This window comes from Elephas maximus, chromosome 23 (assembly GCF_024166365.1).
Source record: "Elephas maximus indicus isolate mEleMax1 chromosome 23, mEleMax1 primary haplotype, whole genome shotgun sequence".
Lineage (NCBI taxonomy): Eukaryota > Metazoa > Chordata > Mammalia > Proboscidea > Elephantidae > Elephas > Elephas maximus.
In genome coordinates this window covers 10,504,403-10,576,491 of record NC_064841.1, presented here as the reverse complement: position 1 = coordinate 10,576,491, position 72,089 = coordinate 10,504,403, and the positions used below count along the sequence as shown (strand labels likewise).

Below are 72,089 nucleotides of genomic sequence, written 5' to 3'. Positions count from 1 at the left end.
AACCGAAAGGTCGGCAATTCGAATCTACCAGATGCTCCTTGGAAACCCTATAGAGCAGTTCTACTTTGTCTTACAGGGTCGCTAAGGGTCAGAATAAACTGGACAGCAACAGGTTTTTTTATGGGTAGATCCTATCTGTCTCTCACTAGCTCTGTGGTCCCACGTCAGCCTGGCCCTTGGGCGGCAAGGGGTGGGGGAACTCGTGCCCATCCAGGGCTGCCTGCAGGGGCTGTGCAGATGCCACTGGAGCTGCTAAGGGAAATGCTCCTTGAGAGCATGTGACCGCCAAGGGGTCTGGGCTGTGGAGGCGGTGGTGGGAGGAGGAACAGGAAAGGCAGCCAGGGGATGAAGCACAGGCAGAGAAGGAGGTGGAGGAGAGGCAGGTGGGACTGAAAGAGTTTAATGCCTATTGGGGGTTCTGGGAAGGCAGGCAGGGAGGAAGGAAGGGAAGGGAGCCAATGGTGTGCCTGGAGGCAGGTGGCTGGATGGTAAGGGCACTGGATGGTGGGGGCTGGACATGGCTCTCAGAGACTGATGGCAGTGGAGCCAAAGTTTTTTGCAGTCCCTTGGCACAGCAGTGGCAGTGTGGGTTCCAGGCCAGGTCAGTGACCATCTTACATGCCTCTCTCCTGTATATAATATGATGTTCACTCAACGTCCTATTTCACAGAATGTATCATGGACTTTAAGAGACACATACCTGTAATAAGAAGCATAAGAACACGTGAAGAAAGGACATCTTTGTGTCTCCACAGCCAGAGCAGGGGTAATGAAATGGTAATGGATTAGATCCTAAAGAAGGCACTGTGTCTACAGGTGATGTGATTCTGTGACACAGAGCCAACTAGGAAGAACCAAGATAACTCAGTGCCTGTGAGACTCAACAAAACTTATTGCTGAGAGTAAAATGGAACGTTATAGATGCCTTTCCAAGACTATGTAGCAATAAATGCCAGTCGGCTGACTAGTGTTACGGATTGAATTGTGTCCCCCCAAAATTAGTGTTGTAAATCCTAAACTCTATGCCCAAGGAGGATGGGTTTTCTTTGTTATGTTAATGAGGCAGGATTAGTGTAGGGTATACCTTGAATCAATCTCTTTTGAGATATAAAAGAGATTAAATAAGCAAGCAAAGCAGAGATGGGGGAAGATAGATGCCACACCACATGAAGATTGCCCAGAAGCAGAATCTCAAAAAGACAAGGACCTTCCTCCAGAGCCAACAGAGAGACAAAACCTCCCCCTAGGGCCAGAACCCTCATTTGGACTTCTAGCCTCCTAAACTGTGAGGAAATAAATTTTTCCTTGTTAAAGCCATCTACTTGTGGTATTTCTGTTAAAGCAGCACTAGATAACTAAGACAGAATTTAGTACTGGGAGTGTGGTTGCTGCTCTAGTGTGGAAGTGGTTTTGGAATTGGGTAAGGGGTAGAGGCTGGAAGAGTTTTAAGGTGGCTAGATTGCCTCGAAGAGATCATTGGTAGAAGTACAGACATCAAAGGCAACTCTGGGGAGGGCTCAGAAGGAAGTGAGGAGAGCCATACAGAAAGTCCCTATTGTCTTAGAGAATACATTTGGTGCAAGCAACAGAATGTTGATAGGAATGTGAATGCTCAATGTTCTGGTGAGGCTTTAAAAGACAATGACGAACATGTGCTTGGCAATGGAAGAAGGGTGATGCATTTCACGCAGTGGCAAATAATTTGTCTGAATTATGTTCATATGTGTGGTGGAAGGCAGAGCTTGTAAGTGATGAACTTGGATATTTAGCTGAGATTTCTAAGCAAGATATTAAGGAGGCTACATGGTTTCTCCTTGCCACTTATTGTAAAATGTGAGAGGAAAGAGATGGAATTATAAATGAACTGTTCAAAATGAAAACAAAACTTACAAATTTGGAAAATTCTGTTGTATAAACTAAGAACGTGTGTCCTAGAATGTTCACCAAGCCTGTGACTACACGATCTTTTGTTAAAGAGATTAAGCCTGTGACTAATGGATCTAACCAACTACCATAGAGGAAACCCATCAGCTTAGATGAAGGGAACAGAGAAAGAACAGAAGGAGAGATCTCTGTGTGCCTCTTGGAATTCTATAGGCAGGAAAACAGGCTAAAGGAGCTACATCTGTTGCCCTCCAAGAAAAGAAAAAGACGTGGAGCAGCTCAGAGGTCAGCAGAACTGTGGGAAGGAGCATGGAAAACAGAGCTGCCTCAAAGGGTGGGGCCATGGCCTCCTAGTTTTCAAAGAATCAGATCTTCACTAACTCGTTTCTGGACTGTGGGGCTGTCATTCAGTTCGGCCAAGAGGATGAGAATGCTGCCCAAAGCTGAAAGAGTGGAGCTGTCATGCCCAAGTGACAGAAAAAAAAGGGGCCTGCTGGGGCAAAGGGGGTGGAATCGTCACTCAGACGGGCTAGGAGAACGGGACTACCCAAAGCCGAGGGAGCAGAGTTTCCATCCCAGTGGGCCTGGAAGGTGGAGCTGAAGCCCAGGGCTGAAGGGCCTCCACCTAGAATTCAGAGATGGCGACCAACACCCAGAGTCTGGAGGGCAGTGCCATTGCCTAGATGGTGTCGGAGAACAGAGGATTATTTTCAATCCTTGAGAGCTAATGTAAATTTTTCTGCTGGGTTTTGGACTTGCTTAGTGCCTGTTATCCCTTCTTTACCTCCAATTTCTTCCATTTGTAATGGACATGTCTACCTTGTGCCTTTTCCATCATCTTACTTTGGAAACAGATAACTTGCAGCCTAGATCTCACAGGTTCACAGATGAAGAGAAATTTTGTCCCAGGATGGAATATGCCTTAAACCATTGCCCCATTGTTGTTAAGTCCACTGCGACTCATAGCGACCCTACAGGACAGAGTAGAACTGCCCCATAAGGTTTCCAAGTAGTGGCTGGTGGATTCAAACTGCTGACCTTTTGGTTAGAAGCCAAGTTCTTAACCACTGGGCCCAAAAGTCTCACCCATATTTCACTTAGACAATTCAGAAGATGAGATTTTAGACTTGGGATGATGTGATGGGGTTAATGTGTTTTCCACGTGGCAAAGACGTCAATTTTGGGGGGCCAAAGAGTAGAATGTTATGTGTTGAATTATGTCCATCAAAAAATTTGTGTTATAAATCTTAATCTTTACACCTGTGGTTATAATCCTATTTGGGAATGGGTTGTCGTTGTTACGTTAATGAGGCAGGATTAGTGTAAGGTGTATCTTGAGTCAATCTCTTTTGCGATATAAAAGAGGTTAAACAAGGATGCAAAGCAGAGATGGGGGAAGACAGAGGCCACTTTACATGAAGATCCCACAGGAGCAGAAGCTCAAAGAGACAAGGACCTTCCTTCAGAGCCAATAGAGGGATAAAACTTTCCCCTAGAGCTGGCACTCTGAGTTCTGAATTTTAGCCTCTTAAACCCTGAGAAAATAAATTTGTTTGTTAAAACCATCCATTTTCAGTATTTCTATTATGGCAGCACTAGATAACTAAGATAAGCAGTGTTTGGTTCTGCCTTTTTTTCTCTCATGAAAGCAGTGGTACATTATGGTAACTGGATATACCAGGGTTCTTACCTGCTGGTGAGAGCAGTGATAGCCACATATGCCTCCAAGCACTCCATTTATTACTTGAATGAGACACAAGATGAATTCAATACCACCAAGAGCCAGGAGGATAGAAAACAGAGTTACGTTCCATTTCACAATGTGCTTGGGCTCAACGCACTGGGACCATGTGGAGCTATCCAGAAGGTACCTGTGGATAAAAGAAGAACTTCTGACACGTGACCATAGCCAGCGGCATGTCACATAAGCTACTTTTTGTATGATATTTATTTGTACAGGAAAACAGAAAGGAATTATTTCAGCAGCCTGTATCAGATTTTTCCAATCTGAGTCATTCTACAAAATGGGAAATTTAGCTCAGATCTTGTCACAAAGATAAAGATAAAATTAAAACCTAACTTTTGACTCTTAGTCAAGGCTTCTGTGGTTAGAAATCCTCTCCTTGTAATGGCATTCATATTCCCTAAGAGATACGTATGAGTTACTGTTAAACAAAAAATGCAAAATTGTATTCACGCTATGCAAAAAAAAAAAAAAAAATTTTTTTTTTCTGGCTAAGTAAAATTCATGTATGTATGTAGATGTGAACTAACAGCAGATTTGGAAAAATGAAAATAATCCGTGTGTTCAGGTAGTGGAGCTATAGGTGATATTTTTTTTTTTACCCCTCTCCAACCAAAAGGTCGGCAGTTTGAATCCACCAGCTGCTCCTTGGAAACTCTATGGGGCAATTCTACTCCGTGCTATACGGTCGCTATGAGTCGGAATCGACTCAACAGCAACGGGTTTGGTTTTGGCCGCAAGTTTATTGTTGCTTAAATGTTTATCTTTGTGACAGACAGAACTTTGTAACCAAAGTTCCATGAATATTTATTTGGAAAATACAACCGCTTCGTATTAGTTTTTGTCAACTTGAAAAGACAAATTCGGATCATTCTATTAAAACTCATTAATTCCACCTGAAAATTATCCAAATTCTGGCATGCTTGGAGGTTTAATATGCAAGAGCTTTTCATTGAGACTTTTTTTTTTTTTGGTTTTAAGGAATGAATTAATTTGCAGAATGAAGCACAGAGATGAAATCAAACTGTCTAATCTGATACCTCTTCTTTACTTTCGTAACGCTATGCCCATGTGTCTACAGTAGCATGTTGCATGTTGCATTCATGCGTTCAGTAAAGGTTACTAAGTACTCAGTGTGACACAGACACTGAACTAGGGCTGGGGATAGAATGGTGAATGGTGCACAAGTTCAGTTCTGGAAGAGCTTAGCATATAAAGTAATAGACTATCTCAATGCTACAGGTACTCTGGTAGCAAAAATAGTGTGAAACGGGCCGACAGAGGAAGGGTACCTCACCTAAAAACCTAGTCCTTGGAAAATACCTCCTTATGTAGCCTGGGATTGGATATACCCATGAAGCAAAGCGAGACTGGGAAGGAGGGGCACACCAGCCCAGCGGCAAGGACTGGAGGACTGGTAATGGGGAACCCAGGGCCGAGAAGAGAGAATGCTGACATATCGTGGGGTTGTTGGCCAAAGTCATAAAACAATATGTGTACTTACTGTTTAATGAGAAGCTGGTTTGTTCTGTAAACCTTCATCTAAAGTACAATTAAAAAAAAAAATCTGCTTATATGTCTCTTGATTCCATAATCTGAACTCTGTGAATGTAGGAACCAGGCCTATTCGTCATTGTATATCCAGCCCCTAGAAAGTATCTGAGTATCTGGCACATAGGAGGTACTCAAAAGTGATTAAATGATAAGTAACAATTTGAAATGACTTTGCTAAATCTTAGAGAAATCTTATATATATTTTCTGGATACCCAGATACTCTTCTAAAAAGTCTGAGAAGTTCTCTCCCTGATGACCCGCCTAGAATTGCAGCCTTTGCTACATCATAGGCTATTTGGATTCTCAACAAAATCATGTGGGAAAATCAAGGATTGACGTAATTCCACAGAGTACTGATAGACTTCTCTCCTTATCACTTCTTCCAACTGCAGCAGAACAAAGGGGTTTGGAATTTCAGACTTCACTTTGGAATGGCTCATTGAACCAACCAGAAATTCAATTTGTTGATTTTAAAAAAAAAAAAAAAGCAAAAAAAACCTGTCTTTTTGGCTCTGTCTTTCTGCATGTCGGAGGAACAAAAATCTGTATTTTCGGGTTACAATGTCAAAAAAAGTCTCTGGTGGCATTTGGCTATTGAGTAACTCATCAGCAGCTTCTGACTGTTTCGTCATTCATCATGATGAAATCCCTGGTCAGGATAAAAAGAGGGATGACAGAGAAGCAGTTTTCTTACAGAAGCTGGAATGGCTCATGGGAGGGGTCTATGATCAAACAATGCTAAAACAAAAACTTCTCCCTGGGTTCCAGATGCATCAATCAGACCTCTTTTTAGAAGTGGGTTTGCATGGGGATTTTGTATGCTTGTGCACGCATGAGTAACGGTTTTCTACTAGTATGTTTGGTATGTTCTAAACAAGGATGGATGAATCAAGATGGATAACAATTTTGAACATCAAAATTTCAAACTCCTATAAGTATCTGTTTTTCCTTCAGAGACTCCTGTTTGGCTTGTGTTTGTCATAAGTTAGTAGATAATATTAACAGCTTGATCCACAGCGGTGCTTATGTGCCAGCCTTTGTAGTGAGCATCTTGCATAATTTTCTCATTAATCCTCCTGGCACCTGGCATTCATCTTATTTGACAAATGAAATAACTGAGATGCAGAGAGATCAGTTCATTCTTCCCTGGTTACCCAGAGACTAAGTGCAGAGCTGGGACTTAAACCCAGGTCTCTCTGCTTCCAAAGTTCATGATCTTAAGGTCCCACTCTCTGCTCTACAGTTCATGAGTGACCGAAACTCTTGATAACATAAGGGTGATTTACGTTCATATGATCTTTACTCATGAATCCCAAAACTAAAACTTTTGAAATTTGATTTTAAAAAGCTGAATAAGGAAAGGTAAACCCCAAATCAACTCCAGTCCAATGAAGGATGCTATTCATGTATCACCGTGTACACCAGTTTCTATCAGCCTAACTATTTCTGTTCTTTTCTCAGTAACTGATAAGAAATAAGTATTAGCAAAAAACAGTGGAATCTTTTCAAAATTACCCTGGTTTTAGAGTTATGAATAAATAACTTGTCTCTGATATAGCCCAATCATTTCAAATCAGGGGTGCGTTGTACATAGTTTGTGTTTTGAATGTGAGCGTGTATGTAGGAGCCTGATTTTCCCTGGAGGTTTAGTTAATTTCATACAGTCGCCATCCATATTATGTCAGCCTTCCATAGTATTTTCTTATGAAATAGTAAAATATATTAGTTTTAATTAGCCAAATGTTCTGGCAGAGTGTAGTGGTTATGAGCTCACACTCAACAGCCAGACTGCCTGCGTTCAAATCCTGACCGCTACTTCCTAGCAAAGAGACCTTGGATAAGTTACTTCCTTGATCCCTCTGTGCCTCCGTTTCCTCATCTGTAAGATAGGAGTCACAGTGGAAGTGATCTGTTAGGTTATTACTTGAACTGGCTCAGTGAACCCATTAAATTACTTAGAGTGGTGCTTGGCCCGAGCTGCTCCAGGTGGCAGTTTGGACATCCATCTATGGGCACCCATTGCCTACACCGGGCCTGGCAAGAGTCAGTCCTAGTAAACACTGGTTGAGTGAGTGGATGAATGGACTGTTGGATGCCTTTTTTGGTCTGATGGGTTGCCACTATAGGCATGTAGTGGATAAGAACTGTGGCCTGGCTTCATAGGGAATAATTACGTACCCTCCCTCAGTGCCGGCAAAGGTGTAGTTCCACTGGTTGGAGGAATCGAGACACAGTGGTCCCTCTGCTAAGCCCAGGGCTGCCACGATGATGCAGTAGCCAGATCCTGCAATTCCAACGATGGCGGCCAGTACAGAGGAAAGCATCTGGGGAAGGCAGAAACACAGCAATGACCCACAGAGTGTCAGGCTGCGTCAGAGGACCCATGTCCTCCATCAGGGCAGAAGACCTACCGCACATCTCTTGCCGCAGTTGTGGTAGCCACAGCACCCACAGCAGTCTTCCTCCTCCAGGCTGATGAAGACAGATGCTGGCAGCAACATCTGGTCAGGAAACGAGCAAATTAAAGTCACTTTCCTTCCCCAAATCCATATGGGTCAGGCTAAGCATCTTGTGCTAAATATATTTCTTTCTACAGTGTTGACTAGCATTGGGTTAGATTAACCAAGTCTCTCAAGGATATAAAACTCTGATGAGAGAAAACAAAACAAAACAAAAACTCTCAAGGCAATATCCACTTGTTTTCCAAGCATTCTTTAGGGTGAGGGTGGAGAATAAGAGGGGTAAAATAATGAACTAAATTGGTTTATTCTGGAAAAGCCCATAACATATTCCCAGATGCAAACTCTGTTATGGAAATATTAAATCCTGTCTCTTCAAACCTGATTTTGTTTCTTGTGAAACATAGAAGAGACCAACAAATCCCTATTACAGTAACTGAGACTTTTTTTTTTTTTGTAAATGGGAGAGCGATGAAGGCTCCACATGATAAACGCGAACGGCTTCTTTTAAGATAGAGTTGCCTGGTTTTAGCTTCACAACATAGCTCTTTAAAGTAACATAGGTATGAAAATACTTTGAAATCAAAAGACGCTTAGACAAGGGCGATGTTATTTCAGGACAGATGATTATAGTAACGTGATGGTAATGTTGAAATTTGAGGCAGGTTTGCCCCGTCATAATTTGGGCATTGGGCGTGGATGTTTTAATATTCTTTACTAGACTAAGAAAAAAAATCTTGCCTGGCATTGGCCATTCCATAAAAATTCCTTTTAAAATTTCTCAATCCAGGCATTTTAAACTAGCAAACTCAAGTCCACCCACATTCTTTCCAGGCTGTGGTTGGAGCTAATACTTTCAGCTCACTGGTTGGCAGGCAAACTCCTCTCAGTTCAATTAAAAACAAACCTTGGAAAACAACACATTCCACCATTAGTTGCAGACACGGGTCTGCTACTAACTGTAGGGTTTTTCCTAGACACCACCCCCGAGGGTTACATAAAGGAAAAAACGGACGGTTGGGTCTAAAGAGCAGTGCGCTCACAGTTTGTTTTTTCTATCACAGATGCCTGAGAATAAACAGTAGAGAATTGGGATTGAAAATTCTGTGGATCTAGACAGAGAACCAGTCCATCTCTCCCTGCTCCCCAGAGCAAAAAACGAAACAAAACAGAAAACAAAAACCAAAAAAAAAAAAAAAAACCATACCCAGTCCAGTACTAGAAAGTCTATAATCTCTCAAATCTGATTTAAAAGCGAATGTCTGTTTCCTAGCTGTAAAGTAAGTGTAGCAAAAACGCAGTTCCCTTTTAGTTGAAAGATTTTGTAAAACAACATCCAAACCATGAATACAATATACCTGTCCCAACTTTTGTATAATCTGCTTGCAAAAGGACAGAGCCCAAATCACTGGATTTGGGACTCTGACTCACAGAAGACTGGCCATGAAAACACCTAGTTAACAGGAGAGAACTTTTTACGGTTGTAGGAATTCTTAGTGACTCACCAGGATTCCCCCTCCGACAATCCCAGAGAAGAACCACACGAAGCGGCTGAGGTGGTTTTCAGAAGCGTACTTTGATTCCCCATTGGGAAAGTAAAGCAAAATATTAGCTGCGATGCAGAGGAGAGAGGGCCCCACCAGAAACTGTCCGACGCAGCGCGCGCATCTGCCGTAGCACATGGTGATCGCAAGGAGAGGACGGGGTTTTTCCCCTGCTTTCAGTCTTCAGCTCAGCAATGTCCCAAATCAGATGACAGTGCACCCGTCCGAGGAGAAAGGAAAAGCAGTTCTCAGCCTATTCCTGCAACTTCTTAAATACTCAGTTCTTAGTCACTGAGTGGATGAGGTACTTCGCTTTCATTGGTTCCAATTGCAGGCTCCGGTTAGGAAGGGGGGCAGGCAGTGAGGGAAACGTCCCGCCCTTCACATGAAATCCTTGCGACAAGCGAAACCAGAGGCAGGACGTGAGAAACAGCCTCAGTCACAGGCAACAGAGAAAATGACTAATCCTAACAAGGAATTCTCTGTGTAGCTTCTTCAAGGATAGAGCAGCATCAGGAAAATCTCATACAACTTTCCAGTAGCTGCCAAGGGTACACTGTGTAGCCTCTCTGGTTGGGGCTGCCGTTCAGTGGTCCTGCTCCACGTCTGGACAACTTCCAATCTGAGGGCTCTATGTTCATTTCCACCTCTGCGCTGACTTAATTCACAGCCTGGGGCAAGTCTCCTAGGCTTTCTGTGCTTGTTTGCTTGTCTGTTAAAAAGGCAAGGTGTCGGGGCTGTCATCCACGGATTTGAGAGGGTGTTAGGAAAATTATAGAGCCGACTTCTTTCCTCTGCCTTCAGCAAGTTCTTCGGGACAGATCCTATTGTCCAGCCTCTCTGGGATGAGGCAGATGTCACACCTGCCTCCAAAACCTGGATCCAAAACAAAGATGCCATTAGTCAACGCAAAAGGCTCAGGAGCTTTTTAATTCCTGAGTACTGCTGTCAGGCAAATCAATGCCAGAAAGGGCCATGAAAAGCCTAAACCTAGGGGGAGGATTAAAAAAGAGACAGAGAGAGAAGAGAAAGGGACTTGGAAAGCAGAGCAGGAAACAAGGATGAGAGAACCAGTAATGATTGGGAGAGTCATGATCCATTGAGAAAGATAACCGAAATCTGTTTATTCTGTAAGAGTGCACAAGGGGTGAACAGCTGGTCTAACCAACCAGATTTGAAGAAGAGCTGTCACAGGGTCGCTAAGTAAAGGCAAGGAGGGGTAGGTGTTAGACAAGCTTTCACATGTGGATACCTTGCAGAAGGAGGGCTTGGACACAGATGAAGATAAGCCCTCAAATAGGTTGTACCAGTAGGACAGGGTGGCCAGGTAGGCCCAGGACTCAAGAGTCCATGTCACCAGGACAGGATAGAAAGTACAGAAGGGAGGCAAAAGGCCAAGATGGAGGATTTGTTAGTTCAGAAGAGGGAGATGAGCAAGGCTGATGAAGTTAAAGGCTGAGACCACCGTTTGTTGGAATTGGGCCAAAACTAGATGACCCCAAGGCTTCTCCCCATGTGGCTCCTCTTGGCCAGGAGTGGACACTTGGAAATCCTCAGAGCCACCAATGATATGCAATGGAAGTCACACCATCAACCACGACACTCCACCAAGGCAGGTAAAAACACACAGATCCTCCTCTCCAGGATGCACGAAGGCCAAGACACATACCAAATTGGAGCAGGTCAGCCAGGGTTAGTGACTGGCATCTGGCCTGGGCGGAAGGGCCTCAGAGGAAATGTGCCCCAAGCATATTGGTGGGGTGAGAGCCATGATCCAGACTGGCCTGAGGAAACAGGTGGAAAACAAGAATGCAGGCAGGGGAGCCTGGAACAGCCCCACAGCTCAGCGGAGTCCTCACAAGAATCCAACAGGACACACGCCCCCTGCCTTGGATTTAAGTGTTCTTTGAAGACAGGATTCCACAGGTGATAGGACCTGGGTTGGTAATGCCGGTAGATAACTGGGTCCTTTCGGGAAGCATCTTAATTCTAACCCCACTCTACTGACCTACACCACCTGGGGTCCAAAATATGGGAGAGTGCTCCTTTGATGACTTTGCCCTCCCCAAGTGCTTAAATTCCTTTTCTTCTTCTCTCCTCCAGCCCCTACAGCCCACAGGCCTGGGGAAGAGAGTGAGGGGTTTGGAAAGAGGAAGCCTGGAGTGGAATCTCAACTCTGCTGACTTCCAGCTTTGTGGACTTAGGCAAGTCACTCACATTCCTGGGAATGCTTCCTCCTCTATCAGACAAAGGGCAGAACAGGATCAGTGGTTCTTAACCAGTTTTTGAGAGTCTTGTGATAATATGGATTCACTCCCTAGGAAGCAAGCATACATATTTTTGTTTCTATTTCTGGGGTTTCAGGGACTCCCTGACCATGATGATTAATGAATCCTCTTCCATATTTCTCAAGGTGTGGCTGTCTGGGGACCATGTGCATTAGAAATGCAGATTTCTAGTCCCACCCTAGACATAATGAACAGGAATTTCTGGGGGCAAGGCCTAGCAATCTACATTTTTACACATACTCTCGATGATTCTGTGTTCCCTCATGTTTGGGGATCACTGGCCCAGCCCACAGCCCCAGGTAAGTACTAGGTACTCTTCAAGGCCACTGTCATCACCAGTGGCTCCTCAGCACTAGCCGGACACACAGTAGGTGCACAAGTTTTTGTGGAGGAACAAGTTGCAATCTTAAGGTTCAGCGTAAGGCACCTTCAGATCTTATCTGACAAAATTCCCTTGTAGTATGGAGTTCCCTTCCCCTGCCCTCTTCCTGCCGTTCTCTATAGCACCCTCTGCTTCTATCCCTCAACAAGTCACCTAAACCCCTGGAGAAGTAGAATCTTTTCCTCTCTGGGCTCCTGGCTTTAGACCTAAATATGATTTTCTGGGCAACTTCTTTAACCACCAGGCGATGGTCTTAGCCAGAAGGTCCTTTGCCCAACAGCTGAGCCTGGGCTTTCTCCTGGCTGTGAACCCAAATGCCTATAGAGAGGGGCCCTCCACAGACACTTTCTGGGTTTCACTCCACTCCACGTGTACCCCTGACTCTGCCTCCAGGTCTTTATTCCTCGTTTTGAACATTATATTCTCCCAGAGCTCCATGCTGCAGGATTCTGTTCACACACGACCGTCTCAAAGAGGCACGCTGAAGGTCCCTATGTAACGATGCTATGTCCCTGCCCCCTGTTACTCTCCATTACATAAAAACCCATTGCTGTTGAGTCAATTCTGACTCATGTGACCCTATGTAGAGCTGCTCCATAGGATTTTCTTTGCTGTGGCGCAGGACCAGGCAGTGTTTCTTTCTGGTGTATATAGGATCATTATGAGTTGGAACCAACTCAATGGCACCTAGCAGCAACAACAAGAATAATTTTGGGGGAAGCAGATTACCAGACCTTTCTCGGTGGCCCTGTTGGGTGGGTTCCAACCATCAACCTTGAGGTTAGTAGTAGAATGCACACTGTTTGTGCCATGTTGGAACCTTCCTTCATCATATAGTCCTGTTCTAGTATCATCACAGAATTTGTCATTCCCTGAAACTATTCTGGGTATCCACTTGTTTCCTGTCTTATTGTCTGTCTCCCCTACTCTGCCCACCGGGTGCCGAAACCTTTCTGTCTTGTCCACTGTTGTTTTCCCAGAGCTCAGAACAATGCCATAGTAGGTGTTCAGGCAATATTTGTTGACTAGTTGAATGAATAAATGGATGAATCAATGTGTTTTGAAGCCTCTTCTAGCCAGGCTGATGGTCCAGTCCCTCCAACTCAATTTTATTATGCCTTTCGGTGAACCCACAATCTCACAAAAAGCCCCCTTAGCTATTCATACCATCACTCCTGGGCTCTGCTGCTACCTGGCTGTTTGATTTGGGGAAAGTTATTGACCATTCAGTCCCTCCATTTCTGTCATTCATTCTTTCAATTACCATTTATGGAGCTTCCACTGTGTTTTCTAAGAGGAGCTTCCAGGCTAAGATGGACTAGAAAAAAAGGCCTGGCAAACTACTTCTGAAATCAACCAATGAAAACCTATGGATCACAATGGTCTGATCTATAACCTATCACAGGGGTGGCTCAGGACCAGGCAGCATTTTCTTCCATTGTGCGTGGGGTCGCCATGAGTGGGCGGGGGGGGCAACTCAACAGCAGCAGCAACAACACCTTGTTGCTGGGGATACAGCAGTAAACAAACAAAAATCCCTGCCCTTAAGAAGCTTCCCTTCTATTGGAAGGAGAGAGACGGATTTTAAAAAATCATAAATAAGTAAAATATATAGCGAATTAGATGATACCAAGTATAGGAGAGGGAATAGGAGGGAACAGGAGGCCTCTCTGAGGCAAGATAATAATGGAAGTCATCTCACAGAGCTGTGATGAGAAGTGAGTGAACCTGTGTCAAGCATGAAGCACCTGGCATTTAGCAATGGCTCAATAAATGTTACTTACTATTACTTGCTATTCTCATCACCCAGTCTCTCAGGCACCGTGTTTCCACCATGTTTATGATTCACTATATTTACGTCTCTAGGATTCCATCACTGCCACGAACATTGGACTCTTTGTTGCCTTTCCTGACACATGTTATAATACTGGCGTTCCCACAGTTATATTAAAAGCTCATTTCTATCTCCTACTTCTCCGGAATCACCCGCAAACTGTGAATGACTTAGGAGCAGTGGTTTAGACTGCATTGCAGGAAATTGAGTACTGTCCCCCTGTCAGGAAGGACCTGCTATCCCAGCCTTGCTCCCCTGGGTGAACTCATCACTTCTTGCATGACACCTGCCACGATACCCCTGCCTGACAAATCCTCTCCCCCAGCCTATTTGTCACTCTCTCCCTTGTCTTAAACACACCCCCATCGTGGCACCAATGGGTGCTCTAATGTGTGTCTGCATCACCCTCCTCAGCGCCCTCAGGTCCCAGACAGTAAGTCCTTATCTTTTCTTCTTCAAAGGTGACAACCAGCATAGCACCAGGCATTTAGTTAGCTCTCAGTAAATATTTACTAGATTTTGTTCAACTAAATAGAGAAGTTGACTCTGCTCATGTCTAAAGTCATTTGCTTTTAAGCAAAGCCATAATTGTCTTAGGAAAAGACAGGCATAATTGACATCCATTGCATTTTATTTTGAAAACTTTTAGTTTTACCCATTATTCACGTAAGCAGCTGGCTATGTGCAGAATGTCACATCAAGAGTAATTCCAGGGTAATTCCAGGGGAGACTCCTTTTGATAATCTCAGGTGTCATATAAGGGGCCCTGGTAGCGCAGTGGTTAAGAGTTATGGCTGCTAACTAAAAGGCTGGCAGTTTGAATCCACCAGCTTCTCCTTGGAAACTCTATGGGGCAGTTCTACTCTGTCCTATACGGTTGTTATGAGTCAGAATTGACTCATGGCAATGGGTTTTACTTATTTATTTATTCTTTTGAGTGTTGGAAGAAACCTCAGTAGACCAAACAGTTCACCTCCCACCTCCTCAAGAAATCATCATGGCCATTTCATTGTCAAGGCCCACAGGGGTTAAAAACTTTTTCCAGATCATCTAGTGAATTGGTGGTAGAACTGGTGACCTCTAAGGACTAATGCCACCAGTCTATGATTTTAAGTGGTGGTGGGATTCGAAGAGGGAGATTTGAACTTAGATCTCTTGTCTCGTAGTTGCTTTCTTCCACATATATTTTTCCTTCCTTATTGGGAAGGCACTAGTTTTTTACTCATGGGGATAATTTGAACATGACAAATGTAATGATTTGTACTTAGTAACATTTGCTTATTAGGGCTTTTCTGAGTTTAAGTAACAGATGACATTTCCAGAGATCTTAAACCAATGGACATGAATTATGAAGTCCAGAGGTGGGACATGGACGCGAGGAACCAGACTCTGCAGAAAATTCAGCACCTCCTTCTGTCTCTCTGTCTGGAATCTCTGATTCTCTCTATTCATATACTTCGCTCTTCTTTCTTAATGCAGGCTTGTTTTCTCTGCTTCTTAGTCCACATGAAAGAACACGGCTACTGACAATTTCAGGTTACATTTTTCTCTGTTCAAGAGTCTCAGTCCCAGGTACTAGGGGAAGGGAATTGCATTGGACGAGATTGGGGCAGGTATGGGACCTGCATACACATTGCTGCCGGGATCCCTCTGTGCACCCATGTAGATGGAGGGAGAGCGATACTCAGGAAAAGGTAAGCTTGGGACCAGGCAAAGCAGCCAGTGTTGTTGTTGGGTGCAGTTCAGTCAGTTTTCATCTTATAGGGATACCACGTGACAGAGTAGAACTTCCCCATAGGGTTTTCTAGGCTGAAATCTTTATGGGAGCAGATCCGCAGGTCTTTCTCCAGCAGCCCTGCTGGGTGGGTTCGAACTGCCAACATTTTGGTTAACAGCCAAGTGTTTAACTGTAGGGACAGCAGGGAGAGAACCCAGTAGCTGCCTTTTATTTGGAGCTATAACTGAGGTGTATGAACACACAGTAACAGTGAGGCAGAGGGAGGGAGCGCTGTTAAGTCATTTTACTCACAGCCTCCCGGCCTCCTCTCATCTAAGGATGTAGCTCAGTTTACTCTTGGCTCGAAAATATGCTTCTTTATTGTGTTTCTGTTTATGGTGATGGAAAATGTCTCAATGATTATACTTGATGGTCGTACAATCTGATTCATGTAATTGGTGTCATTGAATTGTACATGTTAAAAATGTTGACCTGGCACCTGTTGTGTTAGATACAGCACATTTTTGCAATAGTTAAAAAAAAAAAAAAAAAAAAAGCTTCTTGGCTCAAGATTAAACAAGAGTTTTTTTACTCTTTACCCTTATCCCCTTACTCCTCACTTCCCCCACTCCCATCTGGTGGTTTTAGTTCAACATCTCACAGCAATTCCACCCCCTCCAACCCCACCTGCCATCAAGTCAGGGGATCCTCCGGACCTCAGTTGCCATTGTCAGAGAAAGCTCCTCTTGGTATGCCTGGCCACTGGCCTGAAGCTCAAGACGTGGGTCTGGATCTTCCCTCCCACAGGCTGGCTGCTCAGGAGGGCTGCCCTGACCCCCTGCTGGGCAAGGGAGCTGAGGGCATCCAGGGTGTGTCTGTGACAACCAGCACACAAATACTTTAGGGAGAAGGACTCTTGTTTTTGGATTTGTGTCTCATTTCCTTGGCTTTTTGTAATAGTTAGAGCCTGGCATGTGAGAGGTGGAAGGCTTCAGGTCATCCAAGTCTCAGCTGGGAATGACCTGTGATTTCTAAAACTGCACGCACTGACTCAGCTCACCTGAAACAGAATCTCTGAGGGTGAGGTCAGGAATCAGCATTTTGAGAATGCTGGCCAGGTGATTCTGACACACAGTGTTGAACTCCACTGATCTGTCCTCTTCAACTTTCTGGTTTCATAAATGACGCTACCGAAGTGCAGAGAGGTTAATTTCAATGCAGAAGAAAACTCAAAGATTAAAATAAAACAAAAGACAAACCGTAAAAGATTAAAACAGAAGAATTGATCTATTGGTGCATTTTGAACATGGTCAGCCAGGTGGCGCTCAGTGAGGTGAGAAGATGGAGCAGGTGTCTTCCTTCTTCTTCCTCCCTCTTGTGAGAAACCAGGTTCTAGCTGAGGAAAGGGGGCAGTTCTACTCTGTCACACAGTGTTACTATGAGTCAGAATCAACTCGAAGGCACCTAAAAACAACAAGGTTATGGCCAATGTTCAATTAGATTGGCTTTACTGAGGCAAGATAGAGCCATCGACAGTTAAGATATGTGCACAATCAGAAGAAAAAAAAAAGAAATTTATATCTTCCTAGATTTAGCATAGGAAAGAAATAAGAAAGCCTATTTATGTTTGCTTTTTTTTTTGCCCTAGTCTAATTTATTTTTTTAATTGTGATGAGCATATAAAACATATATATATATAAATTTTGCCATTGCAACATTTTTTTTTTTTTACATATACAATTCAGTGACATTAATTACCTTCAAACTAGGGTCTGATTTTTAAAAGGATTTCCCCACATGCCCTTTTGATCATATACAAAAACATGCTTGCCATTTTCCAGAAGGGGTGGAGGCAGAACCGTTTCCCACCTCCAGGGGAAACTCAGTTAAAACTCAGCCCTGTGCAGCTTCTATCATTTGGGAGTTAAGTTTTCACAGCGACCAGACATAGAGGGCGTTTAGCTCAGAGCTGATTCTTAGACACCACTTTCCAGAGATCCCTGGTGACAGAGCTTTGTTTTCCTGGTTGCATTCTGAATAAAAAAAGCTCGCTGCTGTACGTCTGTTTAGTTGTTTCTACGATGTCAGTGTTCTCAGAGACCTAGGTCGAAGAATCAGTAAGAGAGAACGTGAACATTTCCCAACTAATTGTTCCAAGTCAGTGAGTTAACACTCCGCCTAGACCTCCAGGCCTTGCCACTTTCAGTCAAACTGGTTTTTGTGGTTGTCAGTCAAACTCCAGCATGACAAATTCCCCACTGATAATGAATGAGCTGAAAACTGGGGTCGCTGTTGATTTTGCCCTAAGGAATTTTACTAAGAACAGGTCCTTACAGCAGTGGAGGAATTGGGACCTCTGTGTGTGTGTGTGTGTGTGTGTGTGTGTGTGTGTGTGCTAGAGAGAGACACTAAGGAAACCCGAAAGGTTTGGCTTGGCTGCTGGCCGAAATAAATGGTTGGCATTACTTCCTGCCTTTCCTTGCGTAGTCTCTGGTTGGCATTGATGTCAGGGCCCTGGACTCAATGGTAATAAGCATTACCCTAGAATCTAATATAAACACGTTTCCTCAGATTTCCTCTCCAGAAAGGGAGTTGGGATTCTAACTAGCTGAATCATCTATCGACAACTCCCTTCATTGTGTTAGGTTGTAAAAACAGTTGCTTGCTATGGGAGCCCTGCTGGGAAATCCATTCCATTTTCAAGTTAAACCGTTAGCCATGCCTGTTTCAAATGACTAAACAATTCTACAGAGTTGTGGTTTTTCAGAAAACAACGCCTTCACTGTGATTTGGAAATGACTTTGGCAGATGCAGAAGGTGAGAAAAACTTGAGTGAAAATAGCAAAGCGGCTGAAATACCAATTTGCTAAATAAAAATTGCCTCAAATATTTCTAATGCATTTGTTCCTTGCCCAATAGGAGCCAAATAAGCTTCTCTGGATAGCTGATCTTAAGAGTAATTAAGTCAGGAATTTGAGCTAGAGATACCAGTTGGCAAGAAGATATTATTAAAAGCAAGCTTAGGGTGTGGAATCCCTATTATGCCTTGGATCTTCTTTTTTTAAAATTGTGGTAGATATATATGTAAGGAGCCTGGTGGAGCAAGCAATTTATGATTGGCTGCTAGCCTAAAGGTTGGCAGTTCAAACTCACCCAGTGGGTCCAGGAAGAAAGGCCTGGTGAATTGCTTCCATAAGCATTCCAGCCAAGAAAACCCTATGGAGCAGTTCTATTCTGTCATACACGGAGTCAGAGCCTGACTCTGCAGCTAACAACCCCGGCAACCACCACCACCGATATATCCGTAACAACACATTCGCCTTTCCAGCATCCTTCCCACGTATGACTCAGTGACATTGTGTTCCTCACGCTGTGCCTGGATTGTCTTTTGCAGATGCTGATTTCAGCTGTTCGCACTCCCCCTCGTGAGAGCACCAGGGGAGAAGAGAGATTGCAGCGCCTTCTCCATCTCCTCCTCCTCCAATTTCCTGTCTCCTCAACGGTCCGGTGTCTTCTGTCATGACCTGATGTGTTTAGGAATGAGATGTCCCGGCACAGTCCTACTGAGGTTTGGTACCAGGCCTGGGAGTATGAGTTCCTTCCTTTCTGACTTTTTTTTAATGATGAAGGGAGAACATGAACATAAACACAGGGAAAACTTTTTTTTTTCTAGAAACCAATATGCGCCATTTCAGAGGAATGTCTGTAGCTTCTCTGAGTATATTAAAGACAGTTAAGAAAAAAGTTCTTGTAGACCATTCTCAGAGAAAAATATTCCCACAAGAAGATGAAAATCTCCGACATATTCACTTTTTATGTATTTTTTTTAAGGACATGGAGTGGTTTATCCCTCTTGTTTTCATTTTTTGGTCAGAGCTTCCCATCAACATGAGAATCATTCACTTAACAAATATTTACGGAGCAATTACTGTGTGCCAGGCATGGGTCTGAGAACCTAATCTGTATATCTCACTGAATTCTCACAACAACTGTGTGACGTGGGCACTGTTATTACCACCATCATACAGCTGAGAAAATGAAAAGAACTTAAATGACCTTCCTACGATCTCACAACTTGTCCATGGTGACCAGGATTTGAATTCAGGCCATTAGATCCACAGCCTACCATCTTAACCACGATACTGTATTTCCTCTGACCTAAGGGGCAATGTAAGAACCCTGGTGGCACAGTGGTTAAGAGCTCGGCTGGTAACCAAGAGGTCAGCAGTTCAAATACTCAGGAGAAAAGACCTGGTGATCTGCTCCTATAAAGATTACAGCCTAGGAAACCCCACGGGGCAGTTCTACTCTGTCCCGTGGGGTCGCTGTCTTAGTTACCTAGTGCTGCTGTAACAGAAATACCACAAATGGATGGCTTTAACAAACAAAAGTTTATTCTCTCACAGTCTAGGAATCTAGAAGTCCAAATTTAGGGCCCAAGCTACAGGGGAAGTCTTTCTCTCTCTGTTGGCTCTGGGGGAAGGTCCTTGTCATCAATCTTCCCCTGGTCTAGGAGCTTCTCAGCACTGGGACTCCATTCCTGGTGCTTCTGTCTTGGTAGTATGCAGTCCCCCTCCTCTCTACTCACTTCTCTTTTTTATATCTCAAAAGAGATTGACTCAAGACACAACCTAAACTAGTCCTGCCTCATTAACATAAAAAAGGCAACCCATTCCCAAATGGAATTATAACCACAGGCATAGAGGTTAGGATTTACAACACATATTTTTTGGGAACATAATTCAACCTATAACAAGGAGTAAGTTGCGCCTGACCCAAGCCATGGTGTTTTCAATCACCTCATATGCATGGGAAAGCAGGACAATGAATAAGGAAGACTGAAGAAGAATTGATGCCTTTGAAGTATGGTGTTGGCAAAGATTATTGAATATACCGTGGACTGCCAGAAGAACGAACAAATCTGTCTTAGAGGAAGTACAGCCAGAGTGCTCCTTAGAAGCAAGTATGGCGAGACTTTGTCTCTCTTACTTTGGACGTGTTATCCAGAGGGACCAGTTTCTGGAGAAGGACATTATGCCTGGTAACGTAGAGGGTCAGTGAAAAGAGGGAGACCCTCGATGAGATAGATTGACACAGTGGCTGCAACAATGGGCTCAGACATAGCAATGATGGAGAGGATGGCCCAGGATCAGGGAGTGTTTCGTTCCATTGTATATAGGGTTGCTATGAGTTGGAACCAACTCAACAGCACCTATCAACAATAACAACCAGCATAGGTTTCTGTCTGTACAGAAGCAGCTCGGAAGAAAGGCCTGATGATTTACTTTTAAAAAATCAGCTATTGAAAGCCAAGGGAGCACAGTTCTACTCTGACACACGTGCTGTCGCCACGAGTCAGAATTGACTGGACGGCCACTGCAACCGGAACTTGTACCATATAGGTATATAGAGAGTGTGAATGCTACGTAATCCCTTAACACTTTCCATGGGCTTGGTGTGTTGTCAGGGATTTAACCTAAATACTTGGCCTTTGTGGCTAATTCTTATATATTGGTCACCTAAGAGGAATAATCTTTGAGTTGGTGTGCAGTAAAGTGTGGTGACATGCTGTAGTGGACGCCGTGGGCCATGGCCCAGATAAGGCCTGAGGTTCCCTCCCCCATCTGCTGGGAGTGTGCTGAGAATGTTAGCCTCATTCTCCACAGCTGAATCTCTCTGGAGTTGCCCTCAGCTTGAGGAAGCTGCCCCACCCAAAATTATGCCTTTCCCTGAGGCCAACCTACTTCAAGTAACAGATAAAGAGGAATATATTTAGCCAGTTGCCTCATTTAGGAGCCCCTGGGTGATGCAAAGGGTTAACATGCTCTGTTGCTCACTGAAAGGTTGGAAGTTCCAGTCCATCCAGAGGCATCTTGGAAGAAAGGTGTGGTGTTCTAATTCCAAAAAATCAGAAACTGAACACCCTATGGCGCATAGTTTTACTCTGACGCACAGGGGGTCATCATGAGTCAGAATCGACCCATTGCCGACTGGTGGTACTGGTTGCCTCAAGCGGGACAACTCCAGAGGGCAGCCTAGCTCCAGAGGCCCTGTGGGATCAGTTAAGGCCTCTGTGGGAACTGCATCACAGTTCACCCTCTTCTGTCCACTTCTGCTTGTCTTGCCCCCTCACACCACAGGCGGTGATCTGAGAGCACTCCCTAAGAACCCTCGAGCAAACTCGTCTCCCCACCCAGAGTCGTTTCCCAGGGAAGCCGCTCTTCAGCTCATGTTTTCTCCAAACCCATCAATTTACCACCTGAGAGCTAGGCCGTCCGACTACATAGCTGTTCACGCCTATGGAATGCAGTCAGGACGCGAACGTTAAAATCCTGACTTTTTAAAAAAGAGTTTGTCAATAGACCTAACAGAAACACGGTATTTCTAAGCCTCTTTCATGCCATAATGTCCACATTCGGGACAAATTATTCTTTGGTGATTTCTGTTCTATTTTTACTTACAAAAAATTGTGTAAAATATACAAAATTAGACAATGGTATAATGAGCCTCTATGGATCCCCTCACCCAGCTCCAGCAGTTGTCAGTTTATGGCCAATCTTGCTACATCATTACTCCAACTACTCCCCTCTCTCCCATATTATTTGAAGCGTATTCTAGCCATGATCTTATTTCATCTGTAAGTTTTTCAGTGTACATCTTTAAAAGAGAGTGACTTAAAAAAAAAAAAAATAACCACCATTAAAAAAAAAGTTTCTGCTGAGTCAACATGTGTGTCAGGATGGAGCTTTGCTCCACAGGGCTTTCAGTGGCTGGTTTTTGGGAAGCAGAGCACCAAGCCTTTCTTCCAAAGTGCTTCTGAGTGGACTGGAACCTCCAACCTTTCGGTGAGCAGCCAAACACATTAACAGTTTGAACCACCCGGGGACTTCCGTAACCATCACAGAATTATGCAAAATATTATAAGTTAGTAATATTAATTAGTAACAATAATTCCTTAACATCAACAACCATCCTTTTAGTGTTCAAATTTCCATTTGTCTTGTAAATTTTACAGAAGTTGTTTTGCTTTGTTCGAACAGTCCGTTTGCTTGAGTCAAGATCCAAATAAGGTCTGCATTTATTATGATTGGTTGATACGTCCGTTAAGGTCCTCCTTCCAACCTCTCTTTAATCCCCTTTCGATTTCTTTGTGTGGAGCTTCCCTTAGTTTGGAAACCTGTGGTATTGTTTAACATGCTCGTCTGCATTTCCTGTAAATTGGTTGTTGGACGTGGAGGCTTCATCTGATACAGTTTCAATTTTTTTTTTTTTTCAAGACAACTTCTTACACAGAACTTTGTTTTTTCATTAGGAAGCACCCAAGGTGTGTTTGGAGCCCTGGTGGTGCAGTCGTTAAGCATTTGGCTGCTAACCAAACGGTCTGCAGTTCGAATCCACCGGCCGCTCCTTGGAAACGCTGTGGGGCAGTTCTACCCCGTCTTATAGGGTGGCCAGGAGCTGGGATAGACTCGACGGCAATGAGTTTTTTGAAAAGGTCTGGTTGTTCCCTTTTTGGTGGTGCTAACAACTGTTGATGATCAATGCCTAGATAGGATAATTCATGAATTGTTACAAAATGGTGCAGTCTATCGCTCCATCTTCATTTAGTAGCTGGATTACTTTTTAAAAAGAGAACATACTCCTTATCTATTACTTGGTGCCCCAGAGGCATAGCTTGTACGACAGTTAGGATTGATGCTAGATTCCATCCCTTGATTTACCAGTTTTCAAGATAATGAGTTTGTTCCCATGCTCCTCTCAGTGCGACCCATTCTATTTTGTACTCTTTTTCGTAATATATTTCAGGCCATTGGAGTTATTGTCTTTACTGCTGCTCAAGTTGCTCTGTCTTTGGCCAGCGCAAGTCTCTTCAGGTTGACCCCTTGGGTTTTTTGCCATGACCCTAGCAGTCACTGGTAACTTCCTTCTGTCTGGTGTAACAAGATGTTCCAGGCTTATCTTGAACTTTTTTCTGCCCCAGCCCTGAAGTCAGTATTTCTCCAAGGAGGCTTGATTTGATTTAGTGGGAAGAGTATTAAAAAACCACAATATGGTCCCAGTAAAAATTCTTCTGTTGGAAAAAAGGCGAAAGAGATTCTTTCACTTTCTTTTTACGCCCCTCTGTATTATTTGAAATTTTATTGTGTGTATTTGTTTTTTAATTTACTTATTACATAAAGTAATATACAAATACATGGGTAAAAAAAGTCAAAGTAAAAATTCTTTTCACACCCTTCCCATGCCACTTCTGCTGCCTGAGGTAACAATAGTTAACGATTTGTTGTGAATTCCTCCCAAACTTTTCTCAGACAATAGTGTTACTTAAACATAACCAGTGCCCTAAGGATACCAAATTCTATTCCAAGGATTCAAGCAAACAGTCGTCTGACAGAAAAATATAAACCCACTGCCGTCGAGTCGATTCCGACTCATAGCGACCCTATAGGACAGAGTAGAACTGCCCCATAGAGTTTCCAAGGAGCACCTGGCGGATTTAAACTGCAACCTCTTGGTTAGTAGCCGTAGCACTTATCCACTACGCCACCAGGGTTTCCCTAGAGAAAAATACAAAGGATGGGAATTTAAATCTTTACTGGGACCAACAACCGGGGCCTCCATGTTGCCAACTCCAGGGGGCGCTGTTCACTTTGCAGTCTCCGTGATTGATGACTCCTGGCGTTTGTAGCACTCAATGACCCTGTCAATAAACGGATAAGACAATGGATAAAGAACATGAGCACATAAAAAAGAAAATGGCTCCTTACTGCATGAAAAGATGTTCACATTTGTTTGTAATAAGATAAATGCAAAATAAAACTACACCAAGTTACTATTTTTTACCTCTCAGACTGGCGAAGATTAAAATGCTTGCTAACACACTCTTGTTCAGTGCTGTGGAATGACTATGTCTGTGTGTCAGGTTGGCAGTAGGTATCCAGTTACCAACGTATTAACCAAAAAACCAAATTTGTGGCTGCTGAGTGGATTCCGACTCACAGTGACCCTACAGGACAAAGTAGGACTGCCCCATAGGGTTTCCAAGGAGCAGCTGGTGGATTCCAACTGCCAACCTTTTGGTTAGCAGCTGAGCTCTTAACCACTACACCACCAGGGCTCCGCAAATGTATTGGCAGTTGCTAATTCAAAGCACTTCTGGGCATTTACCCTACAAAGAGAACTGCGTACTTGGGAAATGACAGCAGTATAAGGCAGGGATCCTTAATGTAGGGTACACAGAAGAATTTAAGGAGATCACTTGAATGGGAAAAAATTATGTTTTATTTTTCACTAAACTCTAATTGAAAGTTATAATTTCCTTTAATTATAAAATTAGGCAGAAAACCACAATAGTATCAGCCAATGCCTTTGGCACATCACATTGGAGTTACTGCAGCTATTTTGAAATATGCTCATCAGTACTTCGAAATGATAGAATTTAGTAGATCCACTGCTAGATATTGCTATTACATTCATTAATAGATAAGCACATGTATTTCTAAATAAAAAATAATATTTTGATAACCGTTTTCCAATATGGTTGGTTTCTTTTGAATCCTAGGGATTCTATTTTATACTCTCGAAAACACAGTGAGAAGTTCATGGACTTCACCAGATTGCCAAAGGAGTTCATGACACAAAGTAGGTTTTATTGTCATTGTTAAGTGCCACCGAGTCAGTTCCGACTCAGAGCGACCCTATGTAATACAGAATGAAACACTGCCCGGTCCTGCACCATCACAATAGTTATGCTTGAGCCCATTGTTGCAGCCACTGTGTTAGTCCATCTCGTTGAAAGTCTTCCTCTTTTTTGCTTATCCTCTACTTTACCAAGTATGATGTCCTCCTCCAGGGACTGATGCCTCCTGATAACATGTCCAAAGTATGTGAGCCATAGTCTCTCCATCTTTGCTTCCAATGAGCATTCTGGCCATACTTTTAAATAAGTTTAAAATAGGGCAATTCATAGCATTGTGTATATACTACCAAATTATTGGAAACAATCTAAAGAGGGGACTGGCTAAAAATTATTTGCTACATTGATACCATGCAATATTCTGCCACTAGGGGGGAAAAAAATGAGGAATATCTTTAATAAAAGTGGCATAATATCCCAGATATTGTAAAAGTAAAACAAGGTGCAGAAGCATTTGTGTAGTGTGCTACTATTTGCAGAAAAAGGAGAATATATACAAAATTCTATTTGCTTGTATGCACATAAAATACACCAATAATATTGAACCCCCCAATAAAAACTTTCTCACTTTGAGACTTCCTTGACCCTTGCCTTTCCTTTTACCTCTAGTATTTTCTCTTGCAGAAGTAAATTTTAGTCTATCCCAATGCAAAGAAAACTCACTCCATCCCTGTCTCTGCTCTTGTTGCATCCGTTGCGAATGCTCGCACCCCAGCTTGGCAGCGGTGAAATTAGTCTCCATGGCCTGCAGAGGGGGAAGCAAGGCTCCCAACATTCTCAAGTTAAGCTTTTTTGTTTTCTTCTTTTGTCTCCAATATGACTTACTAGTGTCTTTATATTTATTTTAAAATCAAGCCCTACTCATAGAATGGGGGCAGAATTTTAGTTTTGTTAGTTCTGAGTGGGGCGTAGTTCCTACAGTTTGTAAGACAACACAAATATTATTAGATTAGATCACAAAAATTCCCCTTGTGGATTTCCTACTGTTTCCAGAGTGAAGCCAAGTTTTAGCACAGTGTGTTGATGACTGCCCTTGTCCAATACGCCTTTAGCAACATCATACACATTTATACTACCAAAGTAAAATATTTTGAAGAAAACATGCATGCTGCATCTTAAGCAATGAGACCAGCGTCAGTAACGATCGCTAGAATTATACAAGTTAAAAAAAAAAAAAAAAGTAAGCAGAGTCTGTAAATATTTGTTTGGAGTGTTATGATGACAAATGCTGACTCTTCCTGAAAGTTGGGTAGGCAGAGGGACCCAAATATGTTTCAGAAAATATTTCTGCTTAGAAGCCTACTTGAGATCCTTTCTACGATAAACAAAACTCAAACAGGGTCTTAGCACAAGTACTTGCATGAACAATCGTTTAAAATTAAAATGTAACCTTCTTATTTTTATGGTGGACTCTGGGAAAATATTTGAGGTCTCAACAGAAACCTCCAGCTTATTTTTGAGTCAGAAATGTGTTTTCTTTGGAATCAGGAACAGGATGAAGAAAACTGGGGTGACTGCCAAGACTGGGCTTTGAGCGTCTCCACGCCGCAGAGAACAGTGGCTGGAACTGAGGGAGATTCCAGGCCACCAGTGGGTGGGTGGAGAATTTGGGGAGGGGGCTAAAACTTCCTGTTACTTCTAAAGACCCGTGTAACCAGGTGAGTTATCAAGAAAGAAAGAAGTCATATCTGTAACTCCTTTTCCCACGCACAACACGCAATACCAAAGTTTTCCTGGATTATGCTTCCATAGGAGATGGACATGGAGATTAAGACTTTAGACCTGAAGCCACAGAAGGTGCCTAACTGAGAAACAGTTTGGTTTTCCTCTGGCTGGAGGTGGGGATATGCAGAGAAAACAGTTAGGCTTCTGGAAAGGCCTGGGACTTGAGCTTCCTCACACGTAAGTAAGGAATTATTTCAGGATGGCCATTAGAGGCTCAATACTTACCTCCAAGCTCATAGGAGACTCTGGGGTCCTAAGTGTGGTCAGAGGAATAAACCACCAAGAGAGTCGTCTCTTGTCTGGCTAGAACACACAGCCTGACCAGTGCCGTGGAAAACTGGTAAGCCATAGCAGAAGTTGACAAGGACCTTGCAGGCTTCTAGAACCCTGTGTATCTGGAGATACTTGAATAAGCTCATGCAGGGTAACAGCCAGCCCGCCAAACATGAATGAGATTCAATTTCCTGCCAGCCATATGGGTGAAAGTACAGAACCAATTTTTCTGATGTAGAGAAATTAACATTTTTGCACCAGAAAGAAACAGAATGATATTTATACTTACTATACTTTTTAGCTGGTATACTGAAAGTGTTCATATACAGTCAGATATACAGCTACCCTCCCTTGTACTGCCATTACTCCCATGCAAACACACACACACACACACAAACTTATGAACATGTTGGAAGTGAGACTGGCTGAGGCCAACTGGTCTCCCCGCCCCCTTCCTTCCCTATCCCTCAGTTTTCATGTTGCTTATCTCATTTGTCCCTTTTTATTTGTTGACTTAATTTACTTATTCATTCATTTAATTCTACAGAAAGTCTTAAGGACCTCATATTTGTGTGTAAATCAAAGGCGTAATTCCAGTCTCAAGATGTTCAGTCTACAGCGTGGTGTTGAGTACGGGGTAGGAGGGCGTGAGTGGGGGCAGACAAGAGCAGAGGAGACGGTGAACAGTCCACTACCTTATGGTCTACTACCATACCTCGTGACCCTGGAAGGAGGGCAGAGGACTTGAGTACTAGCCCTCCTGGGAAGGACCAGCTCTGGAATGAGAGCAGAGTGCTGGCAAAGCTTCTGCAAGAAACTGATGACTTGGTTGACCCTGAGGTTTCCAAGAGGAGATGGGGACAGGAAGAGCATTCCAGGGAGATGGATCAGCAAGGGCAAATGCTTAGGAATATGAAAACCATGGTCTGGCCCATGAACTACAAAGAGTTAGGGATGGTAGTAATACATGCTTTACGAGGTGCAGCCACACAATCTTTCTACCTATTGCTGTTTTTAAACATTAAGCTCCGCATACTGCCCTTGACAGTCACCTAAAGCCAATTTCTTGAAGATTCTGCCCAGTTTGGATGTATGGAAGAAGCAATATCAAGCCAAGCAAAATGATTTGTTGTACCAAAGTGAAAGACTAGACTACTGAGAGTTGTATGAGACAAGTCATGTGGAAATCCTGAACCCCTCCTGATGTCGTTTATAGGAATAATTGATAGGTATTCGTCAAATGCTTAGACAGTTTCGTTTAACTTCCTGCACCTCAATTAAGAAGTGTTCTATAATCGTGAAGAACTATATTATAATTTTTTTTGAGAATAAGTACACATTAGCAGATGGTACTGCCACAAATTGCTTCCTTTATGTGAACAAATTTAATGTATAATTTAGTGCTTGTCAGCTGCAAATACAATTATGAAATTATTTCGTGCATAATTTGGTTATCTGTGGCTGAGAAGATTCAGAAAGGTTCATTCAGGGCACTTTTTTTTTTTTCTTCACATCAAGACAAATGTTGTTTTGAGCCTTAGCATGGAATATCTTCTTCAAGGGAAGAGCTTGTCCTTGGCTAATTCATCAATGCAGATGTTATTTCTTTCCTCTGTACTTATCTTAAATTTTCTCTCCTTTCAGAAAATGCCCCATAAACTAAACTTAGTGGATTTTCAGTAGTCTGCTCATGTTTCCAAGAAGGAAAAAAAAAAAGAGAGAGACATCATTTTCTATGAATGTTTATGGTGCATGTGCTGTTGGTCAGGAGGTCCGTGGACCTAGGAGAGAGGTGGAAGAGATGATGAGATTGAGGAATTGTTCTCTCACTTCCCCTTCCTTTTTTTCTTTTTTCTTTTAGGTGTCTTAAAATTTTTGTTCCCTGGGAATAATTTAAGATGTTCAGTGAGCATCCTCTTAGAGCAGGTTTTAAAAACTTTTTCACGCTCTGAACCACTGTGGCTGCCTGGTGATGCCTATACTCCTTCTTAGAGTAATTTTTCAAATGTGTAAAATGAAATACACAGACTTACAAATGAAAATACAAAAGTAATTATTCGGAAATACAGTTATCAAAATGCTTTTTGAAAATGTGTGATAAATACGTGTCTTTATTAACACATTGAGTAGTAAGATCCAGCTGTGAGGCTAGTAGTTGCCACATTTTTAAGTAATAGTGAGCATAAAGGATATTTTCAAGGTAGGTACAATGATTGTAATGTGATAGGAAATGTCTTTACTTCTGTTGGTGACAAACTCACAGGAACAGCTAATAATTGCTATGGTTTGGAGTCTAAATGCGGAATTGAGGGAAATTATGAATTTTTTTCCCCCATCCATGCCAATGAATTGCCTAAATTCTATTCCTGAACCCAGATTAAGAACTCTTGTTAGCAGGGGCCTGGTATCAACACATTCACTCCATTTCTACTGTTTACATGGTGATCACCCTAATCAGACCCTCCCCTCCACTAGAAGGCAAAGGGAGCCTACATCCCCAATTAGGAGAGACGAGAAGGAAGTGGAGGTCTACCATCGCGTTATTCCTCTGAGATGCTGCCCTGCAAACTGACCCCACACTCCTTCCTTAGTTCTTTATGTCTTCAGAATTTAAAGAGAAGGCTTTGGCCCAGAAGCAACCCAGAAAAAAAAAATGAAACAAGCATCAGCTTTAGACTCAAAGGACCTACCCATGGGCCCCAGCTTCATCTTTTCCATGACCTTGGTGAGTCTCTTAAGCTTGAGCCTCAGATCACTTACCGTAAAAGAGGCACAATAATACCCACCTAGTAGTGTTTGGTTTAAATATGACAGCTTTTATGAAAATGCTTTGTAAATTATGAAGAGCTATGCAAACACTCTAACATCAGGGAGAAATTTAATGCAGGGCCAGGCTGGGCCTTCTTTATTTCTTTTTCTCACCATTGTCCAAGGCCGTGGAGCCAGAGCAAGGAAAATCATTACTAGCACATTAAGGAAGAAGTGTCCCAGGCTAGAGGATGAGCAAAGTAGAGAATATCCCCTGCACACTGGAGAGTCTCAGAGCTTCCTTCCCTCCTACTTTATGGCTGTATAAAACCACCCTGCCTCACTAGTCCCCCACATGCAGAACATGAAAAGTTTAATCGCCAAAGTATCCATTCATCCATCCTTCCATCCATCCACCCTTCCCTCCCTCCCCGCTCCATCCATCAATCCATCCATCCATTGATCCATCCATCCTTCCCTCCCCCCTCCATGCATCCATCCATTCATCCCTCCCTCCCTCTCTCCTTCCCTCCCTCCCTCCTTCCATCCATTCATCTATCCATCCACAAATAGTAATAAAAAGACATTAGAGATAGCTTTGCATGTGCAAACAAATTGGAATTGTAGAGCCATCTGAGGAAACAATGCCTTTCTGTTTTGAAATAAATATTTAAACTTGCAAATATTTGTGGGCAAATATTTGTGTAAGTCCCAGTGCACATTTCTTACTCTTCTGCCTATATCCTGCCAAACTCTTCTAACACTAAAATCGTAGCTCGTTTTGTGTGACTGGTTATTATTTTGAAACTTATATATATTTGTAGGTACAAGTGAGATGAGGTCTAAATGAAAGGAGGTTGGCTGTGTGTTAATATTTGTTGAAGCTGTATGATGGGAGTGTGGGGCTTCACAATACTATTCATTCTACTTTTGTATATGCTTGAACTTTGCCATTATAAAAATATTTAAAGCCTTACACACTTTATAAAAGGAAAAACAAAGATAAGAGCATTCATGTTAAATAAGTGAAAACAAACAAAAGCAAATCAGTATATTAGAAAATTTAAATTCTAACAGGTTTGTCTGGAGAGAGGGACACTACAGGTACTAAGTTTGTCCTAAAATCTTTTTTTTTTTTTACCGATACCACCACCATTATGAAACAACTGGTAACAGCCAACATGACTTCAGGCAAAAAACTCATAAAACATGGTTTTTTGCTCCATTTTCACCTTTTTTTAGTTAGCTAGATGCAGCTACCAAAGAAGATATCCCAGCTATATCTGTTCAGATATTGTTGGTCTTTTATAAGAAAAGACTAGAATGACTGTGTTTATTTTGAAAAGGTGCATAGGTGATCAACAAAGTGATCAATATAAGGGCTTTTTGTCAGTAATATCCAGTATATATGTTTAAAGTAGAGCTGAAATTCGTAATTCCAATCCACTGGCTGCTCCTTGGAAACCTATGGGGCAGTTCTACTCTGTCCTATAGGGTTGCTGTGAGTTGCAATGGACTCTGTGGCAATGGAGGGAGTCAGATCTTCAATAAGTAAAACACATGTGTCAGCCTTAGGACCATAAAGATATCTATAATCAGCAAGTTACAAACAAATCACAATTACAGGCAATATATCTTTATGTTAGTAATTCACCATTTTATCTTATAGCTAAACCACAAATCCATTTACGAAAAGGATTATCTCATAAGATTATGAACCTGGGGATTACAATTTATTAAGGAAATGGTGTAGAATGGCATTGACCACCAAAGACAATCCTAAAGAAAAAACGTGAAGCAGTTTAAACATGTCCTTGGAAGGATATTCCCTTTTGACTTTCCTCAGTATCATTAAAATGTCATGTTTGAAAACACACATCACATTTAGAAGGGATTGGCAAAGTCGAAAGAAAACAGGTAAATTCCTCCATGTTATTGAAGTTCAAAAGGGAATATTGATTCCTTCTGTCACTTTTTACATCTCTAAACCTAACCGACTGCCGTCGAGTCAATTCCGACTCATAGCGACCCTATAGGACAGAGTAGAACTGCCCCATAGAGTTTCCAAGGAGCGCCTGCCTGGTGGATTCGAACTGCTGACCTTTTTATAGCAGCCATAGCACTTAACCACTACGCCACCAAGGTTATATCTCTATTAATATTTTATTCAAGGTCTCTATGAAAGCTGATCTTGATATACTTTTATGAGTACAATAAAAACTAAAAGATAAATATTGTGTTAACTCTTCTTCTTCTGTTGTGTGTCAAAACATACAATATTTGATTATTCCGATAGAGACTTTTAACCACAAAGACCATCTCTCTGTGTAACCAATCTCTTTTCCCTGAGAATTGGGGAAAACCTTCTCTAACACAGGGGGAGCTGATTTGTGATGGAAATGAACAAGTTGTTACATAGATAGCAATTCTTTATGCTGCTTAGGATCTCACTGGGGCAAATTGGGTCAAGTTTAGTTCCCCAAATTTTAACTCCTTTAAAAAAATCTAGTAGGTCAGAAAGAAGTAACTTCTATATATTTATCAAATGGGAACAGTTGTGGTCCAGTAATAGAATTCTCACCTTCCATGTGGGAGACCTGGGTTCAGTTTCAGACCAACGCATCTCAGGCACAGCCATCACCCTTCTGGCAGTGGAGATTAACTTCACAGCAGCATATCTTTGTCAAATACTGATTTGATTCTGTCTGTGTTGGTTTTGATGGCTTTGATCCAGCTTCTCAAATAAAATGTGAAAAAACGTGTCAGTTTTGCCATGATCTAAGTATTTTGGCCGTGTCTGCGCGACATTCAGGGCTGCCTAGGCTTGATTCCTGAGAATTCTTTGTTCTGTCTGCTCATTTCAAGAACGTGAAGCAACAACTCATAATGCAATATGGTGGGTATATTCCTTACTAATAATACTTCTCTCTATAGACCTTTGTGGTCTTCAAAACCCTTCAAAGTTCATAATCAAAACATCGAGAAAGGTTTTGCTTCGTTTACACTTACTTTTTACCAAATGCATTTTACAAAAATGTAAAGTGAAGTCAGAATAAAGGAAGCTAAATCATCTTGATGAGAGGTGTTATCACAAAGAACCAACTGAAGTTGAAATTATTTGTATAAAATGTCAACGTCCTTTTCAGAGGCTCAGACTGTGCACTCTCAATGGAGTTGCAAAACATTTACTGACCACAATTGAGTTATCCTGTTTGATGCTCAAAACAATACAGGCAGACCAAACCAAAACCAAACCCATTGCCGCTGAGTTTATTCCTACTCCTAGCGACCCTACAGGACAGAATAGAACTGCCCCATAGGGTTTCCAAGGAGCAGCTGGTGGATTTGAACTGGTGACCTTTTGGTTAGCAGCTGAGCTCTTAACCACTGAGCCAGGGAAGGTATTATTACCACCATTTTACAACTGGGAAAAAGACTCAGAGATGTAAAACGACTTGCCCAGCATCACAGAAAAAGTGTCCAGGTCAGAGCCAAATCTAAGTCTCCTAGTTTCCAGCAGTTGCCCCTCCTGATAGGCCATGTACTTTCTAAGATAGGAAACCCTGGTGGCGCAGCGGTTAAGAGGTATGGCTGCTAACCAAAAGGTCACAGTTCGAATCCACCAGGCGCTCCTTGGAAACTCTATGGGGCAGTTCTACTCATCCTACAGGGTTGCTATGAGTCGGAATTGACTCGACTGCAATGGGTTTTGTTTTTTTTTCTAAGATAAGTAGGAGCAGTGGCTGCCCTTAAATGAATTGCTGACTTTGGAAAGCATTTTCTCCCCAGATCCCAAGCTGCCTGGTACTAGCCCTCTGCCCAGGCTCTTGGAATCATGACTAACAGGAGCGGGGGCAGGTGGCAGCTTGGCCATCTTCCATGCAGACAGACTATGTCACTTCCTTTTGGTAAAGGGCTCCCAGGCTCTGGTTTGTCAGGAATTCTAAAACAGAGAGTAAAACAAACCCATCTCTGAAGCAAATGGAAAAAGTATTTTGTGTTCCAAATGACATCTTTCCAAATATGAGTAGTTATTATTTTTAGAAAGAGAGAATTAACTTTTAGCTAAAGCTAGCCTCCTTCGTTAGGGACACTGAAGCAGAAGCAAGTAGAAACTATCCAAAGTCTGTAGTTCCTATATGACTACGTAGGTAACACTTAAGCAAACAATTGGTTCCTATCATACAACTCAATGTTTAGCCAAGTCCAAGCATACTGCTGCCAACAGTTTTAAGTCAACACTGATATCTAAAATAAACAGAGGCTGACTGACACACACTGGTACTTTAATGAAAATATATTGTGAAATTGTTCCATGCCAATAGAAGCCGTTGGCCTCTTTCTCTGGGTTGTTGTTGTTGTTGTTGTTAGGTGCCATTGAGTCAGGTCCAAGTCACAGTGGCTCCATGTACAACAGAACAGAACACTGCCCGGTCCAGTGCCCATTCTCACAATCATTGCTGTGTTTGAAACCATTGTTGCAGCCACTGTGTCAATCCATCTTTTTGAAGGTCTTCCTCTTTTTCACTCGCCTTCTACTTTACCAAACATGATGTCCGTTTATAGGGACTGGCCCCTCCTGATGACATGTACAAAGTACGTGAGATGGAGTCCCACTATTCTTGCTTGTGAGAAGCATTCTGGCTGTACTTCTTCCAAGAAAGATTTGTTCATTCTTCTGGCAGTCCCTGGTATATTCAATATTCTCTGCCCACATTATAACTCAAAGGCATCACTTCTTCATTCTTCCTTATTCATTGTCCAGCTTTTGCATGCATATGAGTAGATTGAAAATCCTGTGGCTCGGGTCCAGTGCACCTTTGTCCTCAAAGTGACATCTTTGCTTTTTTAACACTTTAGAGAGGCCTTTTACAGGAGATTTGCCCAATGTAATACATCGTTTGACTTCTTGACTGCCACTTCTGTGGATGTAGATTGTGGGTCCAAGGAAAATGAAATCCTTGACAACTTCAATATTTTCTCCATTTATCGTGATATTGTTATTGGTCCCGTTGTGAGGATTTTTGTTTTCTTTATGTTGAGGTGTATCGTACTGAAGGCTGTAGTCTTTGATTTTCATCAGTAAGTGCTTCAAGTCCTGTTCACTTTCAGCAAGCAAGGTTGTATCATCTGTATAACACACGTTGTTAATGCTTCTCCCTCCAATCCTGATGTGGTGTTCTTCTTCCTCTAGTCTGGCTTCTTGGATTATTTGCTCAACACACAGATTGAGTACAGGTAGCTTTCTCTGGGTAACTGTTGATTATTCAGAAGAATGCTAATTCCCTGAAACATTTTTCAAAAATCCTTTCATTCAGTATATTTTTTTAATTTTTTTGAGCACTTACTGTCAAGTACCAGGAAGGGTCTGAGATTTTCTCTACTTGCAGACCAACAAGTTAGCCTGCCATAGTTTCGTAGATGCTAGCCAAAGTCATGGGACTTTTGGATCAGAGACAGAGGACTTTATTACTTACAGCAATAGCAGTAGCCAGAGTGTCAGTGTTTGAGAGGAACTCTGAGCTTAGGGAACCCAACTATTTTATACTGAAAGGTAAGCACGCCTCCCCTTTGCTCTGAAAGGAGACAGTTTCTCAGTCTGCCAAGGCTGTTTGCTACACAAACATCCTTGGAAATACAGTCCAGAACAAAGTCAGCCAATGCCTCTACTCACAAAATAGTAGAGACTTGAGAGATCCATGGAGAATTATCTCCTGGTGCTTACTCTCTACAAGACACTATGCTTGATGCTAAAGAAATACAGGTTTTTAAAAGAGCATGCTACCTTGTTCCTCATAAATCTATTATTGCTAGTAAATCCAACCATGGCGTTCAACTCTCAACTTCTGTTCAAGGAAAATGTGAGGCATTTGATTTATACAGGATCCTTCCCTAAATTGATTCTTACAATCAGGAAAATTGGTGGAGGGTCTACAAAGTAGAAATCTTGTCTTTCAGGTGCCCACTTGTTTGCTAGTGAAGTGTTAAAGTGAAAAGGGACAGCAATATGGAGCTAGTACATTGCAATGGCTGTAGAGTGTGATATTTCAGCATTTCCAAGGCGTCCAGTCTGTGACATAGTAATCCATTATGAACCCTGCGCCAATGACATAATAGATAACAGTGTTTAAAGAAAGAAGTGAAAGCTGATAGAAAAATATTATGAAGGAAACCTCTCTTAATTGCCCAGGTAGGGCTTTGCTATAAAAGTAATTAGAATCTAGCCACGCCAAAATTTAGTCCAAAACAGCTGGCTCTAGCAAATGAATCAGTTACAAATGCCCTTTAGAATAGAGGTGACTTCTTCGATGGAAACTTGAACAGTGTCGCTAGACTGCATTAAAAAGATGTTTTGAAATTCCACTGAGAATAGTGTGCTCCTCTGAAAAGTACACAGTTTATCCAGATAATTTCAACTTCCGTTGATTCTTCATGATGACACTTATCACTAAGATGATAAGCTCCCTTGATTCTGACTTCCTTGATTCTGACTTTCTTTTTTACCAAGCAGCTTTGCAATAGTAATTTGACTTCCCAAGTAAACTTTCCCACAAGCAAGAGAACACACTGACCTGAGAACATGAATATTCCAAGCCATTTAATAACTCTATTTTTTTTTTTCCTCAAATGAGTTAATTGGCAATCTGGTTTATCAGGCTCATGTGAATTTAGCTACTACAAGCCAGTTTCATCAGAGTATGATTTCCCCTGGGTAACATAAAAATAACTAAGGACGTTTCTGAAAACACACATACACAGGCAAGAAATGCTTGTGTTCATCAGCAGGCTCATCCTTGGGCCCCACTGATGAATATAAGTGTTGCAGAAGACTACATGATTAACCAGTTGGCTGTTCTTCCCTTGACATCTTTTCAATGTAATAATGATTCTGTCTACCCTTTTCCTTTGAATTTTCCATGAAAGTTAAAGAATCTACTGAATATCTATGTCTTTTGTATAAAACACCATTTTCTATAGTTGAGTATTACCTACCAGCTATGTTAGTTTCTTGGGCTACCTATGGACTGACAACTTCTAAATCTTTGTGTAGTCAGGTTTGTAATTCTTTGATCTATAACAGGTATTTCCCCTAAGCCTGTATTTGTATTTAATGCTTGTAAACACATTTACCTAGGATGGTTCAGTTATCCCTAAATTAGTCTATAATTCCAAAATATTGGAATCGCTTGGCACTTAGGACATTGTTCAGTTCTCCAGGATCTTGGACGCTTTTCCGATAATTATTACTTCCAGTGTGCTTAGATTGTGGATAAAGGGCTGAGGAGGGAGTCTTAATACCTCTACGTTTAGATGTGTCCAGAGTTTGACAGTTCTTAGAAAGAGCATATTATGAAAGTCATAAAATCTAGCCACTGTAAAAAGAAGTAATAAAATATGGTTTATGCTATCTATCGCCTGTGTCTGAAGGAGTAACTCAGCTAAAGGTAATCCTGGGGTGAGATGGGGTTCAGTGGGGAAGATGTGGGAGCCCCTAGTGAGATATCTCCATGAGAACCTACCCAACAAACTAATACACTCACCCACAGCAAGGGATTTCCAGGGCACAAGTGTCTTAGATGTATAAGAAGGAAGACAAGAAAAATCTACTGAAGCCAGATGTGCTTCTCTGTGCTTTGTTCTCCAATCCCTATCAGCCAGCAGGTGTGTACATTTTCCCAGTTGTCAATACCCTGAGAAACGAGAGAAGGTAGAAGGCAGAGCACCCAGAGGGGCTGGAAAGCCATGAGCCCATCAGGTTAAGCAGGGAGAGTTGTGGGTATTTTATTTGGAGAGGGGTTAGATGTGAGCATGGAGGGAAGGGGTCCAATATCTCTCCCTAAATGGAGCTTCCAAAGTCACATGTTTTAACAACAGATTTTTAAAAGCAAAAGTCACACGTTTTAAAGCAAAAGGTTTCATGTCTTGAATGAATTACTTTGACATCACAGTTGCCCAGGTCATGATGAGAAGAGGAAACAGGAAGCAGAGTGAAAGCAGGAGCAGCCTGAAACACAGGAACAAAGTTAACAGCTTTATATGTTTGCTCCCCAGCAACCAACATCAGGCCTTGCCCCCAGGTTTGAACCCTCTCAAGCTGCTGTCCAGTCAGCTTTGAGCCATGGGACCTTGACATAACAGAAGGAAATGTTGCCTGGTCCTGTGTCATCTTCATGATCGTTGGTATGTTTGAGCCCACTCTTGCGGCTGTTGTGTCAATCTATCTCACTGAGGGTTCCCTCTCAAATTAGATTCTGGTTATTCCCCTGAGCAAGAACTATAGCCAAAAAACCCCAAACCTGTTGCCATCGAGTCTATTCCGAGAGAATAGAACTGTTCCATAGGGTCTCCGTCGTGAGGAGGGGGTCGCAACGACTACTTCAAACGATCTGTGTCTTTCTACAATGTCTTTATTAGTTATTAGGCACACAGGTTCTTGGCTACCCCAAACGCCAGAGATCTCAATTCACCAGAGGAAAGGAGATTGAAAGCAAGCAAGCTCACAGCAAATGAGGAAGGTGTTTGGGCATTGTTGTATCCTGGTCCAGGCCAACTCTTGACCATGCCATCATCAATGGCTCAGATGTCAAATCAGCCTTGTTCCTGGAGAATCTCTCCTGGATCTCTGTCACATCTCTTGAGCACAAGGGCTTATTATCCCTTAGCTCTCAATGTATAATCAAAGCAACGCGTGTTAGGTCAGGAGGGAACTAAGAGTAAGCCTAGGCGAGCAGCTGCAGCCCACTGCCTCCTAGCTCACTGAGTCTCGACCCTTGACGTATAACTGAGTTAGCAATGCCTCTAGGGCCTGGGAGTTAGCCCGGACAAGCTGCCATAGCCCACTGCTTCTCAGTCCGCAACCTATGAACGAGTTGGCTCTGGTTATGACTCCGAGCAAACCTGAGTCTTAGTGTCCCTTCTTTTATACACGTTGGAGCTCTTTGAGCCCATTTGGTTGGCGTTGATAAGTCCTTGTTTGTAACTTAGTTTGTCCCGGTGTCTTCTGTTGATAAAGTTGTTTTTCTCCTCTTGGTTGCATCATCTTCTTTAATCTCTTTTCTTCACATGTTGTTTGCTTCTGCATTTTCTTTCAGCTAGTCTGCTCTCCGCAGTTGCCAAGGAGTGGCTGGTGAATTTGAACTGCCAACCTTTTGGTTAGCAGCCTGATCTCTTAACCACTGTGCCACAGGGCTCTGCTACAAACTGTAGCAAGAGTTCTAAAAAGGACACGTGTACACCTGAATAAGAATCTTAGCTGCCATGCTCTGCTTTGACTCAGTTATTAACTGAGTTTCCTCACCTGTAAAATGGAGTTCTTAACAACTACCTCACAGACCTTTCTGAAAATGAAATACAGTAAGGTTTGTGTCTTACCTTGGGTTCCCAGAGGAGACTTAAAAAAAAGACTTGCGTGCAAGCAGTTTATTTGAAAGGGGAAGGGGATACTGAAAGAGGAATAGGGAGCTAATGCAGAGAAAAAAGCAGGCCATAAAAGGTGCTTTTTCAAGCCAATGACCATAGTTCCCATAAAGATTACAGCCTAGAAAACCCTGTGGGAGCTCTACTTTGTCACATGGGGTCTGCGAAAAAAGAAATAAAAAATCATCCAAGCTGGCTAAGTGACAGAGGTGAATTCTACAGAGTCATGGCAGAAGAATTTCATCTTTTAAATTGGTTGCCGTATGGGATGCCGTAGTTCAGGTTTTGTCCCTTCATTTAGTTATAAGCCACTGAGAACAAGTATGACAAATAGTATAGTTTCACGTGTCAGTTCTGACTGAATGATAGTAACACCCTGGAGCTGTGTTGAGAGGGATTCTGAGGGTTCATCTATGTTTAGAAACAAAACAAAGCATAATGGATTATTGATGCTTGCCCTGGCTAGGGGAGCCCTGGTAGCACAGTGATTAAGATCTCGGCTGCTAACCAAAATGTCAGTAGTTCAAATTCACCAGTCACTCTTTGGAAACCCTGTGAGGCAGTTCTACTCTGCCCTATAGAGTTGCTATAGGGTCACCGGCTAGACCTGAAGGGGGAGGAGCAGTACTCATGGTTTGTACCAGCCAGCCCTAGCCTTGCTGTCATCTACACCCTTGGACACTCATTTAACTAGACCTGACTTCCCCTAGGAAACACTGGTGACCCAGTGGTTATAAAGCTACAGCTGCTAACCAAAACGTCAGCAGTTCAAATCCAGCGGGTGCTCCTTGGAAACCCTATGGGGCCGTTCCTCTCTGCCCTATAGGGTCGCTATAGGTTCATCAGCTAGACCTGAAGGGGGAGGAGCAGTACTCATGGTTTGTGCCCGCCATCCCTAGCCTTGCTGTCATCTACACTCTTGGACACTCATTTCATTAGACATGACTTTCCTGAGGAAACCCTGGTGGAACAGTTGTTATAGAGCTACAGCTGCTAACCAAAAGGTCAGCAGTTCAAATCCAGCAGGCACTCCCTGGAAACCCTATGGGGCAGTTCTACTCTGCCCTATAGGGTCACCGGCTAGACCAGAAGGAGGGGAGCAGTACTCATGGTTTGTGCCTGCCATCCCTAACCTTGCCGTCATCTACACCCTTGGACACTCATTTAACCAGGCCTGACTTCCCCTAGGAAACCCTGGTGGCACAGTTGTTACAGAGCTACAGCTGCTAACCAAAAGGTTGGCAGTTCAAATTCACCGGGCACTCCTTGGAAACTCTATGGGACAGTTCTACCCTGTCCTGAAGGGTCACTATGAGTTGGAATCCACTGGAAGGCAACAGATTTTGGAGGTTTGGACTTCCCTTAATGTGAGGACTTGAAAGCAATAATCAAGGTTTCTTTGAAAATATCACAGCTAGAATATCATGGCTAGTTCACTGTTAGAGAAACACAATTAAAATCACAGGACCACTTTTTTTACCTACAATTTGGCAAATATTAAAAAATGAGGGTGAGCATGTGGGGAAAGAGGCCTTCATGTATTTTGATGGGTGTATAAATTGATACAATCCCTTAAGACAGAAATATCAAAATGTAAGTGCCCATGCTCTTTGGCTTTGCCATTTTACTTTAGGAATTTAACCTGCAAGCATGTTCACCCATGGAGGTGGAGGAACACTCACTGAAGGAATGTTAGCAATAGCAAAGGTTGGCAGGGACCTTAATACCCATGACTAGGGGAGGAAGTTGGAAGCCCTGGTGGTGTAGTGGTTAAGAGCTACGGCTGCTAACCAAAAGGTCAGCAGTTCGAATACACCAAGCACTCCTTGGAAATTCTATGGAGCAATTCTACTCTGTCCTATAGGGTCACTATAAGTTGGAATCAACTAAAAGGCAACGGGTTTAGGGGAGAAGTTATAGAAATTCGAGTACTTTCAGACAGTGGGTTACTAAACAACTGTAAAGGGTAATGAAGAAACTATATAGACCACACAGTGATAAACAAAGAAAACATCGCCACCAAAAAAAAAAAAAAAAAAAAGAATATGCAGTGATATATATGGGAGAATCTTCAGGATGCATTATTTATGAAGGTGCAAAGTGCTTAGTTCATTATGCTAAGATTTGTGCAAAAAAAGGGGGCAAAAATGCACACACACAAATACACATGCATAATTCTTGATGCAAAGAATATATTTAAATACAAAAAGCTGTTAACAGAGGTTGTCTCTGGGGAAGGAAATGGAGGGCAAAGGGGATGTGGGTAGAGGGATTTTTTATCTTCCTGCTCATATTCCCTCTTGTAATTTTTAAATATTTTTACTATGTTTATGAATATTTTAAAGTGAAGAAAATTAACTAAGTTTACTAATTCTACGTATTTTCTCTCCTATTCCTTATCCTTCATTAATCTTCTTGTTATTAGGTGTACCATGGAGCCGGCTCCGACTCATAACGACCCTGTTGTACAGAAACACTCTATGGTCCTGTGCCATCCTCACAATAGTTGCCTTAGCCAAAATCATAGATGGAGCCTTTTATTTATAAAGATGCCTTTTGTTACCACTTGGTAATTGAAAAGAAAATAATTCAGTGCATTAAAAAATATTTCACAAATTATTTTGCAACCCACAAATTTGCTCATGAGAATGATATTAGTTGGGACAGAGATGTGGCATACTTTAAAATCAACTTGAAGAGATTATCTTTTTTAATGTCTAGGTATGAGGGAATGCTTACTTTATTTTACAGAAGGTATCGCAAGGTTTGAATAACCTTGTCTGTTAACTGGAGCCTTTGCAGAGCAGAAGAGGGAGAAAAGGGAGCACGTTTATCAAATAATGCAAATAACATTATCGACGGTTTGATAGCGTAGGAAAACAACACACTCTTGCATTTAGCAAAGCCATTTTGACCATCCATTCAAAAGCCACAATTCCGTACAAAGCCAGGTTCATAAAGGCACAAGCTAAAAGGAAGTTTACAGGTTGAATTTTCCAGTTTCCGAAGTGGCTGACTTTGGGGCTTGAAGGGCCTGTTTTCTGTGGTGCGCACCTCATCCCCAACCACCATCTCAGGAAGGTGGGGCTTGCGCTGCTCAGACCCTGCCCTTTTATTTGCAGACCTGGCTGGTCTGGGAAGTGTTTCTGTACTTGGCAGAAGGGTGCCCTTTGGCTTAATTTCTAAATATACAATAGAAGTCACTAAGAAAATAAGGCTTATTTTTAGAAAATTTATTACCATCGATATTTTCACATATATTAAATTAGACCCAACTGTTTACAAATCTTTTGCAACATACCTAGTATCTTAAACAAAATATTAATGTATACGATTCATTCAGTCAACAAATATTTATTCAGTGCTTGGTGCAAGACACCCTTCTCAGCTCTTGGGACATGAGGGTGACAAGGGTAGGTAAGGCTTCCCTCTTGGGTCTTACATTCTCATAGTAAAACAAATAAACAAACAAACAAAAAACATTGCTTTCTTGTCGATTTTGACTTGTGGTGACCCCATGTGTTACAGAGTAGAACAACTCTGTAGGGTTTTCTTGGCTATAGTCTTAAATGAAGCAGCTTGCCAGGCCTTTCTTTCTCAGCACTGTGGGGTGGGTTTGAACCACCAACCTCTAGGTTAGTAGTCAATGGCAAACTGTTTTTGCCACCCAGAGGCCTCACTCTCATAGTAGGCACTGTCAATAAAATAAATAAGCCATGGATAAATTTAAAAAAAATTTTTTTTTAATTTTAATTATTTGCAAGTAAGAAACTGTTTGCAAATAGCAATAAGTGCTTTGAAATAAACAAATGTGGGCTGAGATTGAGAAACACCTGCTCTAGGTAGCAAGCCCGGAAGGAACTTTTTGGGAGGGTAAAGCTTAAGCTGAGATCCTGGGGAAGAGACGGTGCCAAGCTTGGGAGTGTGGGAGGAAGAGCTTTCCAGGCAGAGGGAGCAGCTTCCAATGGCCCTGAGAAGGAGAAGGTTTGACACATCTGAAGAATGGAAAGAAAACAAGCTCAGCAGAGTGCGGTGACCCAGGAGGAGCAGACAAGTGAGGCTGAAGAAATGGACGGGGCCCTCTTGTGCAAGGCCTTGTGGGCCGAGTAGGAGCCAAAAGGCTGGGCTTTATTCTGAGTGCAATGCCAAGCATAACATTTGCGATCATAATTTACTGTTAGTTTTAGAAGTGGAGTAAACTCAATAGCCAGTTAACTGCTCTTTTACATGATAAAATAAGGGTCATTAAATTAAAAGTCAGGAAACTAGCAGCGTCATGTAGCTAATTCAAACCTGGAAAACTGGGTTGGGGCTAGGATGACTGTATATCCCAGTTTGCTCAGAAGGGTCCCAGTTTACACCTATTTTCCCGGCATCTCTGTGGTGCAGCATTTATCCTAGATAATTTTTTTCAATCAAGTATTTTCATTAGTAGTTACATTAAAATGGGATCCCTGGTGGTGCAGTGGTTAAGAGCTCAGGCTGCTAACCAAAAGGTTAGCAGTTGGAATCCACCATGGATTTAGCCGACAGCCTTTTTTACTTCCAGCCTCTGCCGTGGTCTCATCAATAACATGTGAGATGCACGTGCAGTGTTGAGCTTTCCCTTCAACACGGGGTTAAATCTGAAGGAAAGTAAGCAACAGCTCATCTCTCTTTGCCTAACTCTTTCCAGAAGCAGTGTAGCTAACATTTTCCTTTCAAGGGCACCAAGCTGAATTCTCACTGATAAAATGAAGTGTTCTCAGTCATGAGCTGCTTATAAAAAAAAAAGAGTAGAACTGTGCTCTATACGGTTACCAGAAACTGGGTTTTTGGATGTAGATCTCCAGGTCTTTCTTCCAAGGTGCCTGTGGGTGGACTGTGTTGCCACGGAGTTGATTCCAACTCCTAGTGACCCTATAGGGTTGTTGCATCTGAATTGCATGAGTTAGGGGCTCACTTGATGGCAGCCCACAACAATGACAAAATATTCTTTTTCAGCAAACAAAAACCCATTGCTATTGGGTTCATTCCAACTCATAGCAACCCTCTAGGACAGAGGAGAACTACCTCACAGGGTTCCCAAGGGGTGGCTGGAAGATTTGAACTGCTGACCTTTGAGTTAGCAGCCAAATGCTTAACCACTGCACCACCAGGGCTCCTTCTTTGCAATAGGCCCTTTTATTTATTTATTTTTCATAAAATTTCCTGCAATTGCCTTTAATGTTGCTTTTTACAGTCAATTACTTTGAAATGAACATCTTGAATTCCTTTATTCTGTAGAATATTATTGTTTAAATTGAGAAATTAAGATTTTTATGGTTTATATAACACCTGGCACAGTGGTTAAGAACTCTGCTGATAACCAAAAGGTTGGCAGTTTGAATCTACCAGCTGCTCTTTGGAAATCCTCTAGGCGAGTTCTACTCTGTCCTATAGGGTCGCTATGAGTTGGAATCAACTCAACCACAATGGGTTGAATGGAACATCACTGACCACTTGAAAAAAAGAAGACACAAATCTCCTGAAAAACCATCAGTATCCATTTCAGAAGTTAATAGTTGTCTTAAGAAGTCTGGAACTGAATATAATAGTTAAACATACATAGCTTCGGAAGGTGCGTTACACAACCCTCTTTGAAGCATGACTTTTCATTTAGATCAAATGACTCCTACTTTTAATGGCATAAATTTGTATTCTGGAACAAAAATCGAATGAAATTGAAAAGGCTTACATTTTCGCAGCGTCTACATTTGGTGAAACACTCAAAAAAATCACACTGAGACAGTTTTTCGATGAGCTTCGCCTTTTACATTTTTGTCATAAAAGGACACATTAGAAAGAGGCAAAAAGGCAGCAAAATGTTTGGTCTTAAATATTTACAATTTTCAATACAAAAAAGTGAAATTAGAATTAAAACTGCCACTTAGCAGCATTTTCCCTGAGCTGACGAAACCAAAACAGAACAACAACTAAAAACCAAATCCATTGCTTGGCGTCATTCTGACCCATAAAGACCCCACAGGACAGAGTAAAACTGACCCAGAGGGTTTCCAACGAGCAGCTGGTGGATTTGAACTGCTGACCTTTTGGTTAGCAGCTGAGTTCTTAACCACTGTGCCAGGTGTTATATAGCCCATAAAAGTTTTAATTTTTCAATTTAAAAAATATATTCTACAGAATAAGGGAATTCAAGGTGTTCATTTCAAGGTAATTAAAAGTAAAATGCAACATTAAAGACAACTTCAGTAAATTTTATGAAAAATAAATAAAAGGGCCTATTAAAAAGAAAGATCCCTGGTGGTGCAGTGGTTAAGTGTTTGGCTGCTAACCAAAAGGTCAGTAGTTTGAATCCACCAGCCACTCCTTAGAAACCCCATGAGGCAGTTCTACTGTGAGTGCAAATTGGCTTGACAGCAACAGGTTTTTGGTTTTTGAAAAAGAATATATTGTCGTTGTTGAAGTGGGCTGCCAACAAGTGAGCCCCTAACTCATGCAATACCATACACAGCAGTGATATGACAGAAGAGACAAATTATATCTAAGAAACTTACTAGAGTATGTAACTATGTACCAAGAATAATTAGTCTGCGTATGCTTTTTAATATTGAAACAATCACTATAAAGAAATTTTAATCAATATTTGTTTTAAATATAAGCCTACGCTATTTTTACTTTCAGAAACAATTTTCTTTTTGAAAACAGTTTTTGAATAGAATTACTTTCTAAGTTCTATGATATAATAAGATTTATTGATTATTTTTAGCAATGTCGCTATGAATCGGAATCAACTCAATGGCAATGGGTTTGGTTTTATTTATTTTTTGGTTTCTCTTGAAAGGATTCTGGCCTGTATGATAAACCATATAGTTACCCTAATAAGGACAGTGTCTCCGTGGGGGAATAAGTCTAAGGCACAGGGACTGAAACTTCTGGGTGCCCAAGCCAGCTGGGAGCCTCTCCGTAGAAGTTAGGCCTCAGAAGCACAAACATTCAGTCATATTCACCCTGAAGTCTTCTGCTGCCTTTAAAACATCTGACTAAGCTTCCCTTGATACACACGTAACCATGAGAGAAACTTGGGAAATACTGTGATTGATTTTGTCTCTCCAAGGTTTGATTCTCAATCTACAGTTAAGTGCAGATCACACAACTATGAGCCCCTCATCAGCTAAAGAGCAGGTGGTAGACAGGGCTGCCCTTCCAGTATTCATTTTCCCATGGAAAGTAAGGAGAATGGGAGACAGCATGCCAGTGAAAACAGACAAGAAGAATCTCTGGCAAACCCTACTTTGAAAACTTTGGTTAAAAACTAACAAAAAAAAAGTGTTTTTAAGGAAAAATTTGAGGGGCAAACCCGTGGGAGCTTGTTGCTGATGTTTGCAGGCAGTTTCTAAGCTGAGATTGAAAGATATTAATGAGAATAAAGGATACTCAGAATTATGAGGGAAATTCAGAATTTCCCTTATAAGCCGATTGATTCACTCAAAAGTCTTGCTCCACAAATCACGTATGACTTTAATGTTTTCTCGACTATGAAGAGTCAGAAAGTCTTGTTCCCCAGAGAGGGACGGGTTGCCTGCTTCACCCTGGAAGAGCAGAGTTCAAGCATTCTTAGCCTTTTTCCTTTTTCGTGGCTTCTCTCTCTCAGGAGTGGAAACTCTGGGGTAGATGTGTTATGACTCCTGTCAAGGAAAAAATAACATTTTACCTAAAAGGAATTATCCAAGAAGGTTAGATAAATAACCTATAATTCTTACAATTCAAAAGGAAAAAAAAAAAAAAAAAAGACAAATACGCCTTTCACCATGTCACTTCTATAAAATTATTCCAATTTCCTTTAGGATACAACTTCTAGATACTGTCTTTCCAGGATCTCCATAATATGGCCCCACTGACCTCTCCGTCTTTATGTTCTTAAATAGGAACTTTCACTGTTGTCATCCAGCCTTCTTACTGTTCCTCAAACACTCCTGCCCTATCTCCTTCTTTGCCCAACTGGCTCACTTCCTGGCTTCTCCTCTCTCTATCTCTTTCTAATTTCAGCTTTAAAATGTAAACACTTACTGATTAAAAACAAACAAAAATAGTAAATTTATTTAAGAAGAAAAATAAAGGAGTTTGGGATTCAAGGGAAGAAAGGACATAGAGCCATGGCTAAAGGGGCTTGTAGGAGAGTTTGTCAAGTTAGGGGCTCCTTCTGGTGACTTACGAGCCGAATGAAAAAAGCCAAGAGGAGAAGGGTTGGTTGCACCAGGATGTGTCAGTACAAGACATAAATAGAGCTAAGAAAATGGGGGTCTGGGAGCAAGAGGAAACCAGAGCCTAGGAAGAAACACCATCTCATTGTTATCCCATCACCCGTGGATAATCCCACTAACATTCTGAGTTCCTATTTCTAGACTATTTTCTATATTGATGTAAAGTGTTTTCTTACAAAACTGAGATCATCATTTTGTAATGTGATTTTTTTTTTTTTCACTTAATTTAGTACCTAACAGTCCTTTATGTAGATGTAACATTTTTAAGGCCAGGAAGACATATTATCAGATTAACTTTCTAGAAAGATTCTATCAATTTCTTTTCTGGCAGAAATAGATTAGCCCCACTTCCACACGCTCTCTCAAGCTGTGGGTGTTATCAATTTTCCTATCGTTGCCAATTTGACAGGAGAAGAAGGGCATAGAGTGGTTGGTTTTAATTTGCATATCTTTGATTATTTTTAAGGTCAGCCATTTTTGTGGGCTTACTAGTCATACTTATTTCTGCTTTGCAGTGTTTATGCTCTTTGCCCTTTTGTACCTTAAGTTAATCATACTTTTGTTAATTTGAAGGAATTAAAAAAATATATCAAAGTCATTAATACTTACCTGCCATCTCAATCACATTTTTAATAAATTCTTTTCTCAGTATATGCAAACTCTATCGTGTTATCATTTGCAGATAAAAATGGCAATATTTGCAAACATTTGTATACATTCTTCTTTGATAACTATGTATTCTAAATGCCAGCAGGCATTGTTATTATTGTTGCTGTTATTATTATTTCATGCTTCAACACTTACCACAGATATTCTTTTCTTTATTTTTTACCTGAGCCAAAGATTTCCAATTATTGTTTGCCATTTCATTAATGCTGAATAAATGGGTTTCTTCATGGAAGGTGCAGAGGTGAGGAGGTGGGCAGTCCATGAGCTCTGTTGCTTTTCTGTGGAACATCTATTTCTTTCAGTGAATTTAAATGAGAGGGAAAATCACATTACGCAGAGCTTGGGAGTGGTTACAGCTTATGAAGGAGTCCTGGTAGTGCAATGGTTAAGCAAAAGGTTGGAGGCTGGAACCCGCCAGCTACTCGGCTAGAGAAAGATGGGGCAGTCTGCTTCTATAAAGATTACAGCCTTGAAAACTTTACAGCAGCGGTTCTACTCTGTCCTATAGGGTCGCTATGAGTAGGAATTGACAATTGGCAATGAGTTTGGGTTTTTTATTGTCCGTGTGTGGGGTGTGTGTGTGTATGTGTGTTTTGGTTTACAGGCTATGGAGTAAGAAAGCCCTTGCTTCTCACTTACTGGCAGTGTATCCTTGAGCCATGCTTTCTACCTGAGTTTCAGCTTCTTTCTCTGTAAAACAAGACTATTCACTCTTGCAGGGTTTTGTGAGAGTTACATGAACGGATGCCTGTAAAGCGTTTGGATCCAAGCATGACACATGGCAAGTGTCCACCGATGGCTCTATGCTTGGGCTCATGGGATCCAGTGCCATTGCAGAACCTGTCTCCTCGTGCTATGGCATGCTGTTTTAATGTGGTTCTGCTCTTCAAGCATCTTTTTAAAAATCCTTGCAACCACAAACTTTCTTAACTTTCCTGTGTAAACTTAGCTTCGATCTCTTTATGGAACTGTGATAAAATATTACAAGAAGAACCAGAAAGTAATTGTTACTTTCTGGTCGTCACCCCAGTGATAGTTTTCCTGATAAGGGACTTGGATAGATTGTTGTTGTTAGCTGCCACTGAGCCAGCTCTGACTCATGGCGACACTGTGTACAGCTGAATGAAGCGTTGCCTGGTCCTGCGTCATCTTCACGATTGATGGGATGCTCAAGTCCATTGTTGCTGCCACTGTGTATTTTGGTCACCTTCCAACCAAGGGGTGTCGGCTTCCAACACGACATTGGACGCTATTCTGTTTTGGTCCATAAGCTTTTCATCGAACAATTTTTGGGAGTAGATTGCCAGGCCTTTTTCCCTAGTCTGTCTTCATGTAGAAGCTCTGCTGAAACCTGTCCACCTTGGGTGACCCTGCTGGTATTTGAAATACTGGTGGCAAACTTCCAACATCATATGAACACGCAAGCCACCACCGCGTGACAAACTGGTGTGAATAAAGCAATCAGCTGCCCATTTAACAACACCAAAAAAGGTACTGTATTCCTGTGATCAAATAAGCCAGAGCTGGCATGGTGGACTTGCAGATATTCAAAGATGCCAAGGGAATCCCACAAAGATGCCAAGGTGTGGGATAGGTATGGGAAGTAAACAAAACAGAGCAGTGGCTTTCACCTGCCCACAAGAAGGAAAATAAATTCTGGGATCCCATTTTTTTCATAGCAGTTGTTAATGGAGGGAGAAGCATTTATTCTATGTGAGAACCCACCCAACTTTACACATTTCACTGGGCACTGGTGGTTGCTTAAAATACAGAAAACAGTGACTAGATTCTCATTAGTGGTTTCATTTGAATTCTTTCAATGAATTAACATGACGCTAATCAGAGTTTAAACAATAGTCATTCTCCCCTTCTCAACTTTTTAAATTTCCAGAGCAAAAGGGTCTACTTCCTGGCTAGCTGGCTTTCATGATCTAGAGAATGGAGATAGGAGGCACTATCTGGATATTCCTGAAGAGAAAAGTCATCTCTAAACCGTACCTGGAGTACATTGCTGTTTTTGGTGGCTCACATACAAGGGCTGGTTCATTTTCATCCTTTGATTTAAATGTCATCTCAACTTAATGGTCACGTCTCAGAGGCCTTCCCCATCTGTTCCAAATGCGTCCTTGCCCACCATTTTCTGACAAAATGTGTTGCTTGGTACTGGTATTTAACACGTTCTTAATTGTCTATTTGTACTATATCTATCCACTGTCTTCTCTCCTGGAATAGAAGCTCCATAAGGGCAGGGCCTGTACCTTGGCCCCATCCACCACCCCAGCACTTAGCACAGGCTTGGGCACAGTGCAGGCACTCCATGCATGTTCTGGTCTGAACTCTGCCTAAACGAGCCAGCAAGTTTATGTGCAACACAGGGAACCGCAGGAGAGTTTAGAGGTGACTTCCTTTCTGTTGCCTCCTAGTTCTCGCATCTAGATTCTAAAAGTGAGCTAGTCAGGAAGTGGACTCTTCATTCTGGAAGTTAAACTAATTTAAGATGGAGCACAGCAAAGTTCCATTCATTATCTAATTAACGGGAGCCTCTCTCCTTGATTCAAGTTTGTCGAGCTCATTACCTTAGACCAGAAGCCAAGGGAATGCAGCTGTCCATAGAACGTGTATGTATTCCCGAGCCAACGAAATAAAAACCAGATTCTCACTCTACAACTTGGAGTTCTCTTCCTTCTTTTTATTCCTAATTGCCCCATCTCTCTCAGGCACTTATCGCCTGGCAAGATCACGGCATCTCAGAGTTTGTCGCTTTGTCAGCACCACTGTGCAAAGTGGTTCTAGCCATAGAACAAAGGTGATTTCCATTTGAAGGAGGTTTTAGATGTGGCTTTTTTCATAAGGAGATGGGAGAGCCCTCAGATTAAGCTAAGGAGGCACCCACTAGTTTCAAGTATATATTTGCCATTGAAAGTCCAAGGCACTTTCCATTTAAGCCTCCATCCTGCCATTACCTTTGGAAGGGTAATAATAAGGCTAATAATAGAACTCTCCATTTTAACAATGAGAAATGTGAGCAAGGGAGAGTGTTAAGTTAGACATGATTTGGGTGGAATTGGATTTAGATTAACTTCTATTAGTTAATTAATTTAGCCTATATCTATTGGATTCCTGCTGTGTACAGGAATTCTGGAAGACACAGCCCTTAGTAAGAGGGTGAGATCACTGATGGGAGGGCAGTCATTAAGCAGCTAATTATTCGTAATTGAGGAAAAGATTACAAAAGCGTATGTGGCATTTTGGGAGCATATGACAGGGCCTATGCAGAGGCATTCAACTGTGTGGATCCTAACAAATTACGCATAACATTTCGAACAATGGAAATTCCAGAACACCTAATTGTGCTCATAAGGAAGCTGTACATAGATCGAGAGGCAGCCATTCCAACAGAACAATGGGATACTGCGTGGTTTAAAATCAGGAAAGACGTGCGTCAAGGTTCTGTTCTTTCACCATACTTATTCAATCTGTATGCTGAGCAAATAATCTGAAAAGCTCGACTACATGAAGAAGAATGTGGTATCAATATTGGAGGAAGACTCTTTAACAGCCTGTGATACGCAGATGACACAACCTTGCTTGCTGAAATTGAACAGGACTTGAAGCACTTACTGATGAAGATCAAAGACTACAGCCTTCAGTATGGATTGCATCTCAACATAAAGAAAACAAAAATCCTTGAAACTAGATCAATAAGCAACATCATGATAAATGGAGAAAAGATTAAAGTTGTCAAGGATTTCATTCTACTTGGATCCACAATCGATATCCATGGAAGCAGCAGTCAAGAAATCAAAAGATGGTGCTCACCTCAGCAGCACATACACTAAAATTGGAACAATACAGAGAAGATTAGCATGGCTCCTGTGCAAGGATGACATGCAAATTTGTGAAGTGTTCTATATTTTTAAACTCATAAGGTTTACACAAAAAAACAAACAATCTTTGATGGTTACGAGGTAGGGGAGAGGTGGGGAGGGAAAAACACTAAACAGACAATAGATAAGTGGTAACTTTGGTGAAGGGTAAGACAGTACACAACACTCGGGAAACCAACACAGCTTGACCAAGGCAAGGCCATGGAAGCTCCATAGAGACAACCAAACTTCCTAAGGGACCAAATCACTGGGCTGAGGGCTGGGGACCATGGACTCGGGCAACATCCAGCTTAATTGGCATAACATTGCTTATAAAGAAAATGTTCTACATCCTACTTTTGTGAGTAGCATCTGGGTCTTAAAAGCTTGTGACTGGCTGTCTAAGCTATTCCACTGGTCTCACCCCATCTGGAGCAAGGGAGAATGAAGAAAACTAAAGATACAAGGGAAAGATTAGTCCAAAGGACTAATGGACCACAACTACCACAGCCTCCACCAGACTGAGTCTAGCACAACTAGATGGTGTCTGGTTTACCACCACCGACTATTCTGACAAGGATCACAATAGAGGGCCCCGGACAGAAATGGAGAAAAATATCGAACAAAATTCTAACTCATCAAAAAAAGAAAGACCAGACTTACTGGTCTCACAGAGACTGGAGAAACCTTGAGAGCATGGCCCTCTAACCTGTTGCTAGAGAGTCAACTCCAACTCATAGCGACCCTATAGGACAGAGTAGAACTGCCTCATAGGGTTTCCAAGAAGCACCTGGTGGATTTGAACTGCTGACCTTTTGGTTAGCAGCTGTAGCTCTTAACTACCATGCCACCAGGGTTTCAGTGGCCCCTGGAGACCCTTTATCTCAATACTGAAGTCACTCCTGAGGTTCGCCCTTCACCCAAAGCTTAGACAGGCCCATAAAACAAAACAAGACTAAATGGGCATACCAGATCAGGGATAGGGCCTAGATGGCAGGACAGGACAGGACAGCTGGTAACAGGGAACCAAAGTGCAAGAGGGAGAAATGGTTGACATGTCATGGGGTTACCAACCAATATCACAGAACAATATGTATAATAATTGTTTAATGGAAAACTAAAAGTACAATTAAAAAAAAAGAAATCAAATGACATATTACAATGGGCAAATCTGCTGCAAAAGACCTCAGGAAAGTGTTAAAAAACAAAGATGTCACTTTGAGGACTAATGTGTGCCTGACTGAAGCCATGGTATTTTCAATTGCTTCCTATGCAAGTGAAAACTGGACAGTGAATAAGGAAGACCGAAAAAGAACCGATGCCTTTGAATTATGGTGTTGGCAAAGAATACATACCATGGACTGCCAGAAGAGGAAACAAACCTGTCTTGGAAGAAGTATAACCAGAATGTTCCTTAGAAGCTCCTTCGTCTCATATACTTTGGATGTGTTATCAGGAGGGACCAGTCTCTGAAGAAGGACATCATGCTTGGTAAAGTAGAGGGTTGGCAAAAAAGAGGAAGACCCTCAATGTGATGGACTGACACAGTGGCTGCAACAATGTGCTCAAGCATAACAACGATTGTGAGGATTTCGCAGGTCTGGGCAGTGTTTTGTTCTGTGGTACATAGGGTTGCTGTGAGTTGGAACCGACTCAACAATACCTAACAACAAAGACAACAGCATGACTGATTCTGGGCCCATCTGGTGGATGCAGAAATACCTTCCTGAAGAAGCAACATTGGCCTGGGGTCTGAAGCAGGAATAGGAATTGACCAGAAGGATGGTCATGGGCACAGAGTGCATTCTCTGAGAGAAGGCCAAGGTGGTGGATCAGAGTGCTTTGGGACACTTGACAAGTTGCGGTGAGCAGGGATCAGATGGTGCCAGGCTTTGCAGATGGATTCAAGCTTTTGACTTTAATCCTGACAACAATGAGATGCCTCTGAAGGGTTTACGAAGGTGAGTGGTGCTGCAGGGTCATGAGCCTGGGGACATTCAGAAATTATCTTTGTGTGTGACGCTTTGTATGCATTCAAATTATTTCCTCAGGATATATTCCTAAAAGTAGAATTATTTAGGTCAGAGGACATGAAATGCTTTTTGTTGTTTTTATTCTTATTATGGAAATTTTTACACACATTAAAAAATGAAGAGGATAATAGAATTAATAACTAGGTATCTATGTCTCAGCTTCAGCAATGATCAGTGTATAAGCAATCACTTTCATTCACACCCCAGGCAGGCCCACAACGTTCCCCCAAGGATGAAGAAATTTTGAGCAAATTTTAAATATCTTTGTTTGTCTGTAAATACTTCAATATGTATTTCTAAAATATAAAAACACTTTTTGCTTTTTTACCTTAACTACAATACCATGATTATATCTAATGATAATAATTTTTAATATGGCCAAATGTCCACATAGTGTGGTTTAAGCAGTTTTTAAAGCTCTGGATATACATTATTTTTATGCAAATAATGCATGTCGTCTATGTTTGTTTGCCAACTGTGCCTCTCCCCTCCACCTCCCAGGTAAGCACCACTATGATGCCAATTTTTTTTTCAGCATGTTGCTATAAAAAAAAAATAGCATAGCACACTTACAAAAACACCTGGTGAGGGGGGAAACTGGTTAGCAAACAAATGTAGAAGGTGGGCGCTATTTTCGTGAAATACGGTTAAAAAAAAAAAAGCGCTATTTTCGTGAAATATGGTACATTGTTAAATTGCTTTTTGGAACATTTGAACAAATTTACATTCGCATCAATTATGTTTGAGACTGATTGCTTACCACACCTTCATCAAAACTGAGTATTATTTTTATCTTCACAATTCGTTGTTGATAAGTACTTTTTTTTTTTTTTTTAAGTACTGTAGAATTGATTTTCGACTCCTATTGACCCCATATAGCAGAGTAGACCTGTCCATAGGGTTTCCTAGGCTGTCAACTTTACACCCGGTGTTTCTCCTGCAAAGCCACTGATGGGTTTAAACTGTCAACCTTTTGGTTACCAGCTGAGCTTTTAATCATTGCGCTACCAGGGCTACTTTCTACCAATTTAAAAGTAAAAAATACTACCTTATTGAGGTTTGAAGTTGCATGCATTTTATTATTAGCAAGGTTGACATTTTTTCATATGCTTATGAATTATTTACATTTCCCCTTTTGTGTACTGGCTGTTCCTGCCCTTTCAACATTCACCAATCAGAATCTTGGTGTTTTTCTGGGAGGTTTCCTTGAATCTTTGCCAGAGATATGGCACGTATTTTTCCAGTCTGTTGGTTGGTAGAATTGAATCTTAGCACCACAAGGGACCTTAGAATGGCATTAAAAATAATAATAATAAATAAAATCTGACGTTAAAAACTCTCCCAGAGTCATTCAGTCCTATGTCCACCCAGTACCCTGCAGGGATTGCCCCTGCTCCTTATCTGCCAAAGGGCCGCCTGCCTTCTGTTTAACAGAAACTTCGCTATTTCAGGATAGTAGCCCTGAATGTGGACTGTAATTTTTAGAAAATATCTTACATTCAGCTAAAGCCTCTGTATCGAATTTAGTTAATTTTTGTTTCTCTCAGGCGGAGCTACACAAAATGTCTTCTTTTTCAGCAGATGGTAACTATTTAAATGTTTGGGATATCCTGACATTAAAAAACATTAATAAATGACAGTTATTATCATCCCACTGAAACCTGTCCAGCATCATAGCAACATTCATGTCCCCACTGACAGATAGGTGGTGGCTGCTAGGAGGTGCGTTGGCCAGTAATTGGAATCGGGTCTCCGATATGGAAGACAAGAATTCTACCACTGAACCGTCAACGCCTCTAATTACAGAGACAGCATTCAGCGAGTATGGAGATCAATTGATAAAATGATTAGGTGTGATTTACTTTTGACGGACAGAGTACAGTGAAAATGGGACTTCCAAGCCTAGGACTTAAGAGGACTAACAGTTTCTACTTCTGTCTCTGAGGGAGCCCTCTTGGAATTCTTGAGACTGCCATGCTATCAGGAAGCCCAAGTTAGCCACATGTTTTTTTTTTGTTGTTGTTCCTCAGGAAGCCCAAGTTAGCCACATGCTATCAGGAAGCCCAAGTTAGCCACATGCTATCAGGAAGCCCAAGTTAGCCACATGCTATCAGGGAAGCTCAAGTTAGCCATGTGGAGGAGCACTGAAGTGCCCTGGCCAACAGCCTCAGCTGAGCCTAGTCCCCTGCCAGCCTGTCAGCTGAATGCAGCCACATGAGTAATTCCAGGCAGCACCAGTAAAACAACTGCCCATCCAACATTCAGAATTACGAGAAATAATAAATTGTTATTTTAAGCCACTGTATTTTGGCTTAATATATATACGTCAGCAATAGACAACTGAAACGTCACATATTAAATGATCAATAAATATAATCTTTTATTATTACTGTTACTAGTATTCAGACTGTACGAAGGGTGATGGAATTTATTTAGACAGAATTGGCAATGGAACCCGTTTGCTGCATGTGAAATGAGAACAAGGATGGATGCTGGAGGCAGTTATTTTCAACCTTTCCTGGACTTCCCTTCTTAAGACATAAAATAAGAACTTCAGTTCATTCCAACCTGGGAAATCCTTAGTGTTATGAGGGGGTCCCTGGGTGGTGCAAATGGTTAAGTGTTCAAATACTAGCCGAAAGGTTGATGGTTAGAACCCACCCAGAGGTGTCTCAGAAGGCAGGCCTCGCGATCTGCTTCCAAAAGGCCACAGCCTTGAGAACCCTACGGAGCAGTCCTACGCAGCACGCTTGGGGCCGCCGTGAGTCAGAATCAACTCAGCACCAACTGACAGCAGCGACGTGTTTGTTGAAATCCCCAACATGAAGTCGGAACCACTGAATCATTTCTTATTCAACCTGGAATCTTGCCTCTATCTAATGATTTCTAAATATAGGTGTTGTCACACCCTTACTTTTCTTCCTGAGTTGCAACTTTGACTAATTACTGTCTAAATAGACATTGCAGCAATTGTTTATCAGATTTACAGGTCCAAACCTCCTTCCTGGGAGCCCTAAGCCTCTTTTGTAAGCAAAAATATGGCCATTCCAGCTCTCTCTCACTTCCTTGCCACCCCTCAAACCTGGAGTTCTAATTTCTTTCATCTAGTTCTCAGTGGAAGAAAGCTGGAAGTGGAGACACTCTTCACTAAAAAATGGTTTGCTTTCTTCCTCCAAGCAGCACTTAGCTTCCTTGTGAGAAAATTTTATTTTGTTTTCTGAATAATGACATCTTGTTTTTCTGAGGAAATTGTCATTAGTTGCCATCAAGTAAGTTCCGACTCATGGCAACCCTATGTGTGCAGAGCAGAACTTCTCCACAGGGTTTTCAAGGCTGTGACTTTTCAGAAGCAGATTGCCAGGCCTGTCTCCCAAGGCATGCTGGGTGGATTCAAACCACCAGCCTTTGGCTAGTAACCCAGTGTTTAACCATTGGTGCCATCCAAAGACTCACGGCTGTAAATAAGAACTTAAAAAATCCAGACTCCCAGGAGAGATGGGAGATTGGACACAAACAGCTAGTCTCACCCTCCTTCCAAACCACCCCTTAAAAACGACAGCAAAGAGATTTTATATTAAAAGGCATAAGCCCACAAGGATGTGGCGAACAGAAGAGAAAGCAACAGCAAAAAAAAAAAGTTTGAGAGCTCCAAAGCGAGGGACAAGTGGCAACTGGGTTAACAGAGAGGCAAAAGCTGAAGCCCGAGCCAGCAGGTTTTCCATGCAGTCTTCTCTGCGTCTTTGCCGTTGCCACACAGGATGAAGACGTCACAGGTTGCTTCATTGCAATACAAAGTACAAAGTACCGTCATGACTGGCAACAGTGAAAACAGTCCAGAGATTTCCCTGCTGTCTCCAGAAGAGTTCGAGGAGGGGCCCTTGTTGACCAGGCTAATCGTTAATGGCAAGAATTAGCTATAAAAATTTCCTTCTAATAGGCTTTTTAAAGGGTGGTACCCTGAGTCATTTGCAAGTTCTCCCGCACGCTTATTTTTAAGTGCGTGTGGATCTGGGTGGCTCTGTGTTCGGTGTTTTGGCACCTAGGTGGTTAACTCTTAGAGGTGGTAGCCTTGGTTTCCACATTAAGAAGTTGAACAATTGCTAATGCAACATTTAAAAAGGTTATTTGGGAGGAAAGATTGTTTCCTGATTTCTTCCCAGGGCAGGATGTGGTTTCTAGAAAATTTGATTTTCTTTAGCTTAAACTTATCTTCTTCTTTTTTCCAACTGAAATTTAGCAGATTGATATGCAGTCCTTTGAAGTAACACAGATCCTGCGTATGTTTTACCCAGCTTGAACATATTTTTTTGAGTGTTTTGTGTTGTTTTTTCAATTAGGTGATGAAATCATTCTCATCTGACTCAGAGTTGTTGATCCTCTGTCTCCGTGAATATGCCCGACAGCTTGGCCAATGACTTAGACTCTCCAGTCTTCACTTTCTTAATATTTAATAGAAAGCAATTATACCGATTCATCTATAAGGCTTCAACCAGCTCTGATAGTCTATTGGAATCTGAGATTAAGATCTCTGGCCAACCCTGGCCATCACTCTTTCTGTACGGCCTTGAAGGTAAAAATGGATTTTGAACATTTAAATAATAGGGAAAAAACATCAAAAGAATAATAACCTTTCATGACATGTGAAAACTGCATGAAATTCAATTTCCAATGTCCATAGTAGCTTTGTGGGAACACAGCCACACCTCACTGATGTCTCATCTATAGATGCTTTCCTGGTGGAACGGTAGAGTGGAAGAGCTGCAACAGAGACTGTATGGCCCATCCTGGCCATTTACAGAAAAAGTTGGCTGACTCCTCCTTTAATCCATTTATGGCCTTTAACCCAGAAATACCACTTCTAGGAACTTGTTCTAAAGAAAAAGCACAAATGTCCAACTAGGGGACTGAGTATATAAAATAGGTTACATCCATCTGATGGAGAAGTAGACAGGCATTAAAGATCATGTTTTATAAGAATATTTAATGATGTGAGAAATGCCCACAATATATTATTAAACTGAAAATATATATTAAAAAATAGCATGCTCATGACACCAATTTTGTGAGGAAAAAACAAAACCTCTGCACATACTTATACACACTGAAAAGGCACCAGGCAATGCTCTCAGTGCTTGTCTTGGGTGGAGGGATTATGGGTGATTTCCATTTTCCTCTTTATTGCAGTCTGAGTTTTCCAAAGTGTCTACAGAGGACATATTTTCCTTTATTCACCTGAATTTTTTTTTTTTTTAAGTTTCATGCTAGATTGTTTACTTGTTACTTCTTGGTGAAGAGTCACAGATATTCTTAGTACAAAATTAATATATTTCTTTGTAGTTTGGCAAAGCTCTCCAGAATGCAAAGCATAAGAAAATCCAAGCAATAGGAAACTGCAACTCTAATTTCTCACCTTACAATGCTTAGTGGTTGTAATAGTGCTAGTTACATAGTGGCTTTGTGTTTATTTTCAAAAACAGGTTCCAAGATACCATTTTACACCTGTAAGATTGGCAAAATATTAAAATTTCGAATATTGGTGGAGAAAAAAATCCTTTCAGACACTTTCGATGGTAGTATAAGTTAGATCAGCCACTTTGGAAAACAACTTGGCAATTTCCAATAAAACTGAAAGTGAACATATCTTATTCCATAACATTTTCACTTCTAGATACATAATATAGGGAGATTTTCTCACTTGTGCATAAGAATAAAACATCAATGCGATACCAACACAAATTAGAAACATTCCATATTTCCATTATTAGGAAAATGCGTTAATAAAATGTTCTTTATCCCCGTGGTAATCCTCTACAACAGGTAAAATCAATGAACTATATCATCATGCTCAGATTTTAAAAAGTAATATAAATGAAAAAATAAGGTACAGAAAGATACATACAATATAATATTTAAGTAAATGTCAGAAATCACGAGTTGTACATACTGCTTTATGATCACATACAAAACCAGAAAAATATATGAAGACACAACCTAAAAGATCAGATGTGTGACCTTATTGACCCTGGAGAGAGAGGGAGGGAATTAGAACTGGGGAAGGGTAAGAAGGGGATTGCAATACAAGTTTAATTTCTTTCACTAAACAAAGAACAAAACAAACAGCTTCAACACACATGACAAAATGTGAACTTTTGTTGTAGTTGGATGTCTGCTTATGTTGTTGTTACGTGCCGCTGGATCAATTCCAACTCATAGCAACCCTATAGGACAGCGTAGAACTGACCCATAGGGTTTCCAAGGAGCGGCTGGTAGATGCAAACTGTTGTCCTTTTGGTTAGCAGCCAAGCTCATAACCACTGTACCACCAGGGCTCCATGTCTGCTTATACAGTCATACTATTTATCTGTAATTGGTATGGCTTGAATTTTCCTTATGCTGCTTTAGTAGTGCGAGGAAGTCCAGATGGTTGGAATTCACAGAGTATGGTAGTAGAAAAAAAGAAAAGACCTCTAAAAGTAGATGATACTGAGTAATTTCACAATTTACTATAATTGCTTTGAATCCTCATCTGTATTGATACTTTTCTGGGACCTTATCTCTGGACCTTTTCATCCCTGAAGTCATTTACCTACTGTGGTTTTATGTCATGGTTAGAACCAGAGCCACTGCCACCAAGCCAGGAACACTTCCAAGTTCACTGACATTTACAGTGATAGCTGTTACCACCCTTTACAGTAGCTAGAGAAGAGGGTGGGATGTTTCATTTTAAGTCAGGAAGATCGTCTCACAAGTAAACCACCAAACCAAACCATTGCCATAGAACTACCCCATAGGGTTTCCAAGGAGCAGTTGGTAGATTTGAACTGCCTACATTTTGGTTAGCAGCTGAGCTCTCAACCACTGCGCCACCAGGGCTCCATAAGTAAAACAAGAACCACAAAATTTCTGGGGAAGGGGTGGAGAGGGATAGTTAGTTTTTGGTTATTAAGGAGATAATTCACTGAATTTTATCCCCATAGCAATTATTGGTTAATATTAGCTTTTGGAATAGTCATCTGTATTAGATTCTGTATGCAAAATTTTAAATGGCTCTACCATCTCTCTCTCTCTCTATCGTCTGTTAAACCCTGGGCTGTTGACTGAAAGGTCAGTGATTTGAACCCATCGGTTCTAAGGGGAAAAAAGGCCTGGTGAGCTGCTCCCATAAAGATTGCAGCCTAGGAAACCCTCTGGGGCAGTTCTACTCTGTCATACTGGCTCACGTTGGTGACTCAACGGCAGATGAAATATTTTGAAAATGATACATACCTGAATGGTTCAGAGCACAAGTTTTAGAGCCTGGATGCCTGTATTTAAATCCAGATTATGCTATTTACTGTTTATGTGACTTTAGCAAAGTTGTTTAGCCTTTTTTTCTAGTAATTTAGTTATTTTAGTGATTTAGCCTTTTCAGTCTCCTCATCTGTAAAGTGGGAAGAGTAGTGCCTACGTCATAGAGCAGTTACATAGATCGAATGAGTTAACGCACATAAAGTATAAAACGTAAGCAATAAATGGCTGTATGTTGCGTATCTTCTCAATTCATTCTTTTAATGAGCGGCTAAATGGCAGTCTGCTAGTCCTCAGACACCACACACTTAATAGGAACCCAACAATTACTAATGATAATGAAGATATCACAACCGAAAGTTAATATAAAGTCCATCAAGTCCCTGTAAAGATCATTGTCCGAGGCAGTAGATCGCTTTATATCTGCCTCTGCATGTTAAGGCCCCCATCATTCTTAGCCCCTGACCTAATGCACCTGCCACAACCTGCCTTCATAATACCACCAGCTAAGATGGTGGTTTCCCTGAACTGTGGCTTTTAGGAGGCACACAGTTCTGCAAAGATAAAGCAACAACAATACGGTAGAGGTTTCATAAACTTGAGGTTCCTATTTAGCCTTCTCATCTCTGAAGCAAACCTTCCCAACTCCTTTGATCTTTTCTTAAATACATTGTCCACTTACTTCATCATTCTTTTTTGTTTTTCCCTATCTCTCACGTGTACTTTAAAATGCAATTAAGCTCCACGGTGGATGGAGGCCCAGCTACTTTCCAGCCTATGAGTCCTGATAATCCCATCAATGCAGACCAAACCATGGTATCCTCCAGAACCAAAATGTTACAGTAGTCACAGTGGTTCAGTCTCCAATGTACTGGATTCTCAACTCTAGAATTTATGGTTTAATATTAGTTTGTACACAGGTCTCTGATTAGCTCACAGTAGCCTTATGCTTCGTGTAGATGAAATTTGCCACGCCCAATAAATTTCTGAAGGTACTGAAAATGTATGGCAATAATTCCATACAGCTGTCTGACAAGTGGAAACGCTGGTGGCGTAGTGGTTCAGAGCTATGGCTGCTAACCAAAGGATCAGCAGTTCGAATCCACCAGGCTCTCCTTGGAAACCGTATGGGGCAGCTCTACTCTGGCCTGTAGGGTCGTTATGAGTCAGAATCGACTCCACGGCAGTGGGTTTGGGTTTTTGTATTTGATGAGTGTAACCATGGTTTCTCTACCTTTTTAACTTCCCATGGGTGTTTTTAAGGAGCCCTGGTAGTGCAGTGGTTAAGCACTTGGCTGCTAGCCAAAAGATCTATGGTTCAAACCCACCAGCTGCTCCTCAGGAGAAAGATGTGGCAGCCTGCTTCCATAAAGATTACAGCCTTGGAACCCCTATGGGGTAGTTCTATTCTGTCCTATAGGGTTCCTAAAGGGTCGCTATGAGTCAGAATCGACTTGGGGATACAGAACAACAATGACACAGAAAAAAAGGAACCAAGAAGATTCCACTACTAAAAAATGGGGGGAAGGATCCTTATACCTTAACATTTTAATACGTCTACTTTGATTTTGTTGGATAGCACATTCAACTTCTTAGCAAGGAATAAGAGGATCAGAAATCATTCAGTTTCATTTTTCCCCTCCAGAAAAAAATACATACAGACTTTAGCTTTTATAACTGTATTCAAGTCACTCAATAACAAGCGATTCTTTGGGGTCTGAAAATTGCCATGTGTGCCTCCCAATGTTTTAGACACATTTTTCTCTCGGGTCTTAATTAGATTCTTCCATTCCAACCTTGCCTTGTCAAGTGCAGTCTACCTACCAAGCCCTATGACATTTTTACATCCAACCTTCAGGGATAAGTGGAGGCTACAAAAATAAATAAGCAATTGAAGAGAAAGAAGTAATTAGCATTCATTAGAAAACATTGAGCTGATTAGACTCAATGATTCCTAGTCATTTTGAGGTGTGGCTTGCTCTACTTATTTTTAGCAGCAATAAAACATATAAGTCTTCCTACATTGCTGCTGCCTGGTACCTGAACTATTTTCCACAGTGGAGGGCTGTACAGAGAAAGAGCAGCAATACAGTCAAAGGTCTCAGGGCAGAGGGGCGAAAATGGGGTTTGCTCGTCTGTTTGTTTTTCCTCCCAAATAGCTATGTGATGAGTATATAACATGCAGACATTGACCAAGTCAGCTTCCCCAGCCGCCTCTCTGGCTCTGGGTCCCAGCTTTACTGTGCAAATTAGCACTGACCAACTGTATGGGGCAGTTCTACTCTGTCCTGTAGGGTCGCTATGAGTAGGAATTGACTCAATGGCACTGGGTTTGGTTTGGCTTTTTGGTTAATGTTCGAAGTCTCTCTTTTTTCAGATGCTGGGTCCTTATAAGATAATCATTCGTGCTCCAAATTCTGTGAAGAAACAATCTAAAACTTTCAGTTAATGTCATTAATCTCTAACTTCGAAATTTAAAGAAAAACAGGTAGAAAACATCCCATTTTAACTTCCCTTTTTGAGTACTAGAAGACTGATTTATTTCATGGCATCAAAACATCTTTCAAAGAAGATTTTGCTTACAGATACATCTGTCATAGGTTCTTATCTGGGTTAAAAGAAAAAAAAAAGAAGAAGAAAGCCTTCATAAATGTCAAGAATAGAACAAAGGTCACAGGAAACACTGTGATATGGAGCCCATAATTACCAGGCCAGTGACAAACAGGTGGCTGTCATGTCCCTCCTCCAGGCACAGTGGATTTCTTATTAATGAGGGGCAGGGCAGGAAGCTCCTGGGCATGACCATCTTCCTGTTTAACCCTGGCGTGGCAGGAGCTACCCTTGTCTGGTCATGAGGTCTTGAGGAGGGACAATGCCCATGGGCTCAAGGAGGTAGGGCTAGATGTTGAGGTGGAAAAGGACTATAGGATGGCCAGTGCTCTATACTGGGAAAATCACTCAATCTCAAAGAGATGTTGTTCAAGCCAGGACTTTAGTTCCAGGAAACTTCAGAAAAGATGGCGTTTCCATAGCAGGTGAGGAAGGTACTTAAGGGAAGAAAGAGAGAGAGAGAAAGCCCTGTCTTAAACATGGGAGAGACAGTAGTAATTCCCCAAGGAGTGGCCAAAGGATTCACCAGAGACCCAGTTGCTGCTGTTAGAACAGTTGGGCCCTTGCTAGATGCTCCTAGAGGCTGGCCCTAGGGTTACCCACTTGGGTCCCAGAGTGTTCCTACAAACTATGTAGGAAAGGTGAGTATGATCCCGACATTGAGAAGCCCCCGTCTTAGTTACCTAGTGCAGCTGCAACACTAATTCCACAAGTGGGGGTTTTAAAGAACAGAAACTTATTTTCTCACAGTTCGGAAGAGTAGAAGTCTCAATCCAAGGCGTGGTTCCAAGGAGAGATTTTTCCTTGTCTATTTCAGCTCCGATTGGCTGCCAGCAATCCTTGTAGATGCATCTACCTCCATGATCTCTCTTCCTCTTCTCCCTGTGTGTGAGTGTCTCTGACTCCTTTCTGCTTGGTTTATAACTCAGAAGTGATTAGATTTAGAACCCACTCTACTCAGGTATGACCTACTTAACACAACAAAGAAAACCCTATTTCCAAATAGGATCATACTTACAGGTATAGGGGCTAGGATGTCAATACATATTTTGAGGAGGACACAATTCAACCGATAACACTCCCTCCACACACACACACACACATAAACCACCATCAAAATCATCTAATTGAAGTTGAAGTATTGGAACTGACATCATCTGGTAAGGGTGGCAAAGAGAGTAACGACTGACTGCTCGTGTGGCTTCTCCTGTGACAGACAGGGCAAGAAAGAACTGCATGTCTCTTAGCCCTTTGGTGAGGAAAGGGGTGCCTATTATTATTCCTAAGAGGAGCCCTGGTGGCACGGCGATTAAAAAGCTTGAATGCTAACGGAAAGATCGATGGTTTGAACCCACCGGCAGCTCTGCAGGAGAAAGATGTGGCAGCCTGCCTCAATAAATACTTATAGCCTTGGAAGCCCAATGGGGCAGTTCTACTCTGTCCTAAAGGGTTGCTATGAGTCAGAATCAACTCAATGGCCACAGGTTTGTTTTTGTTTTTGGTATTGTTCCTAAAAAAAAGGACAGGGTAAATCTGCACTAGTAAGAAACAAACTTCTAGAAACTTTCAATGGTTTGTAGCATGAGATGTGCTTATACTACAGGAGACACAATTCTGCTTGAAGAGGAGTCTGAACTTGAATGAGAGAATTGATACTCATCTTTATTCATGACATGAAGCCATCTCATTTGGAGACAAGCAACAGGATTTCAGGGCAAGGCTGAGGCATTGCTGGGGTGGAGATGAGTAGAGTTTTTTTGAAGGACCTCATTAGAAGGAGAGACTTGAAAGGGAGAAAAGCTGCATGAGGGCATCAGGAGATCTTAGGAGAGAAAAACAGGCCAGGAGAACGGGTAGAGTCCTGGGACACCAACCTTTTAGAGATCTAACCTGGGAGGACTGGTTTTTTATAACGCATGAAAGATCCCAGCCTGTCAGCATTTTAATGTTTATTTCTTCTGCTCTGAAGCACCCTTTGGACATTCTCTTGCCCCTTTACTAGAGAACTTCGACGCAGTGTGGGTGGGTGTTGTGGGTGCTGATACGAGATGGAGAAAGGTAGACTGATTTCTGAAGTTAGCTTGTTAGATGAAAATGGCTTATATTCAGAATTTACCTTGAAAATCACCTAAATCCCTATAACAGAGATTATTTTGTTTCTTACAAATAAAGAAGTTCACTTCTTTGTCCGAGGCCATGTCTCTCCGTGGGTCTTGCGCACATGCATGGACTGTGTCAGGCTTGAGTACCTCCCTTGCCTGATTATTGTCAGTGAGGCAATCAGTAGTTTAAAGGGCCTCTAGTCCACCACATGTAGGAGAATTCTCTTTAGTAAAAGGGACTTATGCTGAGGTTGAGGTTTTGGTGTCTACGTTTTAGCTCACGTGTATGCGTGTGGGCATGTACATGCTCGTGCGCCCTCCTGGAGGCTGACAGGGGGAGTCTGAAATGGTGCTGGTGTGATCCCCACTACTTGCTAGCCTTGATGGAGGGAGGGCCAGTGTATAGTGGCCCCTCTGTGCATTTCTGCAGAATCACATGTGGTTATTGACAAGAGTAAAGATAGAGGCAAGGAAGACCTGGGGATGGCCAGGAAAGAGCCTCAGGTATGAAATGATAAAACTGAAAAACCTAGATGGGCACAGATTTCAATAGGTTAGGGAAGATCACTACATCAGGCTGGAAAAGGGAGGCACCCTGCCACACGGCTGACCTTATGTTTATCTCAAAACAGTTTTTAAGAATCCATTACTATCTGTTTTTCTTTACTGTCTGCGGGACTACATATGCTCTTAACTTTTTCGGGCATATGTTGGTTGCCCATCCTAAATCCTGAATTGATATCTCTATTTCATGATATTCTAACACCCTCCCTCTAAAACTTCACGGTTCCTGAAATGATCATGTTCCTGGTGGAGAAAAGAGACTGAAAAAGAAAACATTCTGTCTGCTGTAGAGAGGATTTCGAGTCTAACAATTCTTTGAATGGAGACAAGATCACTGTTTTAAAGGTATAGTTTTTCTATCTTTGCTTCCTCTGCAAGAGAGAAAACTTTTCTACTTGAGATCCATGGCCAAGGAGAGTGTTTTCAAGGTGATTTGCTTATAGATATTGGGCAAATAGAGAGACTAAGTTGTTTCTACATTAGCATAGTTTTGTTTAAACATGAGCATAACTTTAAAAAAAAGAAAAGAAAAACAACAATAACAACAAAATTGAGTCTAAGAGGTTAGGCAGGAAAACTACCTCCATCTCATTCTTTTCAGTTGACCCTACTGAAATAAAACTGCTGTCAGAATCGGAACTCTGGGTCCAATTGCTAAGCTGGAAATGGTACCAGAGATGTGTTGCGTAAAAGACAAAACCCACTGCAGCCCCACAGAATCACTATTGATGGAACTGAAATGACAATTTCAGCCAAGGAGGACAAGACGTTTCTCTTTTTCCATTCCATTTTTTCCTAGTAAATTAGAAATACATGTATACATCTTATAAAATATAATTACATATCTTATAATTTTATTTCAGACTAAGACAAATATTTATGTATTACTTTATACTTTGTGAAACATGTTTTACATATAATACCTCGTTTAATCTTCACAACAACTTTTTGAAGTAGATATAAATATTAGTCCTTTTTGACAGATGAGAAAAATGAGGCTGCTAGTTCCTTATCCAAAGACTTAACGCTGCTAAGTCTTGTGGGTGGAACTTTCAACCAGGTTTTGAATTCTAAACCCAGAGTTCTTTCCACTACCTTGCCGAGTCTCAGTTTCAGTGATTTTCCTGCATGTCTCATTTGCAGACATTTTCCTGAAATCAGGGCCCAATCACCACAGGATGAAAATATGCAGTGGTTATCAAAGGCCTCCACTGTTTTCTCAAAGTTATTATTTAACTGAATATTTATGAAACTCAGTTATAATAAAACAGGGGTTCGTTTTGTATTGGGGAGGTAGGATATTACAGTAGCTAAAGACTCTGAAATCAGACTGCCTGGTCTTGAATCCCAGCTTATCATCTCCTAAAAGCGTGACCTTGGGTAGGTTTCTGTGCCTAAGGTTTTCCATATGTAAATGGGGAACTTCTACATAGGCTAAGAGGCGATTGTCCAAACAGAACAAGGGGAAACTGTGTGGTTTAAAATCAGGAAAAGTGTGTGTCAGGGTTGTACTCCTTCACCATGCTTATTCAGTCTGTGTGTTGAGCAAATTATCCAAGCTGTACTACATGAAGAAGAATGTGGCATCAGGATTGGAGGGAGGCTCATTAACAACCTTCAATATGCAGATGACACAGCCTTGCTTGCTGAAAGTGAAAAGGACTTAAAGCACTTACTGATAAAGATCAAAGACTACAGCCTTCAGTATGGATTACACTTCAACATAAAGAAAATAAAAATCCTCTCAACTGGACCAATAAGCAACATCATGATAAGCAGAGAAAAGATCGAAGTTGTCAAGGATTTCGTTTTACTCGGATTCACAATCAACACCCACGGCAGCAGCAGTCAAGAAATCAAAAGTCCTGTTGCATTGGGCAAATCTGCTGCAAAAGACCTCTTGAAAGTGTTAAAAAGCAAAGATGCCACTTTGAGGACTAAGACGCTCCAGACCCACGCCGTGGTGTTTTCAATTACCTCCTATGCATGCGGAAGCTGAGCAATGAATAAAGAAGACTGAGGATGAATTGTTGCCTTCGTATTATGGTGCTGGTGAAGAATACCGAATATACCACAGATTGCCAGAAGAACAAAGAAATCTGTCTTGGAAGAAATATAGCCAGAATGCTCCTTAGAAGTGAGGATGGTGAGACTTTGTCTCGCATACTTTGGACTCGTTACCAGGAGGGACCAGTCCCTGGAGAAAGACATCATGCTTGGTAAAGTGGGGGGCTAATGAAAAAAAGGAAGACCCTCTATGAGATGGATTGACACAGTGGCTGCAACAATGGGCTAAAGCACGACAATGGTTGTGAGGATGGCACAGGATCAGGCAGTGTTTTGTTCTGTTGTACATAGGGTCGTTATGGGTCGGAACTGACTCGACAGCACCTGGCGGCAACAACAACAACAAAGCAATGCCATCACTGGTGCCAAGCTTCAGGAGTGCCACACAGGAAATGGAAGGGCTTCCAGATCTCCCTGTCTGTCTCCATCCCAAGGAAGCGCCTGACTTGAACAACTGAATTTCTCAGTTACTGTACCATAATGCTATGGGGCTTCAGGAAGCCAAGTGTAGTATTCCTGCCATAGAGACTAAAACTTCCGGGTTACAGTCTGACCTCCCCTTCTGTTCTGACTTACCCTCTGATCTACCTAACTCACACAGCTCCTTCAGGACCCTTCTCCGATCTCCCTTTCCTCTTTCTCCCTTGCACCACCGTATCGTGCTACCTAATGACGTGCTTATGAAGGATGACTAAGGCATATAAAATCATTTTGTAAAAATACGAAACGCCCTGTGGTTTACTGGTGACTAAGCAAGAAAATAAAAATCAAACAAATGAAGCATAACCATGTTTTAATCTTCATGTGAACCAGCTTGCTCAGTCTCAAAATTAATGATTTCACAGACACCTTAATTTAATCAGGCCTCAGATTACAGCTGTTTCATGGAGGAGTGAACTGTGACACAGGTGAGTCAGCAGCAGAGTTGGCGAAAGGCCTCCGAGTCCTGGCCTTTGGCTGCATTAACAGCCCAAAGGTAAGCCTGCCACTTCAGGATCCCTAGATTCTCAATTTGCTCCCCTTGCTTTAGACTGGGGCCTTCTGCTGCGGCACGCTGTTGGCTCAGGGGATAGCCCGCAGGGCTATAAAGCTAAGCTACAGAAAAAGCCCTGTATCCACATGTGGATAGCCTGGACCAGTCCTTCAGCCTTGTGGATGGTGATCCTGTCCTTTAAAATACTCCAAAGCAAGAAAATACATGTACATCTATCTGTGCATATAATACACATACATGAATGACTTGTACCTTGAATATATAAAGAATTCTTGCAATTTGGCAATAAGAAGCCAATAGAACCTGATAGAAAATGGGCAAAAGATTTGAACAATACATCACCAAAGAAGATATATACAAATGGCCAATCAGGATGTGGAAAGATGCTCGACACCATTAATCATCAAAGAAATGCAAATCTGAACTACAGTGACATACCACTTCACATCCATTAAACCAAAACCTATTGTCACCGAGTCAATTCCGACTCGTAGAGACCCTATAGGACAGAGCAGAGCTGCTCCATAGAGTTTCCAAGGCTTTTATCTTTACAAAAGCAGATCTCCAGGTCTTTTCTCCCAAGGAGGGACTGGTGGGTTTGAACTGCTGATCTTTCGGTTAGCAGCCAAGTGCTTAAACATTGAGCTATCAGGGCTCCTTCACACCCAGTAGAGTTGCTCAAATTTAAAAATAAAAAACAAACAGAAAAAAAAAACCCTGATAATTCCAGGTGTTGCCAAGCTTGTAGAACAACTGAAATTCTAGTACATTGCCAGTGAGTATATACTATAACCATTTCAGAAAACAATCTGACAATTTCTTATAAAGTATTCCTATGGCCTAGCAATTCCATTCCTAGGTCTTTACTCAAGAAGAATGAAAGCTTGTCCACATAAAGACCTGTACAGAAACGTTCACAGCTGTCGTTGCATTCTGTTGTAGGCAGCCTCTAAGATGGATCCCAATAATTCCCACCTCCTGACATTTATGCCTTTGTGTCATATCCCCCGCCAACTATAGGCTGAATGTAGTGACTTATTCTAACAAAAATAATATGGCAAAAGGGATGGGATGTCACTTCTGTGATGAGGTTGCAAAATGACTGTGGTTTTCATACTTGTTCTCTTTTCCTCTCATTTGCCCTCTCTGCCATATGTGAGCTTAACTATGGAAAGGCCTGCGTGACAAGGAACACAGTCAGGGAGGAGCTCAGGTTGTCAGTCTGATTGCTCACTAGGTACTGAATCCTGCCATCGAGTGCATGAATGAGCCAATACCTTGATTACAGTAGGTGAGAGACTTTGAGGCATATGCACCCAGCTAAGCTGCGCCCAAATCCCTGACCCACAGAAACTGCGAGATCACAAGTGTTTGTTGTTTTAAGTCACTAAGTTTTGGGGCAATTTGTTACCCAGCAATAACTAACACATACTCATTATAGCTAAAAAAAAAAAAAAAAAAAAACGAGAAACAAGAGGAAAATGCCAAACATAATGTGGGTTATCCATACAATGAAATGGTTCTCAGCAATAAAAAGAAACAGACTTCCGATACATGCAACAACATGGGTAAATCTAAGACCATTACGCTGATCAGACAAGCTGCAAACAACAGAGAACATAAAGGGTGCTTCCATTTACACGGGATTCTAGAAAAGGCAAAACACATCTAAGGTGACAGGGAACAGATCAGTGGTTGCCCGGGGCCAGGAGGTAGAGGCTGACTACAAAGGAGCAAAAGAAACTTTCTGAGGTGAAGGAAAATTTCTACATCTTGATTGTGTGGATATATACCTATGGGTTATGCCTTTTTCGTAATTCATCGAAGTATGTACTTAAAATAGGCAATTGTATTTAAGTAATACCTCAACAAAATTGATCTACGAAGTTAAAAAATAAATAAATTCCAAAGCAAATATTAGGCATAAGTCTATGGCAGCAAGTTTTTAAAATCTGTAGGAAAGGAACAATTTCCTAGCAAAACATAAATAACCAAAATTGGCCCAAGAAAAAATAGTAAACAAAAAAAAAACATACAATAGATTGAAAAGATGATTAAAGAACTACCAGAAGCTACTTATAACCTATTAACTTCTTGGTCCTCAGTTTTTTAATCTGAAAAATGGAAATAAAGCGATGCCTCACAAGATTTTTGGGAGAGTTAAATAAATACGCTTAGTATAATACTTGGGATGCAGCACCAACCACCCCACCAACCAGTTGCCGTCAAGTCGATTCTGAACTCGAGGTGACTCCGTGTGTGTCAGAGTAGAACTGTGCTCCATAGGGTTTTCAATGGCTGGTTTTTTGGAAGTCGATTGTCAGGCCATTTTTTTGAGGCACCTCTGGGTGGACTCCAACCTCCAATGTTTTGGTTAGCAGCCGAGTGCA

At 41.7% G+C, this 72,089-nt stretch overlaps 1 protein-coding gene and 1 non-coding gene across 2 annotated transcripts in view; one reads left to right on the top strand and one right to left on the bottom strand.

Moving 5' to 3' along the window:
* TM4SF1 (transmembrane 4 L six family member 1) overlaps nt 1-9,464 on the bottom strand; it is a 14,531-nt gene extending 5,067 nt beyond the window's left edge. Inside the window, exons 1-4 of the mRNA XM_049867502.1 lie at nt 9,148-9,464; nt 7,595-7,684; nt 7,362-7,507; nt 3,575-3,755 (exon numbers count right to left, since the gene is read on the bottom strand). Of these exons, the coding sequence (XP_049723459.1) occupies nt 3,575-3,755; nt 7,362-7,507; nt 7,595-7,684; nt 9,148-9,324 (594 nt within the window). The 5' untranslated portion in view covers nt 9,325-9,464. The remainder of the gene's footprint in view (nt 1-3,574; nt 3,756-7,361; nt 7,508-7,594; nt 7,685-9,147) is intronic.
* A 42,523-nt stretch (nt 9,465-51,987) lies between these two features.
* LOC126066623 (U6 spliceosomal RNA) lies at nt 51,988-52,094 on the top strand. The gene has a single exon (XR_007515203.1). It is a non-coding gene; the product is annotated as a U6 spliceosomal RNA (small nuclear RNA).
* The last annotated feature ends 19,995 nt before the right edge of the window (nt 52,095-72,089 follow it).